Source organism: Zootoca vivipara, chromosome 14 (genome assembly GCF_965207765.1).
Source record: "Zootoca vivipara chromosome 14, rZooViv2.hap1.1, whole genome shotgun sequence".
NCBI classification, from domain to species: Eukaryota; Metazoa; Chordata; class Lepidosauria; order Squamata; family Lacertidae; genus Zootoca; species Zootoca vivipara.
This window is the reverse complement of record NC_142597.1, coordinates 32,188,305-32,238,839: the sequence shown is the minus strand read 5'-3', so window position 1 is coordinate 32,238,839 and position 50,535 is coordinate 32,188,305. Positions and strand designations below refer to the sequence as shown.

Here is a 50,535-nt window from a genome sequence, read left to right as displayed (position 1 = left end):
TCTTTCCTTCTTTATTCTCTTCCTTATTTCATACTCTTCTTTCTCTCCCCCTCCCACTCCCTTCTTTCTTCCTTCCTTCCTTCCTTCCTTCCTTCCTTCCTTCCTTCCTTCCTTCCTTCCTTCCTTCCTTCCTTCCTCCCTCCCTCTCCCTCTCCCTCTCCCTCTCCCTCTCCCTCTCCCTCTCCCTCTCCTCAGAAACATAGGATGCTGCTTTATACTTCTGGCCCTTAAACCCTGGAACCAGGAGAGCAGCTTCAGTGAGTCAACCTCAGTTAGTCCCTTTGGTGAAGGGTGGTGGCTCACTGGCAGAACATCTGTCCTGCATGCAGAAGGACCCCAGCATCTCCAGGTACTAGTAGCTCTGCAAAGGTCCTGCATGAAACCCTAGCGAGCCTCCACCACCCAGTGCAGTTACCAAAAATCATTTTTCAATAAATTGTACAATAATTGTACATTTGAATATCTACTTGCTATTATTCTGACTATGTTTCTGCTTTCAGAGCTAGTTATTACTTACATTATTACAAAAAACAGTAATAATTGAATGCAGTGACAATAATTTATGATAATAAAGAGTGGACACATAGTCCTACAGATACAACCGGCCCTTTGAGGGTGACCAAACTGCTGATGCGGCCCCCGATGAATTTGAGTTTGACACCCCTGCTCTAGATCCTGCATCTGAAAACCAAAACCAAAAAAGAGGTATTCCTTCTCCCTTTGCTGTTCCTTGTCCCAAAAACAGACTTCCCATGGGCCAGGATTTATGTCAGGCTAGGGATATATGCCATCACCCTCTGCCTGGCTTTGCCTAGCAGATTTGGAATGAAATGTCTCAACAACAGTTGTTTAAAATTACCGTATTTTCCCGTGTATAAGACTAGGTTTTCCCCCTAAAAATAATGTCAAAAATTAGGGGGCGTCTTATACACGGATACATCTCCCCCCCCCCATTTTCTTAAATCTGAGTCCCCCAAAATAGGGGGCATCTTATACATGTGGGTGTCTTAGATGGAAAAATATGGTACTTTATTTTGACCCCAAGTGCTCAGAAAAATCTGTCAAAATCTTCCGTCCTTTGAAAATTAGGAAGTTAAAAAAAGAAAACATCAGGGAGTACCTTTCATGTGGTTATCAAGTATATTTTGCAAAATTACAAAGAATGTGCCTTTTTTCATCTTATTTTTTAAAAAATTACTGAAACAGGTTTTCTTGGATTTGCTGAAAACATTTCCAGCACTTCCTTCTCAAATCCCTCTCTTCCAATGCAGTTTTTTTTCTGTGCACACTCAGTAAGCCTAGTCCATTGAGATGCTCCCCTATCATTGTCAACCTTAGCCAGGTCTTTACTTGATTTGGGGTGGGGGTGGGATCTGCCCCCCTCCAACCTCCAGCTGTGCCCATGAGACTTCCCCAACCTGGTGCTCCCATCAGCCTCTGCTGACATTGGTGGAAGTTGTACTCCAAAATGTCTGGAGGGCATTAGGTTGGGAGAGGCCAGCCAAGAGCCATTTCTCTCTCTCTCTCTCTCTCTCTCCTGTTTTCAAATCCCATCCACAAAACCCAACTCCTTTAGTTGCAGGGGGTTGGGCTAGATGGCCCTTGGGATCCCTCCCAACCCTACAATTCTATGATTCTAACTCCGTCCTAAAAGATGGCTGGCTAGCCTGTGGGTATCAACCCTCTGCATGGCCAACGGCCAGGGATGATGAGAGTTCGAAAGCCAGCAACCTATGGAGGGCACCACCTTGTCTACCCTGGAGAACTCCACTTACATCCAGTCCAGGGGGTGGCCCCACCCCATCAGCTTCCCCCTGCTTAGTCTCTTTAGCACCACCCACTGTTGGAATGAGTTGCCTCTATCTAGCACCACCTACTGTTGGAATGAGTTGCTTCTAGCGCCACCTACTGTTGGGTGTTCTGCCTTCTGCCCTACCAGCCACCTCTGGAGAAATGCCACCTCTTTATCAAAAGATCCCAGTGCGGTATACAGTATTAAGAACACATTTTACAAAGCATAATAATAAAAAGCATAATAATAAAATAATCATAAAAACAGCCTCCCCCCCCCCAGCTTTAACAGGCCACAGATTATTTAATGGCCAATGGCCATTGAACACATACATGTATGGAGGTGTGCACTAAATTTCACAGGAGTTTCTTCCTGCGAGATCAAGCGCATGTGAGTTGTAGCACATAGCGTTGAAGGAAGAAGCAGATGCAATGATGGAAGCAAACCTTTGCAAATTGCAGCTATTTCCTGAAGCCCCCAGAAGATCGGAGGCAAGTAGAATCACAGGTCTGGGATAAATCCGTCAGCAGGGCAATTTTTCACTGCAGCAGGTTTGAGTAGATGACCCTCGTGGTCAATTCTAACTCCATGATTCTATAGTATTGTAGAGCTGGACTTGGAAGGAACCCCAAGGGTTATCTAGTCTAACCCCTGCGAGGCAGTGAGAGTCAGGATTCTAGCCAAGGTCAAAGCTGCAAAGGCATTGTTATGGGATGGCTTGCAGGGAGCCCTGTGCCTTTAAACTACGCATCTCCTGCTCTTTCTCCTTCTTTTAACTTTTTTTTAAAAGTAATTGAATACAGGGCTGCTCATCTTCTGAAAGCTGCCCTATATTTGTGCATACACATTTTATGTAAATGCATATTAGGGCCTGGGTTCCCCAGGTATTTCACGGACCTAGCAATGCCCCCTTGGAGATATTCCAGGTCCCTCTCTGAATTAAAATTATATATATATAGTTAAGTTTCTAACGCCTTTACGCAGAGAGATAAAGCAGACAGGGAGTGCTCCAGCTAATTGCTCATTAAGAATTAAACATCCTCCCGCCTCCCGATGTTCTCCTGGCGAATAATTGCAAGGGGATTTGGGTAACTGACAAGTGCAATGGCCCCTTCTTAAAAAAAACCCCATCAAATCAGATTTTATTGCATTAATATTTAATCAAATGCAATCCTATTAAACATACCAGGAGGCCTGTGTGTTCTCTATGTGCTGATTCGGCACGTTCTTAGTCGTCCCCTACACAGAATTTGGAGAGTCTGAACTTCCGTTAATGAAAGAGTCACAAGGCTCTAGTTCTCATGGATGCAGACAATGCATCCCAAATCAGCTCCTGCTATTTTAAACCCTGGAGCAGGATTTGATTCTTCATGGTGGAGAATTGGTGGCCCTCCTGGTGTCTTTGGACTCCAGCTGCCATCATCCTCATCACTCATTGGCTATGGTGACTGGGAGTCCAAAAACAGCCAGAGAACCACAGGTTCCTTCATCCTTGGGCTTGTGTGACAACCAAGAACAAGCCTGATAGATGTTGGGGGCAGGTGCACGGCAGAACTGTGCTGTGGGCATCTATCTGACATTATCTATAGCACAACCAGGAAACCAGCCCTTAGCAAATGAGCCATATTCCACCTTTGTTTTGTGAACTGCAGAGACGCAGATGGTACTCAACTAAATGCCCCCCCACCAGCGCCTGTATTCATCCAAGTTTATTTCCAGAAAGTCGAAGAACAAAGATAATGATCTATAGAACATACAGCTCCCCATTGGCAAACTTTTGTTTCCCTGTGGGATCAACACGCCCACAGAGGTATAGTTGCAAGCTTCTCGCTTTCAGGGTTACAAGCTAAGACCTGCACCTGGTGTCTGCTAGCTGTTTAGGCAGCTGAGGGAGTAGGAGAGAGGGGTCCCCACCCCACCCCTGGTTCAACATACTGCATAGTTAGCACATAACCATGAATGCATATGGTACAAATCCCATTATTTCACTTTTCTGGCCCAAAACTGAGACCACCAGGTACAAAGCTTGGCGATGGGGGTTAGGCACAACAAAAGACCGCAATTGCAATTCCGAGACTGCAATTGCATCTTTAAGGAAATGTCACACCCAGGATTCCTCCACACCTGACGCCTCCGTTTCCCCCTCTGTCACACTTGTTTTCCTCCCAGGACCCCCGTCTTGTGTGGAGGAAGGGCTGAGGTCAGAAAGTGCAGCCTGGTCTTTGGACCCGGTGTCCCCCGAGCCATTTTGCCTCACGCCAGTCTGGCCACTCTGGATTTGGGATTTGACGCTGTGGGCCTTCTTCGCCTGGGCCCTGACGCTGGATCCTCTTTGGGCATGCCTGTACGCAATTGGAGTGGGGATCCTTGAAGGCCTCTTTTCGGGCCTGTTGTCTCTGCGCGGCCGGATTTTGGGGCGCAGCTTCAGCTTGTAAATGGAGGGCACCCGCTCTGGTTTCCTCAGAGACCGCCTCGGCTTACTCTGAGGTAGTTTTGTGTCCTCGGGAGCTGGGGGGTGCTCTGGAGAATCAGGAGGTCTGCCTGGCATCGCTTGAGAGGCTCTGACGTTTCCGTCGACTTCCACACGAGCTGTGTGGTATGGTTCTCCCCCTTCTGCTTCAGGGGCCACACAGTTCTCCTCGGGAAGAGCACCTTCTCTGTCTAGAAACGTTTTTCCGGCCTGGTTTCTATTCACCAGAGATGGACTTGACTGGGGGGGACTTCCCTCAGTCCCTGCGTGCTCCCGGTGCAGTGTCTTGGAGAGCTCCTGTATCACGCTGTCATAATGCAGTCCTGCAGGGCACCACCTCATCTCCCTCTCAGGCACATAGACCCCGCTCCGAGGCACGCCTCCCTCAGAGACTGAGGTCCTCGGGGTGATAGGCAAAGAGGTCCGGGTGGGTGTGGAAACCCTCGGCCCATTACAGGTCAAGGCCACGGCATCTCTTCCTTGGCAACAGTCCACTCCAAACCCTCCTAGCCGACTCCCTTGAGAAACGGGGTTGCCTTCAGAGACTTCCTCCAGCTCCTTGATGTTGGCCAAAATCTCATCCTCTAGGCTCCTGTACAGAGCTTGTTCTTCCACCGGGTCGATAGGCAGTGGTGTGTAAACACGTTCCGTTCCCCTGGCCAGTTCCTTGGTATCCCCTTGACTCAACCAGCCGTCTTTACAAGGTCTTCCTGGAACACCCTCTTGCCCATCCTTCATTTTCTGACCAATTCCACCCCCTGAGCTGTTGGAGAACCTGCTGGCTGATGCTTCCAGGCTGGCAGCCTTGCCCTGTTCTCTCAGAAGAGGGGCCTTGCCCTTGAAAAGCTCTTTCTTGGGCAGGTTGGCTTGGTTTTTGTCCAGGGTGTTACCTCCATTTCTGAAACAGAACGCCTCTTGGTAGCTGCTACCAATTGCTGGGGGCCTGTATGATGTTGGGGCAACTCTTCCGGAGGTCTTGGCACTGCTGTCTTCTTTCTGAACCACAGCTGCGTGTTTGACTGGGGAGGGTGATCGCCACCCTATTGAGTCCTTACTCCAGCTGTGTACGGTGACTCCACCTTGCGGCCTTGCAGGGCTTTCCATCGGGGGCTGGAAGTGCTTGGCTGAACTGGAAGAGCGGATCTGCGGGCCGTTCATTTCAGGCTGGGACCTTCCTGGAGGCCGGGTCACTGAAGCCCTCGGTGCAGAAGCTCTGGACGACGCTGGCCTCTCTGGTTTCTCTCTGTGAGGTGTCGGCGTTGGGATTCTGGCAGGAGATCGTCCACGATGTGCCTCTGAGACAGATTTCCGAACGGGCAAGTTGTCCTCCGTGCTTCCGTTCAGCTGTGACAGGACAGGGCATGCCTCTCTTCTGCTCTGCATAGAGAGAGATGGCTTAGATGCGGGTCTCTCTTCGGGGGCCGGCAGCCTCCGGGTTGGAGTCACTGACCTTGCCCTGAAAGAGGAGAACACAATAATATAAGCACAACACATAGTGGTGCATGCTCTAGTAGTTATCTCCCGCTTGGACTACTGCAATGCACTCTATGTGGGGCTACCTTTGAAGGTGACCTGGAAACCACAACTAATCCAGAGTGTGGCAGCTAGGCTGGTGACTGGGGGTGTCCGCTAAGACCATATAACACTGGTCCTGAAAGACCTACATTGGCTCCCAGCACAATTCGAAGTGTTGGTGCTGACCTTTAAAGCCCTAAACGGCCTCGACCCAGTATACCTGAAGGAGTGTCTCCACCCCCCATCATTCTACCCGGACACTGAGGTCCAGCTCTGAGGGCTTTCTGGTGGTTCCCTCACTGCAAGAAGTGAGGTTACAGGGAACCAGGCAGAGGGCATTTTTGGTGGTGGCGCCCGCCCTGTGGAATGCCCTCCCATCAGATGTCAAGGAAATAGACAACTATCTGACTTTTAGAAGACACCTGAAGGCAGCAACTGGAATTCAGAAGCATTGTTGCCTCCAACTGCGAATTTCTTGTAGGACCAATGTAAGACCAATGGAGGGAGAGGGAGAGAGAAAATCTAGCTTGTAGCTCACATTCTTTACCATTTTGTCAGAAGTGAAAACTTTGAGCTCTTGGCAGAAAACAAATCCTTCTTATCTCTCCACACATTATCTGTCATCACCTGACGGATGGGACTCTCCGATGTTCTGAGACCTCCGACGAGATAAGCAGAGCTGTGGTTTTCCTAGTGCTGCTGCTGCCGCCGCCACCGTTGCTCGGAGGTGACTGCTGCAGTGTCTTCCACCCAGAGCTGTGGGTGTTAGGAGTGTAGGTCCTCCACTCCACTGGGGGCAGCGGGCTTTGGGATCGGGTGACAATCAAAGCAGGCTGTGGCTTGGGGTTGTCTTTCCTGGGCGTTAAGCGGGCTGTGATTTCGTGTTGGACCGGCGTGGCTTGCATCTTCTGAGGGCTGCCTGCCCTCAAGGCTTGTTTGTGAGCTGCAGAAAGGGTTGGGGAAATCAATGAGAGAGAATCCTGCCAGCGCCTCAGCTTCTGACACCGTTATCACAGTATATGCTTTCAAGGCAAGGTCTAGAACAGGCATCCCCAATCTGCGGCCCTCCAGATGTTTTGGCCTACAACTCCCATGATCCCTAGCTAACAGGACCAGTGGTCAGGGATGATGGGAATTGTAGTCCAAAACATCTGGAGGGCCGAAGTTTGGGGGTGCCTGGTCTAGAATCTGTTTTGTTAGAGATACAGATCTGGCTTGGCCTCTCCTGGGCACATTCACCCCCCAGGCCTGAGGTTCCTAGAAGGACTAAAGGATAGGTCTACTTCTGCATTAATTCTGCAAAGAAAATTATACCAGGGATGCAACAGCAAGCCCAGAGGTCTAGAACGGTTAATATTCCAAAAATCCTCTGTAGTATGTTGCATCCTGGATCCTACGGACATTTCCTTTTTAAATAAAAAATAATTTTTTAAAAATTTTTATTTAAAAAATTGCTCACATAACATGAAAGGAGATTCCAACTAAACCTTAATTAGCAAGAACCTTCTGAGAGCAGGAGCTGTTCGAAAGTGGAATGGACTCCCCTTGGAAGGTTGTGGACTCTCCTTCCTTAGAAGTGTGAACTTATGATGAAGGGCAGTATATAAATCTAATAAAAATGAATAAATAATAAGTTTTAAAACAGGTTGGATGGCCCTCTGTCATGGATGCTTTTTAGTTGAGATTCCTGTATTACAGGGAGGTGGACAAGATGACCCTGAGGGTCCCTTCCAATGCTACAATTCTATGATTTTATGATTCCATGAAGTACATTTTCTTTCCCAAATTTTGGAAGGCTCCATCGATTTGCTTGGGTTCAGTTCAGTTCCAAGGACTGTATTTGTTATCTGCAGCACTGGCCTGACCTCTAGTGGACATTAATGTCACTACAAAAGTCATGGCAATGGCTTTTATACAAGCTGCAGGTGCCCTGCTTTCTTTCTGTAGCACAGAGGAGAGGAAGCTCAGGCCCAGGAGAAGAATGCAACCCTGCAAGGCTCCCCCTCCCCAGACTTTCCCCAGGCTACAACATTCCCCAGCTGCATCCTCTACTGGTCCTGCTTCACATCCTGGTTTTGCCTGGGTGATGCCTCTGATAATGCCTCTGGGTTGCCTCGATTGAGGACAGAGAGGTATGTATGTGTGTATAAACTAGCCTGCTGTACAAAGGTAAAATTTATCTTTGCGGCTCCACCCACTTTTGCCTCTGGCCCCGCCCACCCCTACCATGTACCTCCTGGAAGGATACTTATGAGAGAATACAGACCTTGGGCTAGAAAATTGTTCCCCATCCCTGTTATTAGCAGGTACCATGGTACCATCAGGTCAGGACTTTAGGACAGACGTTAAGGGCCCAACTCAGCAGAAGGAGTATGATGATGATGATAATAATAATAATAATAATAATAATAATAATAATAATAATAATATATCTTATTAGGGTTGCCAGACTCGATAGTGGACAGGACTTCTGTGCCTTTAATTGCCCTGCTCTCTTTTGAGTCTGGAAACCTTAAAAAGAAACCAGCAGACCCTTTGCTTGGAAATTAATCAAAGGGTCTGCTGGTTTCTCTTTAAGGTTTCCAGACTCAAAAGAGAGCAGGGCAATTAAAGGCACAGACGTCCTGTCCACTATCGAGACTGGCAACCCTATATCTTATTTATATGCCATCCATCTGACTGGGTTGCCCCAGCCACTTTGGGAGGCTTCCAACAAATATTAATCCCTCTTCAAAGGGAACCCCGGGAATTGCAGCTCTGTAGGGATCTCTCCTAACAACTCTCAGCCCCCTTAACAAACTACACCCCCCAGAATTCCCTGGGGGAAGCCATGAGTGTTTAAAGCAGCATCAAGATATGGTTTGAATGTGGCCTGGGTCAAAGCGCTGACGTACAACAGTAGTCAGTTTCGAGATCTGTTGGACTAATTAAGCAAAAACACAGGAATGAAACACTTTAGATTTAGAGCGATGGGCACAGAGATGGCCTTCTCTTTACATCCAACAAGAGAATGGGGGGCTTACAGAGCGAGGTGCACCGGCAGGGGTCATGCTTGTCCAGGTAGTGCTCTAGGGTGTCCCAGCCGCCGCCCACTCGGACCATCACGTGATTCCGCAGGATCTGGAGCAAAAAGGAGCGCAGGTGAGCACCACATGCCCTTTCCTGACCGTGAGGCACAGCAACACGTGCAGTCCTAGAGAATGCTTTCCCAAGTGACACCTGCCTGGCAATGATGCAGACACCTGTCAATACTAGGCTAAGGTTTTTCTTCTACACCTGGGGATCTGAAAAGTTTTAAAACCTGGAGACTGTCCTGTACTAGGTGACTAAGAGATTGATAAAGGTAAAGGTAAAGGACCCCTGACAGTTAAGTCCAGTCACAGACAACTCTGGGGTTGCAGTGCTCATCTCGCTTTACTGGCTGAGGGAGCCAACGTTTGTCCACAGTTTTTCCAGGTCATCTGGCGAAACCAGAGCAGCACACGGAAACACTGTTTACCTTCCCGCTGGAGCGGTACCTATTTATCTACTTGCATGTGCTTTCGAACTGCTACGTTGGCAGGAGCTGGGACCGAGCAACGGGAGCTCACTCCATCGCGGGGATTCGAACCGCCGACCTTCTGATTGGCAAGCCCTAGGCTCAGTGGTTTAGACCACTGCGCCACCCGCGTCCCAAGAGATTGATAAATAATACTAATAAACAAGTCTGTGCCACAGGCACACACACACAGAAAGTTAGACCAGTGGTTCCCAAACTTTTGGGAGGCCCTTCCCTCTTGGCTCCATAAATTCATCCCCACTGATCCCTTCTCTTACTCAGAACAGCAGTTTGCACAACCCACTGGGTAAGATAAAAACACAATAAAACTCTAAACAGTAACAATTAATTGCACATTTATCCAAAATCCCATTGAAACGATTTGGTTTAATTGATTCAACAATGGACTTGATCCTGTAAACCGGCTTTGCAAAGCCTCATTTATGCCTCCACCGTCCGCTTGCCTCTTGCTCCCGTGGGTAATTCCACCCCCTGCCTTTGGGGGCAGCACTGTCCACTTTGGGAACCACTGTGTTAGATACACATGATATTCCTATGTCCTACCTACAGTTAACTCTCTCTTCTCTGTAGGCTATCTGCTTCTGGCATGAGCTGAATCCTTATACCTGGTAGGGCTGGGAGAGACCCGCTTTTGACATTCTGGAAATCTGCTGTCAGTTGTTGAAGACCAGAGGTGAGGAACCTTGGGCCAGGGGGGCAGAATGTGGCCCTCAGTCTTCTCTATCTGGCCCTTATGACTCTTCCAAGGCCACACCCCTTGCTTCTTGCCTTCCTTGTATGTTTTTGCCTGGCTGAGATGTGTCTTTGACCTCTGATCATACTTCCTGCTTTCCTAGGTGGTGGAGGGAACACGAGTATGACTCTGAATGTGTGTGGTGGTGGTGGTGGGGAGGATGTGGGAGAAATCTGATTCTGTTCATGTTCAAAGGTGAATTTATTGAATTTGCACATTCTAAAACAACATGAGAACCGTAATCACAGCCATCCTTCAAATCCAACTCACCTGAATTTTGCAATGCAGTTCTCCAGCTTGCCAACCAGTCTTTACAAAAATGCATATATTAGCAGGGAGTGTGCTTGAAAATGAACATGTTAGTGAAAATAACTTACAAAAATGCATTATATTAGGGGAAACTGAGGTGCAAAAAATGTGTACATTAGTTGAAACTGTATACAAATAATTGTGTGTTGAGAGAGATTTGCCCTAAAATGCTGAAGAATTTTCATGAGGATTTTTAAATGGCAGAGGTGTTGGGGAAAAGGGAAAGTGAGAAAACAGAAATTGAGAGATCCTTCCAACCCTGGGATTGGGGGGACGTGTGTCCCCTCCACCAACCAACCCAACATGGCAACATTTCAACTGCCATCATCCCAGTTCCAACTGCCATTAGCCATTACCTGTATAGTAGTCAAAAGTCCTGGCAAAAATGTGTGTATTAGGAAAAATTCGCACCAAAACACTGATTAATTTTTCAAGAGGATTTAAAAACGTGGGCCAAAAGTGGAGAGCTGAATTTCAGGGTGGAAAAGTGAGGAACTGAGAGGACAGAAATGGACAGCTTCCTCCAGCCCAAGTGTGTGAGCATGCTCAGAAGCCAGCTTACTATACAACAGTAAAATTCGCATCCATTGCTCCGCCCACTTTTGCCTCTGGCCCTGCCCACCACCAGGCCAACTCACCCTGACGAAGATCAGCAAGTTTGAATCGCCCACACGGTATTTCCCTTCTGAGACTTTGATCATGGAGAACTGGACTGGACAGGTGCAACGGCTGACAAGACACTGGACCTTTGCAGGGGGATAAGAATAGTAATGAGTTCGGCAACCTGAATATGAATGAGAGGAAATGTGGAGTAGTGGTTTTAGACTAGGAGCTGTGAGATCAGGGTTTGCCTTCCCCACTTGGCCCTGATGCTCACTGGGTGACCCTGAGGCCGGCCACTAATCGCCCCTCAGCCTGGCCAACCTCACAGGGTTGTTATGAGTATGAAACTGGGGAGAACAGTATTCATGAGCTTCATGGAGTGAATGTGGGGTGCAGATGTATAAATAAATAGCACATTGGAACTCCCTGCCTATTGACATCTGGCAGATGTCTTTGCTGTTTGCTTTTCAGTGCCTGTTCAAAACATTTTTTTGTTTAGACAAGCCTGCCCAGATGTTTAGTAAAATGATGTGAGTTTCCAATTTTTTATAGTCTATTGTTATTTTTTACTTTTTGAAAGTCTTAAAATATTGTAAATTTTTCTTGTTGATCTTATCGCTTACTTTTTTTGCTTTGAGGTTCTTTTTTTAAACAATCAAGCAGTGTATAAATTTTATGAAATAAATAGTGTGTGTGGGGGGGGGGGAGACAGGTGGCCCTCTAGGATCCTTGATGTGGTCCTCCAGAGTCGCCCCCAAGCCACATCCCTCACCAGCCCTGCCCTGACCCCTTCTTTTGATGCTTTTGCCAGGCACAAATGTGTCATAGAATCATAAATGTGTAGAACTGGAGGGAATCCCTAAGGGTCATCTAGTCTAACCCCCTGCAATGCTAGAATCACAGCTACAGAATCCCTGGCAGGTGGCCACCCGGCCTCTGCTTAAAGACCTCCAATGAAGGAGAGTCCTTGACCTGTGCAGCTTAGGAACCCTGTGTTTGCCCTGGGGTGCGAATCTCCCTGCTTAAATACCATCTGGTCGAGGTTCTTGAAATTGGCCGGCTTCCTCGGGGCCCTTGGGAGGGGGGTCTCTTCTGGCGGCAGGTTCAGGTCCTCGCGGATCTCCTCCTCGATCTCCTCCTCCATCTGGATGAGGGTGGGGGCGCTCATGCCAAAGCGGGCGGCTCGTCGGGCCACCTCCAGGAGACAGAGGACAAAGTTCTTCTCGTTCTTGCGCAAGACCAGGTCTTCCGTCTCGAACATCAGGACTTCTGGAACAAAGCAGATGGAGTGAAAGTAGGGGAGAGCTAAGCAGTGTGGACTGAGGGGCGATTGGTGGGAAAACACTGTAGAGAAACCAAGTCAGGCTCTTTGTGGGGGGGCAGGGTTGCCAGCTAGTGCTGCGTCGAACTTTTCTCCTGTGTTTTGTTTTCACTGTTCTCCATCAAACAAAAAGGGATTGCATTGGAGAAATCCCCCCAAATCAAGAGTTTTCACGCCCATCTCTCATCCAAGGCAATGCAAACATCCTGATTATGCCTTTCCCCATCAACAGACTCTCCCCCTGTGGGGAGTTGGACATAGCCAACAACATGCTTGATGCTGACCACCCACAGGAGCATAAAATAGCTTCCTGGATCAGGCCATTGGCCCATCTAGCCCAGCATCCTGTTCTCATAGTGGCCAACCAGATGCTGGTGGGAAACCTTGCAAGCAGGACCGGAGCACAAGAGGCCTCTCCCCTCCTGCGGTTTCCAGCAACTGGTATTCACAAATATTTCTGTCTCCAGCTGTGGAGGCAGAGCACAGCAGCCATCAATAGCCCTCTCCATGAATTTGCCCAACCTTCTTTCAAAGCCATCTAAGTTGGAGGCCATCCCAACTTCCTGTGGAAGGGAGTTCCACGGTTTAACTGTGCTGCTACTTTTTGCCCTAACGGAGAACGAATCTGGTCCATCTTCTGCATGATGGAGCCCTCCCAATCTTGTTCTTTGCCACTCCAGAGGGCAGAATTGGAGGACCAAGATTTGGCAACCCTTCCTCACCCAGTTCTGAGCCGCGTACCTTTAATGCCCATCTCCTTCCGGCACCACTGGATGAAGTTGGACACGTTGTCCCTGGCTTGGAAGGTCCCTGGCTGAGCAAAGTCGTTGCAAGTCACTTCACAGGTGGGCAGCTGGAGCTTGTGTCTCAGACCCGGGTACCTCTGGTCAAAGTCCCAAGCCACTTGGGTGATGCTGTTGGCATGGCGACAGAGCAAGACCCCTGTCTCCAGGGCTTCAAAGAAGAACCCCACGTTGATGTCCAGATCATAGAGTTCCTTCAGCCACTCGGCCAAGTCCTCCTTCATGGCATAGAGGTATTGTTCCCCGGTCTTGTATGGACGGATGCTCCTCATACGAGCCTCCTGGATTCCGGACATCTTCAAGTGCTGGTGGAGGGGGGGGGGACTCAGTACAAAATCTGCTTGGCAACCTTAAAAACTCCAGCTCTCTCCTTGCCATTCATCAACCCATCCCTTGAGCCACCACCTGTGACATCAAAACAAGTCCACCTCAAAGTTATATTTTCAAGGCAGATTTTGGCTCCATTCCCCATCAGTTCTCACAGAAACCAGGGATACATTTGATCCTCTACAGCAGCATGACTGGGTCGTCTTGTCGAAATGTTGGTGAAGCGGGAGCTTCTCCTGAAATGACTTCCTAAGATCTCCCATCTCATGACCTCATGCTCCTCCACCATTAATGGTGGCCCATCATTGGCTTGTCCTTGTTTCAAAACTCGTTTCTGGCAAAAGCGGAGTGTCCCTCGCTGGTCCGCCACTGCTCCATGAGGCAACTGTTGGATTCCCCTTAAACCGCAAGCATCTGATATCCTCCTATCTTACGCCCTCGAACATATTCACACACACACACACACACACACGTCCTTCAGGGATTTGCAGAACTTCTGGTGCAAGATCTGTTAAAAAGAGGGAGAATCTATTTCGCAGGGCCGGGTCCCTGGTCTGTTGTGCTTCCTCCTTCCAAGTCCTGTTCTCTTCTCCTTGGTGACAGACAACTCTCCACAAAACACTCCCCATTCGCCCTGCTAGATCGGATGTCGCTTTGCCTCGGCTGGAGCAAACAACCCTCGCTCCTTTTCGCAACACTGATCCACCCAAGCAAATGAGATACTGTGAGCACAAAGCTTGACGGGGGGCGGGGGGGGGCAAGACAGATGTCCACTCACTGGAAACCACGGAGAAAGGACAGGTTAGTTGGTGCAAGAGCATGGATGTAGCCAGGGTTTTTGTTAGGGGGGTGGCAGAACCTCACTTTTTAAATTGAGGGGGCAGCTGCCTCTCCCTGCCCCCCTTGACTACGCCCATGTGTAAGAGTCAGAAGTGACATAATAGAAGTTTATAAAATTATGCAAAGTGTGGCGAAAGCTGACAGCAAAAATATTTTCTCCCTCTCATAACACTAGAATTCATGGACATCCAAGGACGCTGAATGTTGGGAGATTCAGGACAGATAAAGGACTTTGTCCTTTACAGTATCTGTCCTGAATACTTGAACTGTGGAATTTGCTCCCGCAGAAAGCAGTGATGGCCAACAACCTAGACTAAAAGAAGATTGGACAAATTCAGGAAGAGGACTATTGATGGCTACTAGCCATGATGGCTATTGCTCTGCCGCTCAGTATCCTATGCTGTGGCCAAATTTCGCACCTTAGCTATTAAAAAACGCAAATCTCTTTTATTGACTAACATATTCTAACAATTTGTTCTGCCCTCCGACGATGATATTGCTGCTACAGTTTTTAGTTAAATCTCTTATTTTTTTATGGTGTTTTATTCCTCTGGACCTGTAGTTTAAGTATTGTACATTTAATTAGTATATTGACTGTTAAAACCCCATATCAGTTGTCTTTATTGTTTATGTAGAGAATTATGCAGAATTTCTGGTTTGATATGCTGGCTGTTTGCCATAATAAACATTGACTGACTGGCTATTGCTCTCCCTCCAGTATCAGATGGGCTCTGCCTGTGCACTGCTCCAACTGGTGGCTGGTGTGCATTTGGGACCGGTAGGACAGAAGGCAGGGAGCCCAACAGTAGGTGGTGCCAGAGCCAAAGACAAGAGGAGCTTGCAAATTGTACAGTGGTACCTCGGGGTGGTGCTGTGGATTAAACCACAGAGCCTAGGGCTTGCTGATCAGAAGGCTGGCGGTTCGAATCCCTGCAATGGGGTGAGCTCCCGTTGTTCGGTCCCAGCTCCTGCCCACCTAGCAGTTCGAAAGCACATCAAAGTGCAAGTAGATAAATAGGGACCGCTGTGGCGGGAAGGTAAACGACGTTTCCGTGCTCTGGTTCGCCAGAAGCAGCTTTGTCATGCTGGCCACATGACCCGGAAGCTGTCTGCAGATAAACGCTGGCTTCCTCGGCCTATAGAGCGAGATGAGCGCCACAACCCCAGAGTCGGACACAACTGGACTTGATGGTCAGGGGCCCCTTTACCTTTACCTTTTTCCCTCGGGGGGCGGGGCGGACGGCAGACGTGGGTGGCCCTGTGGATTAAACCACAGAGCCTAGGGCTTGCTGATCAGAAGGTCGGCGGTTCGAATCCCTGCAACGGGGTGAGCTCCCGTTGTTCGGTCCCAGCTCCTGGCCACCTAGCAGTTCGAAAGCACGTCAAAGTGCAAGTAGATATCCAGAAAATAGGTAAACAGCAGGACGGTAAACGGCATTTCCGTGTGCTGCCCTGGTTCACCAGAAGCAACTTTGTCATGCTGGCCACATGACCCGGAAGCTGTACGCCGGCTCCCTCGGCCAATAACGCGAGATCAGCGCCGCAACCCCAGAGTTGGTCACAACTGGACCTAGTGGTCAGGGGTCCCTTTACCTTTACCTCGGTTTACGAACTTAATCCGTTCCTGAAGTCCGTTCTTAAACCAAATCCGTTCTTAAACCAAGGCACACTTTCCCTAATGAGGCCTCCCGCCACCAATGCCCTTCCACTGCTCGGCTTCTGTTCGTAGACTGAGATAGAGTTCACAAACCGGAACACTACTTCCGGTTTTGAGGAATTCGTAAACTGAATAGTTCGTAAACAAGACTGTTCATAAACCGAGGTACCTCTGTACTTTTGTCTCCCACCTCCTCCCTGCTGAGTTCTACAAGGGGCAACACTGAGACTTAGGAGAAGGAAGCTGACAGACAGGGCCACCCCTTGGGCTGGTTGTCAGTAAGAAGGCAGTGGAGGGGGTGGTGGCCGAGGGCAAACTAAGGTTGGCCTAACGGACCAGCCTCCACTGCACTCTTGACATTGCTGCTGCTTGGTCCCATCCCCTCTACTTCCCAGTAAGAAGCAGTGATGCAACCTGCCAGAGATGAAGTGATGCCAACCTACCCCACTGTCTTCTGTGACTGGGGGCACCGTTTTGTGTTTTGCCCCAAGCAACAAAGTACCTTGGGCCCATGATCCTGCTTTCAACTGAGAGACCTGGAACTGTCTATTGCAGGCATAGGCAAACTCGGCCCTCCAGATGTTTTGGGACTACAATTCCCACTGGTCCTGTTAGCTAGGGATGGTGGGAGTTGTAGCCCCAAAACTTCTGGAGGGCCGAGTTTGCCTATGCCTGTTCTATTGTAATAAAGTGTGCCACTGGGCTTGTGCAAAGTGCAATTCAAGGCCGCTGGATAACCTCATATTCTTTTTCGTGTGCGTGTCTATCTGAAACTCGGGCAAGGAGCTTCTGGGACAGAGGAGGTCTGAGTGACGCACGCTTCCCTTCAGAAAGACAGCAGCTATTACCTGAGAGTAGGGATGTAGAGAGAGTGTTTTCCACTGGGGCCCTGCAGTTGCTACATGCAACACTGAATCTTTTCTGCTGCAATTCGTCTTCGGAAATGGTGAAATTACATGACTGCAATTGTCATTATGTCAATTCTGAATGCAAAGGTGATGCACAAATGGAGGAGAATGTTCGCAGACTGAAAGCTACACCACTAGCAAATATCCATTGCATTTTTAATGGCCCTCAATACTATTTCACTATGCTGAAAACTCTGACCCGTTGTTCTGTATTTATTTATTTCTTAATACTGAAGATGTCATAAACATTTCACTCAGCCACAGTTACTGTCTGGACACTGGACAAGCAAGCAAACATTGACTGCTGCTCACGCCTTCCTCACTCCCCAGGGAAGTGAAGAGCCTTAGCCTCGTATCTGCCGGACGGCACAGCCTCTCTAGAACTTGCCCGGAGAAACTATGTGATGTCACAATGGACTGAGGTCACCTTGCCACCACACAGCCCTCTCACAGGTGCAGCGGATCATTCAGTAAAACTCACCACTTCTTTTTCACTGGTAGGTGTTAGACAAAAATGTCTGAGGGCTGGGACACGTCTTTCTCCCCAGATAAGACTGGAGACATTCCCAAGAGAATCCTAACTTTGAAGGCAGGAGTGGGGAACCTCAGGCTGAATGCAGCCTTGCTGGGCTCTTGATCTGCATCCCACACCCCTTAAATTCTCTCCTGGCCACACACGATGTTTCTCTGCCTGCTTTTAGCTGACTGCATGCATCCTTGAACTGTGATCTTCCTTGCCTGGAGAGAGGACAGAGAGGGGTGTGTGAGTGTCTGTATGTGGAAAAGGTAAAAGGTAAAAAGGTAAACGACCCCTGGACAGTTAAGTCCAGTCAAAGGCGACTATGGGATGCGGTGCTCATCTTGCTTTCAGGCCGAGGGGTCTGGCGTTTGTCCACAGACAGCTTTCCGGGTCATGTGGCCAGCATGACTAAACCGCTTCTGGTGCAACGGGACACCGTGACAAGTACCAGAGAGCACGGAAATGTCGTTTACCTTCCCACCACAGCAGTACCTATTTATCTACTTGCACTGGCGTGCTTTCAGACTGCTAGGTTGGCAGGAGCTGGGACAAAGCAACAGGAGCTCACCCCGTCACGGGGATTCGAACCGCTGACCTTCTGATTGGCAAGCCCAAGAGGCTCAGTGGTTTAGACCACAGCGCCACCCACATCCCTTTTGCTTGTGGGAAACCTTCCAGAGGCAAAAGTGGGGGGGGGGGAATGTGACATCAGCACTGCACGTGTCAGAGGTTTCTATAAGGACACACCTCCCTCCAGACCAGCAAAGGGGGTTGCATCCAACTAAGATTTCCTCGAGAGACTAGACCTATTTAAATGAATGGACCCAAGTTAGATGGGCCCATTACTGTATCTTCAATCCTTCAAGGATACAGAGCAGTGCCGGTGAGGGGTGTGGCCTGGAAGAGTGGGATTGGCCTAAGGCAAGTCTCAAGGGCTGGGTAAAGAGGCCAGAGGGCCACATTTATCCTGAGGTTCCCCTGCCAGATTGCACTTCCTGAGTGCTCAAAGCACTTTCTATGCACCATCTCCAGGGTTGCCACATGTCTGGAATTTCCCACACATATCTGGAATACTGTAGTTGGAAGCAGTGTCCGGGTGGAATTTGATCCAGGCAATCCTGACATACGGCAACTCATGTCGACAATGTTGTTTTTGGCAATTCCCCTTAAAAACAGCTCAAAAAACTTCAAATTCTCACTGTTTGAAATATGGCAACCCTAACAATCTTGTTCTAAATCCTTACGATGACTTTGAGAGGTAGATCAGGTGTGTCCTCATGTTTTGCAGATAGGCTTGCTTGGTGTCAAGTTGTGAGATAGGATCTGAAATGGGCATAACTGAGGTCTCCAGCCCTTACCGTTTATCTCTGCCTTCTCTCTCTCTCTCTCTCTCTCTCTCTCTCTCTCTCTCAATCCAGGTTTAAAATCTGATGTCCCAAACCAGACCAGAAGAGGAAGAGAGCGAATCAGAGGAGAGATGCCACCAAGAACCAGAAGCAGAAAATGAGGTGCCAGACCTCGATGCAGAAGAATCCAGCTCTAGTGCTCTTCTGGATTCTCCTCAGACTCCCAGCACGGAGCAGCTGCCAAAACAGGAAAACTGGCTGTGGAGCTGGTTTTCTTTCCCCCTTCTCTCCGGTCTCACCTGGCTGGGAGACAGGTAGCAGCTCAGAGGCCTTCCTCAAAACCAAGCATCTCCTCTCCGTAGCGGTGAAAGAGCCGCATTGCATTCTCCCCATTTTAGAGACAGGAAAACAGAGTCTGTATGTGTGTAAATTTGAAATGGAATGTTTCACCAATTGGAGGCGCGGGGGCGGGGGGCAGAATGGGGTGGGGTTAGAACTCAGATGAAAAGCTCAACTCCGTCCCAAATATCTCATTTGGATGTTGACTGTTTCAAGCTCAGTTCCTCGTGTGACGCTAACGAGAACAGCATGAAAAAAATTAATTGCTTCCACTGCAAAAGTATGTCTAATTGGGGGGGGGGGGATGCACAAAAATACATATACACCAGGAGAAATTCGCACCCAAGGTTGCTGAGTTTCCCTGAGGATGTTAAAAATAAATAAATCTGAAACTGGTGTGGAAATGTAGAGAATTGAGTGAAAAAATGAGGAAGCGAAACTGAAACTGATAGGCAGCAATACTTTGGAATATCAGTTGCTGAAAACTGCAGGATAGGAGTGGGCTCTTGTGCTTGGATCCTGCTTGTAGGCTTTCCATTGGAGCATCCGGTTGGTCACTGCGAGAAGAGGATGCTCCTCTTATGTTTTTATGACAGATTCGCACACCCTTTTAAAGCCCCGGCGTGCTCTAGCCTTTTTTTTTTTAAGGAGCCTTTTGGGCTATTTTAATTGCAAATCTTCCTTTGCCTCTTAGGAACAAGCCCCTGCAGGAGCCCGTCTGCAGTCAGCTGGAGAGGAACAGATCCTCCGGCAAGATGTGCCCAGAGTGCGAGATTCTGTTCTGCAAAAAGTGTGAGACGTTACATTACAGCCGGGTTTTCATTGAACATGGACTGCTGGGCCACGGCACAGAAAACCTGCTGGAGGCTTCGAGCCCAGCGCTTAGTGCAGGCAAGACACAATGAGGACTAGTATGCTCCAGAGTCTAAATGCTATCTTTCCCAACGGGTGAATTAGGGATGGTCCCAGGCCAGAGCTACTACCCTGTTTTCCTGATTGAGGCGCAGTGCCTTTAATGGCTGTGCAATGGGTAGAAATATAACAGCCCACAGCATTCTCACAACCAGGGGAGCAATTCAGTTCACATTTAAAGCAGACTCTCTCAAATTCATATGTGAAATGCGGCCATCCTTCAAAATCCACATGTATCTAAATTTTGCAATGATCCTCCAGAACGAAGGAGAATGCAAGTAATAGGGAAACATGTGCATAATAATGAATATATTGGTGAAAATAACATACAAAATGCAGAAATTACTTGCAAAAATGTAATGTCACACGAGAAGCTTTAGAAGAAATGTGCATTGAAATGCTGCAGTTTTTTTGAGGGTTTTTTTAAAAAGGAAAAATTTGCAAATTGCTGCAGAAACAACCAAATTTAAGATTGGAAAAATCAGGAAATGGAGAGAAATGAAATGGACAGGTACTATCCCTACTCACAATACTGCATCACTCTGTTCAGAGATGTTACCGACTCAGTTACTACCTTAAAGCATAGGACTTCAACCAGTGGGTTGGAAGACCCAGGTGGGTCACAAGGCCATCACAGATGACCAAACCATAGGAGCACTACCTGTAGTATCTGAGCTAGAAAACGTTCTCATTTTACCAATTTCTATGACTGCTGCAAAGCAGCAGCAGAAGGGCAAGAGCCTTTTTTCAACAGGATATTTCTAGCCAACTGTATGCCCCACCTTCCTTTAGCAGGGCCCCTAGCGAGGGAGCTCTCTATGGAGCAGGGACATGTTCTGTTCACTTTCTAGTCTTTTTCTGCAGCTTTCCAGACTTCTCCCAGGATGGAAGTCTGCTGGGGACTAGAATGCAGATGGGGCTACTGCAGCGGGTAGCTCAGTTGCCCAGCGGTTGCCATCATAGCAGCAGCTGGGTCCCCCAGAAGTGATGGCAAATGTCTGGCCACAGGAGGTGAGAGTTAGAAGGAGCAAGGGACACCATCACCCTCATTCCGCTCCCTGCAACCTGAAATAGGTCTGGGTCAGGGGGAAACTTCCTTGCTGCTTTCCATTTCATAGAAATGCTAAGGGTCCCTTCCAACTCTACAATTCTACGATCCTATGAAAGTAAAACACAAGGTCACTTGTGTCGCAAGCTGGTTGTCATAGAGTATGTCCTCCTTTTTCCAGGCTCTATAGAGCTGGCTGTCCCCCCGGAGGAGTCAGAAGAGGAAATAAAGAGGCAGTGAGAGGGATATTGGATTAATTTCTTGGTAGTCCGCAAACGATGCTGGCCAACTTGTCTGCTGGTCCTAGAGGTGAGTCCAGCAAGATTGAAGTCTGTGCAAGCTCATTCTGGCTGCTGACTAAATGTTCTGTGTGCATGCATGCATGCATGTATGTGTGTGTGTGGTCTACCTCATATGGTGGTTGTTTTAACACAGCTGTGTTTTTAAAAGTTGGGGAAGAGATCTTGGATGCTTTGGATTAAATCCTTCAACATCACTGCTTCTTAGTGGCTTGTTTTGGCTTCTAGGAGATTGTTGTTAAACGAATAAGAGAGTAAAGGCAAAGCTTTGAAGCAGGCACCCCCAAACCTGGCCCTCCAGATGTTTTGGGACTACAATCCCCATCATCCTGTTAGCTAAGGATGATGGGAGTTGTAGTCCGAAAACATCTGGAGGGCCGAGTTTGGGGGATGCCTGCTTTGAAGGATACACGGGATGCTGGAAAGATCCAGAAGATAATAATCAAGACAAGTCATATGCAATCTAATTGAGAGTCCTGCATTGCATGACCATTGGGACCCCTTCCAACTCTACAGTTCTGACACCAATCACAGGAGCCCCACTGTCCTATGAGATGCACCATCAACTTGAATCTAGAGATTTCCCAAACATGGGCCCCCTCTTCCTGAAGCCAGACTTTTCTCAATAGCAGAGCTGAGGAATCTTTTTCTGGCTGGTGGCTGTATTACTTCCTGGGAAAATTTCTTGGGGCCGAATGCCAGTGGTGGGCATGGTGATGTGGTCTGACATACACACCACTCTCCATCTCTCACCTAACCAAGCGAGGCATGCAATCACAGATGGGGGCAAATTTTGGCTCAGAAAGGGTGCAAAGCAGGGTGGGTGAGGGTTGTGGCCTGGGAAGCACCCTGAGGGCCAACTAGAAGTCCCTGGAAGGCTGCATTCAGTCCCCAGGCCCGGTGTTCCTCAGCCCTGCTCTATAGGTGTAAGCTGTTGTGGCCAGCACAGCAGTCCTGCGGCTGCATAAATCAAATGCTGTGGCCAGGGAGAAACCGGTTTCTGAGCCCCTTGCAAAACTGCTTGGTATGCGCTTGGCTGGCAGAGAAATTTCCGGTTCGAGGAAGGAGGTTGCTGCAGAGCGAGCAGCTTGTCAATAGGGGGTCAATGAGGGTCAACAAACTGGCATGTTGCAACACGATGGAGGACAAAGGATGGCAAACAGCCCTTTCCATTCCTTTGGCAGAGGCAGAACCGGCAACGGCGAGGAGGGCTCCTTGCAAGTCAGGCCTCGGCCGAGGAACAGAAAGCACAACAGGAACACTGCGTGGTTGGTTGTGGTGGTGGTTAGGGAATCCCTAGTGCCCACCCCTTCAGGAGCATGAAATATTATCATCCTAAAATGAGGTATGAAGGTGCTTGCTGCAGCTGCCACCATTAATGCAGCAATGGCAAGGCCTCAAATCAGGTGTGGGGGACTGTGGGCTCTCTAGATGTTGCTGAACTGCATCTCCCATCAGCCCCTGCAAGCAAGGATAGTGGGAGCTGCTGTTTAGGAACATCTAGAAGATCACAGATGCTCCCCACACCTGCATTAGTTTCATGGGTAAATAAAACACAACAATGGGGAGAGGGAGGATTGGGCATGCTAGTCCTCTCCACTATCACCAGAGGTGCAGCAATCTGGGTTGGCAGGTGGCTGAACACCCTTTAGTATTTCTCCAGCATCACAGAGGCACCCAATCAGCAAGGAAAGGAACCTTCTTGGCCACTGAGAAGAGGTTTTCTCACCCTTTGTGCTGATGGGAGCCAATCAGGGTGGAAGGAGGCGCGTCAGTCACAGAGGACAGGTTCCTGGGGTCACTCTGGACAAGGTGTGGGGGAAAACACCGAGTTGTTCTGTTTGCTCCAAGGCTAAGCATTTAGGAATCCTGAATTCACCACTACACCGTGCTTATCATTGCAGCCCTCTGGGAGTTGGAGGGCAAATTTCTGCCCTACATGGATATGGCAGGCTCTCTGCGGCAGATGGCTGCCCTCCAACTCACAGGGGGCTGATGGGAGCTGGGAGTGGGGGCCGAGCTGCTGTGCTCACCCCCATTCTCCCTGCTTGCATGCTCTACTTACTCATAATGATGATTGAGTAGGGCTTGTGGCAGGGATGAGGGGAAACTGTGGCCCTACATAAGTTGCTGTATGTCACCCCTGACCATTGGTGCTGCTGGCTGGAGTCAGTGGGAGTTGAGACTCCAAAACATCTGGAGGGCCACAGATATTTCTCATTCCCTTTTTATAAGTGCCACAGGCCTCTCTGTGTACTTTTCAGCCACAGACCAAGACGCACTGTCCAACTTGGGTTTCAGGACGAAGGTATTATTTGTATATTTATTTCCCACCCTTCACCCTGATGTTCCAGGACAAATTACAGCAATAAAACACAGTATTTAAAACAATTTTAAAAACTTACAACCATAAAATGAGTCGTAAAAATAGATATCTCAAGTGTCAAAAGCCAGAGTAAAGAGCTATGTCTTCAGCATCCTCTGAAAGCTGTATAATGCAGGCATAAAGTGCACCACAGCTTAGGGGCCACCACAGAGAAGGCCCTCTCCCCCCCCCCTAGAGCCTCTAGGGTGCAGGAATCACCAAGAGGGCCCCCTCTGCCAATCTCAGCACACATGTTGAAAACTGCAGAAGTGTTGCTGTGATGGAACTGCCAAAGGCAGCGAAGTGCTAGAAAGCCCATGAGGTACTAGGTAGAAAACAGGTTTGTGGCAGTGTGGTACTAGGCAACGGAGGTTGAGCGTTCATGCTGAAGCTTCAGATTCAATGCTGCGTTCAGCTGTGACGCTTCTGCTGGGCCCTTTCCCTCACCCATTTGTTGCAAGACCGTAGCGGGAATGTGACTTCCTTTCCACGTGGAAACACATTACCGCAATGCCAAACGGAATAATGCCAAGGTTCTGCAATAGGTGGGTCAAGGAGATGTGATCCCCCACAAAAGAGGCACTGCCAACAGGCAAGGAGAGGTAACAGGTGAACAGCTCGTGAAGTTGTAGGAGCCAATGCTCAGTAGCTCAAGATCCTGAGGGAGAAGCTTTACATTGATGGTCAGTCCACACTAACTCCACAAAGGCTCAGCTGCGGAGGAGAAATGACCCCTGGAGAGGACTGTGAGGTGGGCGGCGCCTCACCTCAAAAAGTGCTCTTGTGATTGGGTGCTGCTTGGGGGCTTCCCATTGGTGCATCGGGTTGGCCAATGTGATAACAGGATGCTGGACTGATGCAGGATGCTCTTCTTAGGTCCGGAATTGGACTCAAGAGGATGAGATGGAGGAGGAGGAGGAGTGGAGATCACGCCCCCCCCCAAAAAAATTATCCTGATACTGCAGGAGAGGGGGAAGGCAGCACTGAATTACAACAGGACTTTGAGGGAGGTCACAGCTCAGAGATAGATGAACGGAGAAGTTGGGCAGTGTTGGAAGGGGGGGGGGCTGCAAAGGGGCAGCCAAATGACATGTTGTCACTGAAGAGTATTTCTTATCCCCCCCCCTTCTGCCAGAACGCGGCATTCGTTGAGAGTGCAGGAACAACGGAATCCGAGGACCGTATGGGAAGGTGCTGTTGCTAGGAAGGAGGGAGGAGGAGCCCAGTTTGGAGCAACGCCATTGTTAAGGCTCGTTGCGTTCGTTTGTCTCTCGCTATTCAGACTGATTAAAATTCATTAAAAAAGAACTCTACCTCGTTTTCTCCACCCTTGCTGCAATTGGAGCAGGAATAGCTTTCCCAAAGCCTTGGCAGGTTCTTAAGAGAAGTTCCCCCTGTTTTTTGTCCACTCCACAGTAACCAGTAACCAGCTTTGGGACAAAGATGGAAGACAGAAGAGCAGACGGCTTGAAGTTGAATGGGGTGTGGGCAGCTGTTAAAGGAAGCTTGGTCTCCATACGGCAGAGCTTTCCGGACTTTTCATGTTGGTGACACACTTTTTAGACATGCGTCATTTCGCGATGCAGTAATTCAGTTTTACTAGCAATCCAGTGGTTAAACTAACCCCTTTCCAGCCCCGGGAGGAGCATGGGGAGTGTTCACGCTACACACTGCAGCCGACACACAGTTTGGAAAGCTCTGCCATAAGTTACCAGAGCCAATGGAAGGGCCCACCGCCACGCCCCCTCCCCTATAATGCTTCTCGATTGGCTAGATTGCCAACCCGTCCTCTTCCAATCAACATGGTGCAAGAAGCTGTATTGCCCGCCCACTCCGTGTCGTGATTTGTCAGGCACCTGATATTCTTCTTCTTTTGCATCAAGAGGGATTCTCTTAGGCTTCACCTACTCCTTAAAAAAAAGAAACAAAAGTCCGCTTGCGACAAAATGAAAGGTCAACTTCCAACACCGTCAAGCATCTGATCCACAAATGCTGAATCAAGTTCTGGACTTTGGGAAGTTTGCTATGAAAGCCATTGAAATTTCTGCAGCTCAGACCACCGCCTGGTTGAGGGCCGCATCCTGGCAACCTAGCCACCCTAACTGGGAGGCCCATTTCCCACTTTCCACCACCCTCAGCGTATCTGGGTTGAATTTCCAGAACTGGTCATTTCGGAAGAAGTAAACGAAGCCGTCGGGACGCGTGAGAGCGCCATTTGCCATGGCAGGCACCCCTCCCCAATCTTTCAGGCTCCTGGGGTAGTACGGCTCCACTTGGAGGGACTCTCCGCTCACCATATAGTATTTGGGACCTTTGAAAAGAACCAGATGGTGGAGAGGCTGGAAATAGAGCGCTGTGTCGGGGTGTCGGGGGAGGTCCCCAGTGCTGCTGCACTTCTGGGGGAAGCCGGCATCCAGGGAAGAGCCTTTGTAGCGCCAGCACCGGCCACCTGCAGGGGGAGACAGAGAGCAGGGTGAGGCAAGGCAGGACTTCCTGGCAGTAAGAAAAGTTCAACAGTGGAATGGGCTCCTTTGGAAGGTGGTGGCCTATCCTTCGTGGGAGAGGTTCTCAAACACAGCTTGGATGGCCATCTGTCAGGGATTCTTTAGCTGTGATTCCTGCAATTCCCTTGGGCTCCCTTCCACCTCTATAATTCTATGGTTCTTTTAATTAGGCAGGACTGGGTTCTAGCTGTGGCCCTCCAGACGTGGTGCTGGACTCCAGGTCCCATCAGCCCCAACAACCAGCATAGCTAATGATAGCTGGAGTCCAAGAAGCTAGAATCATAGAATTGTGGTGTTGGAAGGGGTCATCTAGTCCAGCCCCCTGCAATGCATGAATCTTTTGCCCAATGTGGGGCTCGAACCCACAACCCTGAGATTAAGAGTCTCATGCTCTACCACCTGTCCTATCCCTCCAGTGTTGTTGTGCTGAAGTATAAAGACAATACTTTTGGAGACTAAGAAAATGTCTAAACACACACACACACACACACACACACACAGAGAGAGAGAGAGAGAGAGAGAGAGAGAGAGAGAGAGAGAGAGGAAGGTTTAATTTATGTTCCCCAAGACTTATGATCTTTAAGTTTAAAAGAGTCCAAAGAGTCTAGAGCAGTGGTTCTCAAACTTTTTTGGGCCACCGCCCCCTCGGTTCCATAAACTCACCCCATGGGTTTGCATGACCCACTAAGGAAGACCATAACACAATAAATTTCAAAAGAGTAACCATTAATTGCACACTTATTCAAAATCCAATTGCCTCTTAGCCCCCTCTGGTGAATCTCACTGCTCCCCTGGGGCAGTGCCCCACATATTTTAGGAGCCACTGACCTAGAGATGAGAGAGTGAGAGTGAGAGTGAGAGAGAGAGAGTGAGAGAGAGAGAGAGAGAGAGAGAGAGAGAATGAACTTGAAGATGAACTAAAAATCATTCAACGCTCTGCCCCCAAATGAACTTAATTCACAATAAGTTCACCTGGCAATTCTGGGAACTGAATTCAGGGAAGGTCAGAGATCTTTTGACTATTCTGAAGAACTTTGTTCAGCTGAACTTGTTCGTTCCAAGCGCTGTATCAGGTGACGGGGAGAGCAGGAAACTGATCCAGCGTCAACATCAAGCCCGGAAGTACTGACACTGTTTACTACGCCCCACTTTCTTTCTGATTTTAATAAAAGCATTTCCTAGTTAGCAATGGCTGGCCAGGTATGTACAAGGTTACAGGTGCTGCTTTTATTCTTTTGACTTAAAAAAAAACAAAGCAGGACATCCCTTTCTGCAACAGAAAGGAACATTTCTAAGTGTGCTTACGCCATCAGGGCAGCATGAAGCAAAGCCTGCTTTTATTCCTGTAGACATAAAATGTGAAACTGCACATGCTCAGAGGACTTATTTCCTCCTCCTTTTTTTGTCTGCCAAGGTTGACAAACCGAGGTTTTTTAAAAGAGATTTTGGCCTAGCAGGAAGGTAGAAGTATGGAATGCAGGTAGTGTGTGTGTGGAGGGGGAAGAAATGTTAATTGTATGCTTTACAAATGACATAATACACATGGCTATCTAAGCCGCAATCCCCATAAAAGTTCATTAAGTCCTGGATACTAGAATTCCAGACTGCAGCTCAGCTAACAGCCAGGAGATGGCGGCAGGGTTTACCTTATGATCCTAACAACGCAAATCTAAAACACATTTAATTTAATGGGAAGCCAATGCTCCGGCATTCAAAGAGAATTTGATTTTGAGTAAGCAGGTATATGACTAGAGTCTTGGAGCAGGTGCTAAGACTCTGAACAACAGGGATCCCAGCTTAAATTTATATAGACCAGTGGGGTAAGATGACGGAGCTTGGAAACAGAAGTCCTTGGTTTGAATCTCAGGTGTGAGCTCTCTAGATATGTGGTTCCCAAATGGTGGTCTGCGGACCCCGGGAGGTCTACGTAACTCCCCCAGGGTGTCCGTGGCACCATTCACATAACAAATACTACCGCAGAGATATCAAAATTGTCAAAAGTCCGTGGCTTGGCTTTTGAAAAAGTACATAGTACTAGGCTAATCGGGAACCACTGATCTAGATTCCCTGTTCAGACTCAATCTTCCCAATAAAAAAATGGGTGTGATAAAGACAGTGGTGCCTCGCTAGACGAATTTAATTCGTTCCACGGGTCAATTCGTATAATGAAAAATTCGTCTAGCGAATCCCATAGGAATGCATTGAAATTTTTTTTTTGCCCATAGGAACGCATTAATTGAATTTCAATGCATTCCTATGGGAAACCGCGATTCGCTAGACGAATTTTTCACAAAACAAATTCGTCTTGCGAGGCAACCTCCGCTCAAAAAATCTCTTCGTTAAGCGAAAAATTCGTCTTACAGGGCATTCGTCTAGCGAGGCACCACTGTACTGGGCAACCACTACAGCAGGGATGGTGGACCTTTGGCTCAGAGGCCAAACGTGTGACTCTAGGCCTTTCTATCTGGCCCTCAGTATTCTCCACACCTTCACCAACCCTACTTTCCCCCTCCTCCCCCTTGAGTGCCTCTTGCCCGCCTGGTAACTTCTCTGGTATCTTGATAATCGTTAGCATGTTCTTGAAAGGCAGGGCACTGCTTTTACGTCCAAATCACAGATGGGAAGATGGAGGCTTACAAAGAGAGGAGCCTTCCTATGGTCATTGGGAAGTGCCAGGATGATGTTAAGATCTGTACTGTGGACTCCCCACCTCACAGACAACTCCAGTCAAGCTACCTTTGAAGAAATAGAACTTCCCATCTTCCTCAGAGAAGGTTGCAGCATCAATGGTGGACGGGAGCCCCGGCCACATGGCTCGGAGCAAGACTGGACCAGTCGCGTTACCTCCTTTGGATACAATCCAGTAATGGCCGCCTTTGAATATATAGAGATTGTCTTCCAAGTCTGTTCAAAAATAAAGAGAAGGTGCGTGAGAGGGTCCTGTGTCTTTGAGCAAGAGATCAGAAACCCAGGAAATGAGGGTTCCTACAGGAATATACAGTGGTACTGTACCTCAGGTTACAGATGCTTCAGGTTACAGACTCCACTAACCCAGAAATAGTACCTCAGGTTAAGAACTTTGCTTCAAGATGAGAACAGAAATTGTGCGGCGGTTGCGCAGTGACAGCGGGAGGCTCCATTAGCTAGTGGTACCTCAGGTTAAGAACAGTTTCAGGTTAAGAACGGACCTCCAGAACGAATTAAGTTCTTAACCCGAGGTACCACTGTATCAACATAAGAAGAGCTAGCTGGATCAGGCCATTGGCCCATCTAGTCCAGCATCTTCTTACAGTCGCCAACCAGATGGTTGTGGGAAGCCTACAAGCAGGACCCGAGCTCAAGAGCCCTCCCCCTCCTGTGGTTTCCAGCAACTGGTATTCAGAAGCACAGCTGCCTCTGGCTGTGGAGTCAAGAGCATAGGCATATTGGCTAATAGCTGCCCATAGATTTATCCTCCATGACTTTGTTCAATCATTTTTTTAAAACCACCACTGCCCCTCTGAGGAAACAAGTTCCATAGTTTAATTATATGAAGAAGGACTTCCTTTTATCTGTCCTGAATCTTCCAACCTTCAGCTTTGTGGGATGTCCACAACTTTTCGTACTTGGACAGAGGGAGGAAAACTTTCCTCTGTTCACCTTCTCACAATTGTATGAACTTCTAGTGTTCTCTTACTCACATTTTTTCTAAAACTAAAAAGTTCCAATTGCTGTAACCTTTCTTTACACGGGAGTCATGGCATTCCCTTGATCACTTTGGTTGCCCTTTTCTGAACCTTTAAATATCCCTTTTGAGATGAGGTGACGAGAAGAGCACAACTCTGATTGAGGAATTTACTTGGGTTGATGGGGGGGGTGTCTGGACCCCCCCCCCCCGAATCTGCCCCAGTGGATCATGTCGTGAGAGTAGAATCTACCCCAAGTGCACTTTCAATTGCATATTTTACCCAGAAGTAAACATAATCCTTCCTGGATATTGCCACCTGCATAGTAGCAAACATGCCGGTTATCCTTTATAGGTTGGGTATGTTGTTTCTAGGTAGAAAAAGATTGTGAAACATATGGAAGAAACTCCAACACAAATGGATCCTGGGAAGAAGACTGAAGTGGTTACAGTGTCCTCTTTCTAAAAACAGAACAGGGCATAAATTATCCCCCAGAAATTCCCAACAGAGTCCTCTGTTTGGGGAATGTTTTCGTCCCAACCAGTGGAAAATACTGGGATAAAAAAACCACACACTTCCCATGCAGTTTTCCACAGAAAAACTGATGCAGGGAAACAAAAAATTAAAGTGCCCTTCTCCTGACACAACATACACACAACTTTGTTTAGGGATAATTTGTGTAGCCTGAGATCCATTGGAATTTGGCTTCCCTTAGGGAAATGCCCCAGAAAGCAGTCTGTGCAAAGTTTCTTACAGCACAGTCCTAACCATGTTTACCCAGAAATATGTCCTATTGAACATATGGGGCTTACTCCCAGCTAAGTGGGGTTAGGATCACGGTCTGCTGAAGAACCTGTTAAGGAGCTTTATTAATTTACACTTCGTTTATCTAAGCATATAAAAACCATCTCTCTTAGTTAGCAGGGTGGGGTACAAAATAAGGCACCCAGAGTGGCTGGGGAAATCCAGCCAGATGGGCGGGATATAAATAATAAATTGATGATGATGATGATGATGATGATGACACACAAACTCCAGAAAGGTCATTCTACCATAGGTGAAAAGAAATGAAAAAAATCAAAGTATTTAATCCAATCAAAACAACTCTGAAAGGCTGTGCTTAATGCAATAGGACAGCCTCCACAGGGAATTTTACTGTCCAAGTTTGGTCCTTTGGCCACCACCCTGCACCCATTCTCCAGTGATGCCCTGTCTCTTACCCATGGTTATGGCATCAAAGAACGACCAGCAGTAATGAGAACTGTGGTCACCGCCCTGGTGCTCAGTGCCTTCAAGATCTTGGCTCCAGTCCTGGAAGTGAGCAAATAATTTTCCTGGGAGCTGGACCACAGACCCCCGGGAAGGCTTGCCTGCCAAAAAGAAATCACAAGCTCCCATCAGAACAGTCACCGGGCTTGAGCGTCTATTCTCGGAAAGTGCTCATGGACAGTGCCTATGTTGAACCTCGTGTGTTCAGAAGCAGTGTACTGCCGGGCTAGAAATAAAATTTAAAAATCTGGTTCCAGGAAAGCTAAATTGTGCAACTTGATTGAAACATGCAAACATGTGGTGTTTAGCTCTGCAACCTGTCCCGGGCTTAAGGCTCAGGGTGGGTCAGGATCGAAGCAGAGGGGGAAGGGCACACTTTGTGTATATATCAGGCAAAGTTGCATAAGAAACACAATCATCCTTCATAATCCACACGCTTCTGAATTCTGCAATGCAGTTTCTCAGCTAAGCTGCTGTGATTGCTGCATTGCAAGGGTTTGAGACAGGTGACCCTTGGGGTCCCTTCGAATTCCACAATTCATTGATTCTATAATTCTTAGTACTGCAGTGTATACAAAAATGTATATATAAGTGAAAGCAACATAAAAATGCACTATATTAGGCAAAATTGCATAGTAGAATGTGAGCGTTAGCAGAAATGTTGCACTAAAATGCTGGTGCTTTTCATGAGGACTTTAAAAGAAAATCTGCAAAATGTTGTGGAAATGAACATAAGAATGGAAAAATTAGAAACTGAGGACATCTTCCCCCCTGCACGTTTACAGCACCACAGTATCACATGGGTTTCCCCAAAGAATCATGAGAAGTTTGCTAAAAGTGCTGAGAGTTGTTTGGCTGCCCTTTTCCCCCTTGCACATCTCCCAGGGTGGTTTAATTTTTCACAGGGTACTCTGGGAATCGTAGCTCTGGGAGGGGAATAATGGAGTCCCCTAACAACTCTCAACACCCTGAAGAAACTACAGCTCCCAGAATTCTTTAGGAGAAGCCATGACTGTTTGAAGTGGTTTCATGGTGCTTTAAATGTATGGGACGAAGGTGGCCCGAGAGAGACAAAAACTGCCAGATTCAAGCATCCCTAGTTCCCATCTCCATTCATATGATTCACATGGTTGGAAAGGACCTCAAAGCTCATCCACAATTCCCTGCTAGGTGATTAGCCGGCCTCTGCTTAAAAACCCCTAACAAAGGTGTGGAAAATGATGTACGTATATCCATACAGTTTTGTGCTGAGAACTCACCACCTTCCAGGGCAGTTGGTGCAACTGTCAAACAATCCCTAGTTTACAGCAGTTCAGCATCATCCCACTTGAGAAACCATGGATCTGTGTTCCTCCTCCTTAAGAAAACAGGTACAGGATGTGGTAGTGGTGAGAGCCAGTGGGGTGTAGTGGTTAGTGTGTGAGACTAGGACCTGGGAGAGACCAGGGTTCAAATCCCCCACTTGACCATGAAGTTCATTGGCTGGGACCTTGGTGTTCAGTCCTTGCCTCTCAGCCTGGTCTACCGCTCAGGCTTGTCGTGCGGATTAAATGAGGGGAGAGAATTACGTATGCCACCTTGAGCTCCTTGGATGAAGAGGTGAGATTTAAAGACAATAAAATAACAATACATCATGAGTGAGCCACATTTACCGTATAAGTTCTGGACAGACAGGATGTCATCCCAGTTCAGGACAAAATCCTTGCCCAGCTTCTTGTAGTAAGGGGACATGAGGGCACTGCGCACAGGGGAGTGCTCCAGGCCCAGCGTGTGGCCGATCTCATGTGCCACCACCACAAAGAGGTTGCGCCCCTTTCTGCTGTCCAGTGACCACCTCTCGTCATTGTCGAAGTGAGCCTCGCCCCGGCGGGGGAAGAAGGCATGTGCCAGGGCGCCCCCTGGGGGGTGAGAGAGGAGACGCCATTAGACCTCCCAAGCGCAATGTTCTCATCCACACATTAAAAGACAGGAGTCCTCTTTTCTGCGACCCGTCTTCTGCGGAGACCGAATGATTCCTTCTGTTTATCAAAAATACTTGTTAACCACCCTTCATTTTCGACACAGGCAATGCAAGGCGTGGATTAAACTAATCATGCCAAAAATCATGTTTAAAAAATGAATAATTCTTGAACCCCGGTCCCTGTGGTAGTTCTCCCGGCCAATGAAATCGACTCAAATCCTGCTCTTCTTCACTAGAAGCCGGTCAGACTCAACTTGCTAAAGTTTACATTGGGAAGTTTACATTGGGTCCCTCTAGGCATTGGTGGCTTGGGAGGGTGTGAGGCATTGCCTTGCCCGAGCATTTAATGGGATCAAAGAATTTTAGGATCGGAAGGGACCCCCAAGGGTCATCAGTTCCAACCCCCTGCAATGCAGGAATCTCAGCTGAAGAATCCCCAATGTACGGTCATACAACCTCTGCTCAAAAACTTCCAGTGAAGGGGAGTCCACCACAGAGGGTTCTAACAAGAGATTTCAAAACAAGACCATGTGGATGTTGTGTGATCTCCGTCAATACACTTTGTAAATAAAACTAGCACACTGCACTTCACATGCCTCTCTGCAGCGAGGCTACCTTATCAACCTGTGACTCTTACATCCAAAACGTCCCTTGGAGGTATCTATTTTATTATGATCCCTGTAAAAGTGAATCGAGCTTTGCTTTCTGTTTCTTTTATTCATGCACAGTTAATTTCTTTGTTGTCTTCATAGCTGCCAAGTTTTCCCTTTTCTCGCAAGGAAGCCTATTCAGCATAAGGGAATTTCCCTTAAAAAAAGGGAGAACTTGGCAGCTATGGTTGTCTTGTTTGTGCTCTGTTGTTTTTGAACACTCAATCAGCACAACTGTCAAAGAAACGATCAGGGGTCCCTAACCTTTTTTTTGGGGGGGGGGGGTCCCAGAGGCATATTTGGAAATCTGGTTAACTGCCATGGACACTGCAAAATACCCATTTCACCAAAGCCCCAAACCAAACCTTCCCGATGAGGATTGGCAAAACACTTGGCAGCACAGTCTTGCCTTGGAAGTCAAATGGAATCCGTTCCGAAAGTCTGTTTGCCTTCCAAAACATTCGAAAAACAAAACGCGGCTTCTGATTGGCTGCAGGAAGCTCCTGCAGCCAATTGGAAGCCGCAGAAGCCCCGTCAGACGTTCGACTTCCAAAAATAGTTCGCAAACCGGAACAGTCACTTCCGGGTTTGCGATGTTCAGGAGCCAAAACATTTGGAAACTAAGCTGTTCGACTTCCAAGGTACGACTGTACCTGGAGATGCTATCAGTGATTGAAGCTGGGACTATTCCACTATTGGGCCATTGCCCTTCCAGAAGGCATGGGTGGGAGACTTGCAGCTCTCTCTGGGTTTTGTGGTACTCCCAACCCCTACCAGCATCACCCAGCCTGGCCAGCATCAAAGGATTATTGACGTTAGGGGCCCGGCAACATTTGGAAAACATGGGCTTTGCCATCCCTGTTCCAAGGGCTTACAAAGGGAGGACAGGAGTACCTGGTCCATCAAAGGCGTTGTCCACACCATCGTTGTGGTCCCCATGGAAGAAGGTCAGGCGGATGTCAGCGGGATCCCCGGCAGCCTCCCAGAAAACCAAAGAGGAGACATTGCTCCAGAGCTCAAAGGCTGCTTTCACTGCCTGGCGCACCTGCTGCTCAGGTAAGTACCAGGGCCAGTTCACCAACCGGTAAGTCAGGTGTCGCTTGTACCATTTGCCACCTATGAAAAAGAAGAGACAGAATCATAGATCAGAGGAGTTGAAAGGTACCCAAAGGGTCATCTCGTCCAACCCCCAGCAATGCAGGAATCACAGCTCAAGAATACCTGACACGTGACCATCCAGCCTCTGCTTTAAAATCTCCTACGAAGGAGACTTCAGTGCCTTCCAAGCGAGTCCGCTCCACTGACAAACAGCTCTTACTGTCACAAAGTTCTTCCTAAAGCTCATTTGAAGTCCTCGTGAAAATCCACCAGCATTTTAGTGTAAATCCCTCCTAATATTCACAATTTTGTATTCAATGTATCCTAACACACAGGCAATTTTGCCTGATCTAATGAATTTTTGAGCATTGCTTTCACTAATATCGGCATTTTTATGCACCTTGTACCCTAAGATCTGCATTTTTCCCTACCCATTATTCAGCTGCAGAACTGCACCCCAAAATTTGGAAGAGAGTGCATAGCTGTGTTTCAGTTTGTGTGTTGTTTTGGAAATGGCAAAATCAGGTAGGTTCCCTTTTAAACATGAACTGAATCAGACTCCTCTCCCCTCCTAACTCCAGACAAAGAGACAAGAAAATATTCTTTTAGCTTGAAAACCTCTTACAAAAATGTTTCCACTCTGTTGGGGGGGGAGGGCTGGCTTCCTGCTAGGACACAGGATAAACAATGAGCTCACAAGAACGACTGAGGCAGATGTCAAGGGAGCCTAGAATACCTCCGATTGGGGCTGGGAGGGAATTAAATAATATTATCATTATCATTTATCTGTTTATGTGCTGGTTACAGTGCACATGCATATAATAATATGCAAAGATTGCTTGTCTTTTTAACAGATCGAGTAAACAAATAACTCTCTCTTCTGAGAATCATAGAATCAGAGAATTTTACTTTCTGGGACGGAATAAAAACTCCATGCTGATAAACTTGATATCAAGATTTTCAGAATAAAAAAATTCCTTCAGTAGCACCTTAAAGACCAACTAAGTTTTTATTTTGGTATGAGCTTTCATGTGCATGCACACTTCATCAGATTTTTATTTTGTTTCGACTCAGACCAACACGGCTATCTACCTGTAACTAAGATTTTCAGACTATTCCCTTGGACACTGTCAAGAGCCTGATGCTTGTCAAGACATGTAATCAGGCACTCTCTCCTATGGCGATTAAAAAATGTCTCTAGGCGACTGGGCTGGAAGACTTATAAAATGGTAAACATGAACTGGTCCTCCCCCCACCCCCCAGCCTCAAATGACTAATGCAGGCTAGCAAACAATTGTTGTGGCCTTGGGACTTTCTGTGTGCCCCCCCCCAAAAAAATCTCCCATTGCAACCTGCAGCAGGGCTGAAAAGTCACACCTAACTCTGGGCGTGGTGCAAACCTGTTTTAACTCCCCCGAAGCAATTGCAGTGATTAAGATTCCCTTCTTGAAACATGACTCAAACATCTGAGCGCTGCCCTCCAGGATCCCTGGAATGGATTCAAGCTGTAGTCATGTTCCCAGAGGGAAGATACACATATTTCTAAATGCCAAGCCAATCCCAGGCGTGTTTCTTTGCAGGAGTGAGTTGGAGGGCAGTGGAGAAGCAGTTAAGATGGAGCTAAGATGGATTTGGTCCGGAGGGTCCTTCTGGTGCAAAACTCTTCTGTTTGTCCTGTGATTTCTAGGTGAGGATCAAAGATGTTTTTCTTGTGTCCCGCTGCTCCCCCCCCCAAAAAAAACCCCTGCTGTTTACTCCTGAATCAAAACAAACATCCATTAGACTCTCCCTGCCCATTGGGGCACCTGGTTGACCACCAGGAGACCAGGGTGCTGGACTTTTGGCCTGATCCAACTGCAGGGGTCTTCTTACATCATTTTGCATTAAGTGCTAAGCTGTCAGTCCCCCCAAGTTGTTGCTACATTATACAGCGCTATCCCACCGACATATAGTAAGGCTTAGTTGCAGAAGGGCGTGAGAAAGCAGGAGTCATGCCAACAGAGTGGGCTGCTTCATGTCAGAAAGGACAGACATGTGAAAACAACACAGAGGCAAATCAGGCCGCAGAGTCCTGGCTTTTTCTTCCCCTGCCGTCAGGAACAGATGCTGCCTTGTCAGGCACAGTTTGAGGCCTCCTAGAGCAATTGCCTAATCTCCCCATTTTACATTTCCCATGGCTAGCCTAAAGCACAGCTGCTCGTTCCGCTGTCTAGGAAAGATCTCCAGGCAGGGGATTTGGTAAACAGGGAAAGTCCAGTCCCAGCACTGGATTTTCCCAATGCACAAGAATATTCCTCAGAGCTTACTTTAACTGCTCCTAAAAACAATACCCTGCCTGCGGCTTTCATGGTGCAAAGTGCTGGCTGTGAACTATGACATCCTAAATAGTTCAGGAGAACCAGAACGCCCAGAAGACTGACAAACCTGCCTGGTCTTTAAGATGCCCCCCCAGGCCATTCTTTCCCACTTGTCAAGCTTAGCATGGCCAGATGTCCTGCTTGACAACAGGGCTGGGCGATATCTGGTTCTCAACAGCGTGATATATCAGCAGCTAAATATCGTGATATACTGCTATATCACGATGTCTGGAATGTATCTTGGCTACTTCTTCCTTCCCACCTTAGGGGAGAAAGAAGCAGGCGAGAGACATTGCCCAGCACTCCAGCTGAGCAAGCCCCCATACCACTCTGGCTCACACAAGCTGGAGGGGCAGGGAGGCTTCCTTAAACTGCTCAGCTGGGGGGCAGGAAGCTCCAGGAGTGACCAACTGGAAGGAAGAGGCAGCCAGCCCACCCAGGTGGAGGTGGAAGCAGGCAGGCAGGCAGGCAGAGCCTGAGAAGGTTCCGGGTGAGCACCTTCTCAGCCTCCGTCTGCCTGCCTGCGCCTTTGCCATCTGCAGGCAATTTGAGCTGGCAGTACATTGTGGCTGCCCGGGCACTGCAATGTATTGCTAGCTCAAAATGTCCGAAACTGGTATTGCGATCTAAATGTCATACTGGCTTCAGACGATTTGCCAAGATATTGCCCAGCTCTACTTGACAGTCCTCTTTCTGAAGGCCTTCCTGGCTCAAGTGTGGGTTTAAGACAGGCGTCCCCAAATTTCGGCACTCCAGATGTTTTGGACTACAATTCCCATCTTCCCAGACCACTGGTCCTGTTAGCTAGGGATCATGGGAGTTGTAGGCCAAAACATCTGGAGGGCCACAGTTTGGGGATGTCTGGTTTAAGATAAAGAAACATCAGAAGAACATCAGAAGAGCCTACTGGATCAGGCCAATGGCCCATCAAGTGCAGCATCCTGTTCTCACAGGGGCCAACCAGATGCCCCAGAGAGATACCTGCAGGCAGGATCCAAGCGCAAGAGCAGCACTCTCCCTTCCTGTGGTTTCCAGCAACTTTAAGGCCATCTAGGTTGGTGGCATCACTGCCTCCTGTGGCAGTGAGTTCCATCGCCTAACTACCGTACATGAAGGGAGAGTATCCAGGGCCTTGAAGTCACCCATCAACAGTGCCTGGGCAGCAAACCGTGCAGACACACAGCTCTCCTGGTCACTACCTTCCACTGTTATGAGATGCATTTCTATTTAAATGGTAGTCATCACTTCTAATTCTGCATCTGTAAGTCTAAAAATGTAGCAATAAGGAAATGCGATGCAAACCTGGCATGACTTCTTTCTGGAGGTGATACACTTCCTAATATTTTGGCAATGGGTAAGCAGCTACTCTAACTGAGAGTCTGTAAAGACCACAGAAAATTGCCTTAGAGTGAGTCAGACCATTGGTCCATCCAGCTCAGCATTGTCTGCACTGACCGGCAGCAGCTCGCCAGGTTTCTCACACACAAAATAATCCCAGCCCTGCTTGGAAGAAATAATGCTGTTGTCCAGGACTGAACCTGGGACCTTCTGCATGCAAAGCAGATGCTCTGCCACTGAGCCACAGCCCTTCCCCAGAGGGCTGCAATGGCTCTGACCCTGCAGCCTAACACAGTCAAGCACACTCAGCCACTGAATACTCCTGGTCCCATAGGAGGACAGTGAGGTCTGGTGACATTCGCCACCAGCCGGACATTTTCACTATCTTCCTATGTACATATGAATGTAAGGCTGTCGTCACGCAGCTTCCCACTGGAGGATTTGCAGTGCTGCATCACAATCCTGGATTTGCAAGACGTCAGGGTGGGATAGTGGAGCAAAAGAGAAAGCGGGCTGCCCCACACCAGAGGCCATGGCACGGGAGCGAGAAAAGAGGGGCACTGAGAGGGGGAAAGTGCTGCTTTAAAACAACGGCAGAGGAAAGCCCCAGAAAGACTTACTCTGATGAGAGAACCGTTTCCGACGCCTCCTCCTGACCGCCCTTCCCGAAAGCATCGAATCCACCCGGTCCTTCCATGCGGATCGGCTGTCTAGGTCATTCACGCCACATCGGGGGAGGCTCATGTGGCGGATGGTGGAGGCGTCGAGGGCACCGCTGAGGGGCAGGTGGTACACCCACTGGAATTCCCTGCAAGAGAGGAGGACTTGGTTGGCGCATGATGCTCGTTGGTCTAGGTCTCTAAGGTTGAGATCCGCATCATATACTGGAAACACATGGCTTCCCCAGGAGAGTCTGGGCACAGCAGCTTTCTCCTCACAAAACTACACTCCCAGTAGCCATAACCAACCACACTCTCCCAGATTCTTTGGGGGAAGAAGCCATGTGCTTTAAATGTATGGGGTGTGTGTGGCCTATGTCTGATTCTCACTTGGGATGCAAGAGGCCACAAGTTCCCCTGGGGAACTGAGGGCTGTACCTTGAAGGATGGGCCGCAGCTCAGGAGTAGAGCATCTGCTTTGCATGCAGACGGGCCCGGGTTCAATCGCCAATGGCATCTCCGGGGAGGGCTGGGAGGGACTCATGTCTGAACACCTGGAGGGCAGCTAGCCAGTCAGCGTGGACAATCCTGAGCTGGATGGACCTGTGGATAAGACAGCTTCCCATGTTCCCATTTACAATAGCCCTTTATTCAGATCTATGAGGACTAGAATCTTGCCTAATTTTGAGGGGAAGAGCTGTAGTAACAGAGGTGACCTTATGCATGCAAAAGGTCCCAGGTTCTTGGCTGTTTGGCAGCCCTGGTGCAAAATTTGCTTATTTATTATATTTATATGCCACCTTTTCTTCCGAGCAGCTCAAGGTGGTGTACACATGTTTCTCCCCTTTACTTCACCCTCACAACAACCCTGTGAGGTAGGTTAGGCTGAGGGGCAGGGACTGGCCCCCAGGGTCACCCAGCTGCGCTTCATGGCTGAATCAGGATTGGAAACCCTGGCCCCTCACCCAGACCAGCGCTCTAACCACTACACCTCACTGTCCCTGTTATGTATTAGTGTATATAGTTTTCCCTCAGGTCCTTGACAGTTGTTTTAGGAGGGAACTTTGAATTATGTTTGATACATTGTTTGAGCCAGCCTCTATAAAAGCAGGCCAGCTCGGCAATGCAGTTCAGTTCTGTTCCAGCTTCCAAATAAAGAGCTGCTTTGGAGAGATTGCTGTGTCGTCTGCTATGCTTACCCACAACTTAACACTGGCGACCGTCACCCTGCCATAAAGCAGTGACGTCATATGATTGAAACACGCAATGTAACTTTATGGCTTTTGTTTTTTGAACAGGGAAGTACTTTCAATAGTGGGCTTTGGCGACGACACTGGGATAAGGGCGGAGGGAGAAAATTTAAATAATAATAATAATAAATTCTCAGAAGGAGTGTTTGAAGATGGCTGGAGTCCAGAATGCAGCAATGGCATTTCTGGAATCTTCCAGCTGGGCCCGAATTGCAACGTTTGTACAGATCTTGTCCTCCACAGGAGGCTAGGCCCATACAAGGGAAAACGACAGAGCAGAGCCTCAATGTGCTCCGAGCAAGAGAGAAAGCAGCATGGCTGAGAAGAACGTGATGGGTTTTACGAGTCGGGCTTGAGAATTGGGGGAGCTGCGATTCCAACGCGGCTGTCTTAAAGCAGAATGTCTTAGAGCAGTTGAAGTAAAATTAACATGCAGGCCTCCAGAATCTGCCTGGCGCTGTCCTCCCGAGGCAGCCCACTCACTCCGCGTCATAAGAGAGAGCAAGCAGGGAGACGACGCTTTAATAAAAAATGTGCATGTGTTAATTTATGGACCCCTCCACACAGGCGTTTTATTGTGGGCGTGTTCTGGTGTTCTGCAACAAGGCCTTGACGCAATAATAGTGCCCTAGTGGTGGGTTTATTCTGCTTTATGGGTCGTTCAGCAATGCTCCCCCACGGATGACACCTGAATGCTAATGCATCCGAATAGCTAGACAAGTACAAAACTCCAGAATGCTCATGGGGGAAAAGCTCCTCTCCTTCTGTCATAACACTAGAACCCGTGGGCAAGGGGGTGCCCTCGTGCCCTCAGACCTTGCAACATCATTGTGTGCCACAGTGCAGGAACCTGTAAGCCTCCTAATGTTGTTAGACTCCCATCAGCCCCAGTCAGCATGGTCAATGGCCAGGGACAATGGGCCTTGTAGTCCACAACTTCTGGTGGGCACCTCGTTGGCTAGCCCTGGACATATAAATAAAATGGAAGGAGGAGGAAGGGTCTGTCTCTGCATGCTCCATCCCACATTGACAAACTTGGGACAAGGCCAGGTTGACAATGGTGGCAGCCATAGGACAGTCGTCATACTTACCTAATGGCCTCTGAGAATTCAGCTGGATCCAACCCTCGTTGCATGGAGCCAAAGTAGCCATATTTTCTAAGGAACTTCTAAAATCAAAAGGAGAGGGGGGATTAAAAATTAGATCCAGATTGTCAGAAATTGTTGATCTTATGCACAGAGGATCCTACTGCCCAGAGATTATGCAGTAAATGTTAATATTATATTATATTATAATACAGTGGTACCTCGGTTTTCGAACGTAATCCATTCCGAAAGACCATTTGAGTTCCGAAATGTTCGAAACCCAAAAACTCAAAATGGAAGCCTCAAACCGGAAAGCTCAATACAGAAAACTCAATTCGGAAGCCGTGTGGTATGTTCGACTTCCAAGGCGCATTCGAAAACCGAAATGTTTGTCAACGGAGACATTCGAAAACCGAGCTACCACTGTGTTGATATGTTATGTTATGAGGCTTCCTCAACCTCGGCCCTCCAGATGTTTTTGGCCTACAACTCCCATGATCCCTAGCTAGCAGGACCAGTGGTCAGGGATGATGGGAATTGTAGTCTCAAAACATATGGAGGGCTGAGGTGGAGGAAGCCTGTATTGTATTGTATATTGTATTCTATATTGTATTCTATATTGTATTGTATTGTATTGTGTTGTATTATTATAAATTCATACACCGCTTGATTGTAAGAAACCTCAAAGTGACTTACAAATAGAAGAAAACAAGGACATTTTTAGGGGGGAAAAACAAATTAAAACATTCAGAAAAATTAAACCAGCAATAAGCTGGTTTTCACAGGGGAGTAACATGTTCCCTGTAACTGGACCCAGTCAGCAGCCTGGTCGCAGCATTCTGGAACAGCTAAAGCTTCCAAACACTTTTCGGAGGCATGGTGGTGGATCTTGATGTCACTTCAATTTCTCTTTGTGCACCTTTTACTCCTGCCAGGAAGCAGTTCACCTTCCAAAGTGCAAAAAAAACCCTGAGCTTTTGTTTACAGCCCATTCAGTCAGGCTGAGCCTAGCCTCTTCATTCCAGAGTGAGTTTGTGTGCCGGCTCTGTTCTCCCTTCCCCTTATCAGCCCAGATTCTGGACATAAACACCGCCCCATGGAACAAAAAAGCAGAGGCCATAAATTTTTCCGTTTCTCTGGAGAGCCAGGCAGTCATCAGAGACCCTCCGCCCCAAGGCCTGCTAGATGTGAGATGCCACATACCTGGGACAGCAAACCTGGGGCGAGGGGGATGGAGAGGAGACAGGAGGGTCTTTGTTTTATTTTCATTTTTTGCTGCTATTCCTCTGTCCTTGCAGCAAAAGAGGGAAATCCAGGCAAAATGATGGGGGCGGGAATTATTGTTGTTGTTTCAATTTACAGTGCTACCTTGGGTTAAGAACTTAATACATTCTGGAGGTCCGTTCTTAACCTGAAACTGTTTTTAACCTGAGGTACCACTTTAGCTAATGGCTGCCGCACTGCCGGAGCACGATTTCTGTTCTCATCCTGAAGCAAAGTTCTTAACCCGAGGTACTATTTCTGGGTTAGCGGAGTCTGTAGCCTGAAGCGTCTGTAACCCGAGGTACCACTGTATTATGTGCCCTTCACCCTAAAGTGCCAGGATGGGTTACAATCTAAGACACAATATTAAAAACAATTTTAAAAGCTTACAATTACAAAAAAAATACAATCACAAAAACTCTAATAAAAAGTAACAAAAGTTCATACTATTGTTTAATATTAGATTTAGATTTCTAGTCTTTCTGCATTAGAAAGCTTCAAGACCATCTTCTAAAAAGAGATTAATAGAGAAACAGTTTAATATCCAAAAGTTTATAATCACGCACATTTCAACCCTATCAGGTCCTTCATCAGGTAAAGTGGAGATGGCATAACAAAATCCTAAGTATCTTTATCTTGTAATCCCCTGGTGAAGAACCTGGTAGGTCTGAAACATACGGGGGTACCTCGACTTACGAAGACATCCGTTCCGCAGCAGTCTTCGTAAGTCGAGGTTTTCGGTTCTCAAAGCGCCGCTTTGGCGCATGCGTGAAGCATGATTTTGCGCTTCGGCACATGGGCCAACTGTGCACGCCACTCTGCACAGGCACAGAGCGCACACGCTAGGCGCGCGCGGAGAAAAAACTTCCGGGGGTTGTCGACTTCGGAAGTCGAAACCTTCGGAAGTCGAAGCGTTCGGTTGTCGAGGTATGACTGTACATTTTAAGCAGCTTCAACGCACATTTAAAGAACATCTCCTTGAGGAATCCTGGGAATGGTAGTTTCCCTGCAACAGAATTACACTTCCGAGCACCCTTAACAACTACAGTTCCCAGGATTCTTTAGGGTTAGTCATATGATTCAAATGTGTGTAGAAGCTTTAATCATGCACACTTCTTCTGAAGTGTATCTGTATCTGAAGAAGTGTGCATGCACACGAAAGCTCATACCAATGACAAACTTAGTTGGTCTCTAGGGCTGGGTTAAAACACAGAGCCTAGGGCTTGCCGATCAGAAGGTCGGCACGTCAAAGTGCAAGTAGATAAATAGGTACCGCTACAGCGGGAAGGTAAACGGCGTTTCCGTGTGCTGCTCTGGTTCGCCAGAAGCGGCTTTGTCATGCTGGCCACATGACTTGGAAGCTGTACGCCGGCTCCCTCGGCCAATAATGTGAGATGAGCGCCGCAACCCGAGTCGGTCACGACTGGACCTAATGGTCAGGGATCCCTTTACCTTTCCCTTAAGGTGTTACTGGAAGGATTTTTTTTATTTTGTTTCGACTACGGCAGACCAGCACGGCTACCTACCTGTAACTATGATTAGATGAAGGCATCCAGCTGATTGATAGATAGATAGATAGATAGATAGATAGATGATAGATAGATAGATAAGATTGATAGATAAGATGGATGACAGCTTTCAAGGCTCTGCCCTTGATCCTGAGGCCATAGCAAACAGCCTCTCTTAAGACTCCAAGCAGCCTCTCTCCCCACCCCCCCTGCTCTCCCTCCAAGCCTGCAAAGGAGGAAATGCCATTTTCTATAGAATATTCCATAAGGCAGGAAACAAACAGGAGACCTTTCCATAGCACTCTGCCTCTCAGATCCTTGTTTAGCATAATGGAGGATGGGCTGAATACAGACAAAAGAAAGCTCTCCAGATGGTGTGGGCCAGAGGCTGTGCTCAGAAAGCCACAGGCCAGGAAGGCATGTAAAGAAAGAGATGTATTGCGCACAGATGTATTGTGTGCTTTTTGTCTTGTTTATAAGGGATCTACTGTAGAGTTAGGAGTGAGTAATGAAGTGGCCACGTTTGCTGATGATGCGAAGTTGTTTGGAGTTAGAACAAAAAGAGATTGTGGGGAGTTCCAAAAGGACCTTTTTGAACTTAGTAGACAGGTGGCGAATTGGCAAATGCGATTCAATGTAAACAACTGTAAAGTGATGCACATTGGGAGTAACCAATCTTAATTTCACATATAGATTCACGGGGTGTGAACTGCCGGTGATGGACCAGGAATGAGACCTTGGGGTTGAAGTGGATAGCTCAATGGAGATGTCAACGCAGTGTGAGGCAGCCAGGAAAAAGGCAAACTCCATGCAAGGGATCATTAGGAAATGAAATGGAAATCATAGGACTGTAGAGCTGGAAGGGGCCACGGCGGTCAAAATAAAACTGCCAATATCATAATACCGTTATACAAATCTATGGTGAGACAGCATTTGGACACTGGTCATCTCACCTCAAAAAGGATGTTGTAGATCAGGGGTGGCCACCTCCCAAGAGACTCTGATCTACTCAGAGAGTTGAAAACTGGGAGTGATCTACCCCCTTTTGGGGGGTTCAGGTCAAAGCTGTTGAGTTTTTTTAAGGAAGGGAAGCCCTGGTTTTTTGGGTTTAGGTCAAACTTGTTGAGCTTCTTTTAGGAGGGAGGGAGGCCCATTTTTGTTTAGGGCTTCAGGTCATAGTTCAGCTTTTTTTAGGGAAATTTTGGGTGAGCTTTTTTTAGGGGTGCCAGTGATCTAGCAGTGATCTACCACAGACATCCAGTGATCTACTGGTAGATCACAATCTACCTGTTGGACGTGCCTGTTGTAGATCAAGGAGGGTGGAGTGACTCCCCTATGGTGAAAGGTTGTATGGTTTGGGACTTCTTAGTCTAGAGAATAGATGAGTAAGAGATGGCACGAAAGAAGTTTATAAAATGATATATGGCCACGGAGAAAGTGGACAGAGAAAAAATTTCCTCCCTCCCATAACACTAGAACTCATGGGCATCCAATGAAGTTGGAAAATAAAAGGACTTCTTCACACAGCTGAGAAACTATGGAACTCACTCCCACAAGAGAGATGCGCCAGGCCAGGCACCTTCATTGTACAGCTTCTGGAGAATGCTGAAGACACGCCTTTTTACCCTGTCTTTTGATACTTGAAGGGTGTATTTTTAAAGCCCTGCTTATTTCTGTAATTGTAAATTGCTTTAGTTTTTTTTAATTGTGTTTTAATTTGTTGCCCTGGAACATTAGGGAGAAGGGCAGGTAATTAAGAACAGACACACATCCCTTTGAATTCTAGGAAGATAGGAGACCGAGTCAGATCGTTGATCCATCTAGCTCAGTACTGTCTACACTGATGGGCAGAGGCTCTCCGGGATTTTAGACTGGGGAGTCTCTTCCAGCCCTACCTGGAGATGCCAGGGATTGAATTTGGGACCTTCTGCAAGCAAGACAGGTGCTCTAGCACTGAGCTACCGACCTTCACCTAAAAATAAAAAAAGATTCCAGTCCTCATGTCTCTGGATAAATGGCACAATTAAATAGGAACATGGGCAGTTGCTTCAAACTGAGTTAGACCATTGGGTCCATCTGGCTCAGTATTCCCTACACTAACTGGCAGAAGCTCCCCAAGATGCCAGGAATTGAACTTGGGACCTTCTGAATGCAAGACAGATGCTCTGACCACTGAGCTATGGTCCCTTCTCCGCTGTTCATGTCTGCAAATTTTGGAAGTTGTCACTCAGCTTCCTTTCCCAGCGGGGCATAACTCATAGCTCCCTGCTGGAATCTTGTAACTTTCTGCCACACATTTCTTCCTCTGATTTATGGCCCTTCCAGACAGCAATAGCATGATAGCATTGGGGATGCATCTCGGCACAAGCTAAATCAGAACAAACCTACCAATGATGCCCTGCTGTTGTGCCATAATTATTGCAGGAAACACCCACATTAAAATAAAATAAAAACCCACCTGGAGGTGCCCAGGAAGGCGATATTTCTCCGCATGCTGGTGTTTCTGAAAGTTGCAAAGGGCTCGGCCTCAGAGCATGGCATCTGAGCATGTGCAGAGTACTCTCTCTCTCTCTCTCTCTCTCTCTCTCACACACACACACACACACACAATATTGAGTAAGCCCAGGTTTAAAAAACAGAAACTCATTTACATCCAGTTAGCCCAAAGAGTTCATGAGCACCTCTTTCTTGGGAAGAAATCTGGACATTAACCCCTCCCTTCCCAGGTCTTGGGAGCCTCACCTCCGCCTCCTGCTGGCTCCCAGCCCCCGCCCGGCCGAGCCCCGCGGTGTCTCCTCGGGAGTAGAGCCGCGATAGAAGCAGGAGAGCCAGGATCGGGGCTGCGGCCATCGCCCTGCCGGATGAGAGCTGCTCTCCGGAGCTCCGCTCAGCCTCCTTCTCTCCCTCCCATCCGGCGGCGCCGGCTGAGCACGCCCAGAGGAGACGGCAGGAAGGCAGGCAAGAAGCGGGCAGGCAGCTGCGGGGCTGAGCAGCCCCTTCCCTCGCACAGAGACACAGAAACGCAACCTCGGCGAGGCAGGCTTTTCCCTTTTCCTTCGTCTGGACCGCCTGAAGGAGCCACTCCCCTTCCCCACTCGGCGTCTTTTTGCACGGCAGGCAGAAATCCAACAGGGGTAGCCAACGCCCGTGCGTAGTGATCCGGCCCCTAATGAAACACCTCGAAGTTTTTGTTTTTTTTAATTTATACCAGGTTCAGCTTAGATCTGCTATTAGGATTTCAGATATACCATTACTCATTCATTAAATATTCTTTAAACAATAAGAATTGTTTAAATAATAAGAAATAAAGAGGGGGGGAGAAAAAGAAAAGAAATAGCAAGTAGATAGTTACAACTGTGCGATAAAATAATGAAAACATAAACTACAGAAGAGAATAATTGGAAGTGTTGTTTTTATTGTTGTATTTTTCTTTTTGTATTTTGTATTTTTCTTTTTGATTGTATTTTTTTTTGTATAAATATATGTTGTGAAAGGTGTAGGTATGGTGTAAAGTATATATGCTGTATTTTAAACTATTAAAACAATAAAGAATTTTTTAAAATTCCTTCCAGTAGCACCTTAGAGACCAACTAAGTTTGTCATAGGTATGAGCTTTTGTGTGCATGCACACTTCTTCAGATACACTGAAGAATTTAATAATAAAGAATTTATTATTGAAACACCTCGAAGTGTGCTAGCAATAAAAAGGGACAACAATCAAAATGGTATTAACATATATTGTCTTTCTTGCTCTGATATATATTAACGATTAATTAACAGTATTAACAATATTAACATATTAATAAATACTAAGCTATTTCATGTATACTGTGTGCGTACGCGCAGTGCCGGATTTACGTATAAGCTAAACAAGCTATAGCTTACGGCCCCACTCTCTTGGTGGCCCCCCCAAAAATTAAAGGAAAACAACCTGGCATGGGTGTAGGCAGGGGGGCAGCTGCCCCCCCAGAAGCAAAAAAATAATTTATTTTACAGACCATAACCAGCACTTTCCCCCTCCAAAAACTGAAGTGGAAAGGGCTTTGCTTTAGCAAGAGCAGCTTGGTCTCCGCTTGCTGGGGGGACGGGACACAGCTGTAACAAAAACACATCAAATAAATAAAGCAAAGTGGCTACTGGTAGTTAAGACAATGGAGCAGATATCCCCTTTCAGGCAAGATTTATAGCTCACCACTTCACCCTATTGTTCTTCAGTGGGAGTTGTTAATGAGCATTCAGGGGTCGCATTAAGAGTTCTATTGGCGACTTAATGAGGGTGCAGAGGATTCAATTTGACTAAGGTGGCTCTGCAAGGCTAAAATGAAGTGAATAAGAAAAGGGGGGCTGTAGCTTTGATAGACACAGTGATGTTTATAAAAAGCAGTGGTGTTCCAGTCTGCCCCTCCTCCTGCATCTGTATACTGTAAATCAGGGGTGGCCACCTCCCAAGAGACTCTGATCTACTCACAGAGTTAAAAACTGGGAGTGATCTACCCCCTTTTGGGGGGTTCAGGTCAAAGCTGTTGAGTTTTTTTAAGGAAGGAAAGCCCTGTTTTTTTGGGTTTAGGTCAAACTTGTTGAGCTTCTTTTAGGAGGGAGGGAGGCCCATTTTTGTTTAGGGCTTTAGGTCATAGTTCAGCTTTTTTTAGGGAGGAGGGAAATTTTGGGTGAATTTTTTTAGGGGTGCCAGTGATCTAGCAGTGATCTACCACAGACATCCAGTGATCTTCTGGTAGATCACAATCTACCTGTTGGACGTGCCTGCTGTAAATCAAGCAGAGAGAAAGCTGCTTACAAGGCTCCTTCCTCTTGCTGCAGAGTTCCAGCATCACAGCGTCACCCAGAGGCACCCACAAATATGAGTTATCCCTCTCTCTATTTCTTCCTTCCTTCCCTCCCTCTTCCATCCTTAATCAAATACTTGGGGGGGCGGGGCGGATAAGCCCCACATAGAAAGCCCATCTACAGGGGGGGGGGATGACTCTTTCAAATACCGTATTTACCAGTAATTGGGGGAGGGGGGAGAGGCACCTAGGCCTCTAGGAGTTGGCTGCTATGCCTAGGACAATTCAAGAAAGCAGAATGATGCATATGCTATGGTAATATATCAATAGAATCATATAATTGTAGTCGGAAGGGACCACAAGGGTCATCTAGTCCAACCCCCTGCAATGCAGGAATCTTTTCCCAAGGTTGAAATATGCTGGTATGCAGCAACGCCTCAGAGCCCGTGCCTTGCCTCGCCCTCGTCCACCCTGCAACCCCCTCTCGCCTGCCGGACCCTCCCGTCCTCTTGCTGCAGAGTTCCAGCATCACAGCGTCACCCAGAGGCACCCACAAATATGAGTTATGCTGTGGTAGTATATCAATAGAATCATAGAATTGTAGCCGGAAAGGACCACAAGGGTCATCTAGTCCAACCCCCTGCAATGCAGGAATTTTTTCCTAAAGTGGGGCTTGAACCCACAACATGGTTGAAATATTATGCTGATATGCAGCAACGCCTCGGAGCCGTCGTGACTGCCTTGCCTTGCCCTCACCTGCCCTGCCACCCCCTCTTGCCTGCCTGACCCTCCTGTCCTCTCTAGCCAAGCAGGGTAGCCACCGACGCTGCCAGCCCCAGAAGCACAAGGTGGCCGCTGCCACTGCCACTGCCACTGCCACGATGTTGTCAGGCCCGCTGGCCCTGTAGCCCCGCCCACGTTCCCACTTCATGGCCCCTCCCCTCCCGTGCCTTGGCCCCGCCCCTGAACGACCATGGCTTGCCCCCCCCCCCTAGTTTTGATCCTGGCTACGCCCCTGAAACCTGGATGTACATTTCCAAAATATAAGATACAAAACAAAATAAAACCTACATACAGCAAAATTGGCAAATGGCTTTAGATACCTATTAGGTTCATAAATTACCATACAGCGTATATTCAACACACAAAAACAGTGACAATTGTTTGTTGACAAAAGACAACTGGAAATAAAAAGGGCCTCCTTACCTTCAGTAGCTTAGGGCCTCATCAAACCTAAATCCGGCCCTGTGTGTGAGTATAAATTATTTCACATAACAAAACAAAACCATTTCTCTCTCTCTCTCGCTCTCTCTCTCACACACACACACACACACACACACACACACACACACACACACACAGAGACAACCCCATACATATGTAGAGTGAGATTTCACAAAAGTCCCTTTAAAAGGCTTCTTGAAAAAGGAAGGTCTTCCAAAGGAGTCAAAAGACAATGGAATCATAGGATTGTAGAGT

At 47.8% G+C, this 50,535-nt stretch overlaps 3 protein-coding genes and 1 long non-coding RNA gene across 5 annotated transcripts; 2 read left to right on the top strand and 2 right to left on the bottom strand.

Moving 5' to 3' along the window:
• Positions 1-1,099: 1,099 nt before the first annotated feature.
• Positions 1,100-14,069, bottom strand: GAS2L2 (growth arrest specific 2 like 2). 2 transcript variants are annotated; one of them, XM_035139988.3, is made up of 6 exons: positions 13,044-14,069; positions 12,012-12,250; positions 11,017-11,124; positions 8,801-8,897; positions 6,405-6,720; positions 1,100-5,718 (listed from the first exon to the last, which is right to left on the bottom strand). In XM_035139988.3, the coding sequence occupies exons 1-6, from the start codon at positions 13,399-13,401 to the stop codon at positions 3,894-3,896; spliced, it is 2,943 nt and encodes a 980-aa protein (XP_034995879.3). In that variant the 5' UTR covers positions 13,402-14,069; the 3' UTR covers positions 1,100-3,893. The 2 variants fall into 2 exon arrangements, with proteins under 2 accessions (XP_034995879.3, XP_060139086.2); XM_060283103.2 differs by having other exon boundaries at positions 12,012-12,247; positions 13,044-13,984.
• Positions 14,070-14,086: 17 nt separating this feature from the next.
• LOC148683562 (uncharacterized) lies at positions 14,087-14,973 on the top strand. The gene is made up of 2 exons (XR_015947140.1): positions 14,087-14,233; positions 14,448-14,973. It is a non-coding gene; the product is annotated as an uncharacterized LOC148683562 (long non-coding RNA).
• A 2,194-nt stretch (positions 14,974-17,167) lies between these two features.
• PGBDF (plakoglobin binding and degradation factor) lies at positions 17,168-21,497 on the top strand. The gene is made up of 4 exons (XM_088658273.1): positions 17,168-17,334; positions 18,776-19,017; positions 19,737-19,933; positions 21,184-21,497. Exons 2-4 carry the CDS (start codon positions 18,788-18,790, stop codon positions 21,240-21,242), a joined length of 486 nt encoding a protein of 161 aa, XP_088514399.1. The 5' UTR covers positions 17,168-17,334; positions 18,776-18,787; the 3' UTR covers positions 21,243-21,497.
• A 2,099-nt stretch (positions 21,498-23,596) lies between these two features.
• Positions 23,597-47,392, bottom strand: MMP28 (matrix metallopeptidase 28). Its single transcript, XM_035140090.3, has 8 exons — positions 47,015-47,392; positions 41,508-41,584; positions 39,128-39,315; positions 34,609-34,830; positions 32,757-33,002; positions 31,056-31,205; positions 28,907-29,074; positions 23,597-26,115 (listed from the first exon to the last, which is right to left on the bottom strand). The coding sequence occupies exons 1-8, from the start codon at positions 47,120-47,122 to the stop codon at positions 25,718-25,720; spliced, it is 1,557 nt and encodes a 518-aa protein (XP_034995981.1). The 5' UTR covers positions 47,123-47,392; the 3' UTR covers positions 23,597-25,717.
• Positions 47,393-50,535: the final 3,143 nt, after the last annotated feature.

What these genes read in the sequence shown, in the direction of transcription:
- MMP28 (XM_035140090.3), bottom strand. Translation starts at nt 47,122, where the DNA reads ATGGCCGCAGCCCCGATCCTGGCTCTCCTGCTTCTATCGCGGCTCTAC. An exon ending in GAATTCTCAGAGGCCATTAG is followed by an intron (nt 39,316 to 41,507) that starts GTAAGTATGACG and finishes CCTCTCTTGCAG; the next exon opens with GGAATTCCAGTGGGTGTACC. An exon ending in GAAACGGTTCTCTCATCAGA is followed by an intron (nt 34,831 to 39,127) that starts GTAAGTCTTTCT and finishes TCTTTTTCATAG; the next exon opens with GTGGCAAATGGTACAAGCGA.
- PGBDF (XM_088658273.1), top strand. Translation starts at nt 18,788, where the DNA reads ATGTCCCAAACCAGACCAGAAGAGGAAGAGAGCGAATCAGAGGAGAGA. An exon ending in CTCACCTGGCTGGGAGACAG is followed by an intron (nt 19,018 to 19,736) that starts GTAGCAGCTCAG and finishes TTTGCCTCTTAG; the next exon opens with GAACAAGCCCCTGCAGGAGC. An exon ending in GAGCCCAGCGCTTAGTGCAG is followed by an intron (nt 19,934 to 21,183) that starts GCAAGACACAAT and finishes TCCTTTTTCCAG; the next exon opens with GCTCTATAGAGCTGGCTGTC.
- GAS2L2 (XM_035139988.3), bottom strand. Translation starts at nt 13,401, where the DNA reads ATGTCCGGAATCCAGGAGGCTCGTATGAGGAGCATCCGTCCATACAAG. An exon ending in ACTTGCTGATCTTCGTCAGG is followed by an intron (nt 8,898 to 11,016) that starts GTGAGTTGGCCT and finishes TTTTTGCTCCAG; the next exon opens with ATCCTGCGGAATCACGTGAT. An exon ending in CGGAGAGTCCCATCCGTCAG is followed by an intron (nt 5,719 to 6,404) that starts GTGATGACAGAT and finishes CTCCTCTTTCAG; the next exon opens with GGCAAGGTCAGTGACTCCAA.